We start from the raw sequence: 72,089 nt of genomic DNA, 5'->3' as shown, positions 1-72,089 counted from the left end.
TTTGCTTCTTTTTGTTCTAGAGGTTTTAGGTATGCTGTCAATCTGCTGATGTATGCTCTCTCCTGTTTCTTTCTGCAGGCACTCAGAGCTATGGGTTTTCCTCTTAGCACAGCTTTCATTGTGTTCCAAGAGTTTGGGTATAATGTACCTTCATTTACATTGAATTATAAGAAGTCTTTAATTTCTTCCTTTAATTTTTCCTTGACCAAGTTATCATTCAGTAAAGCATTATTCAACTTCCATGTATATGTTGGTGTACTTTCACGATTGTTATTGAATAACAACCTTAGCCCATGGTAGTCTGGTAGAGTGCATGAAATTATTTCCATATTTCTGTATCCTTTGAGGCCTGCTTTTTGACTGATTATATGATCAATGTTGGAGAAAGTGCCATGAAGTGGTGAGAAGAATTTATATCCTTTTGTTTGGATAGAATATTCTCTAAATATCTCTTAAGTCCATTTGGTTTATACCTTCTGTTATTCTGTCTATGTCTCTGTTTATTTCTCTTTCTGTGATCTGTCCAATGGTGAAAATGAGGTGTTGAAATCTCTTACTTTTATTATTTGCGGTGCCATATGTTCTTTTAATTTTAGTAAGGTTTCTTTCCTGTAGGTAGGTTCCATTGTTTTTGGAGCATAGATATTTATGATTTCGAGTTTATCATGGTTGATTTTTCCTTTGATGAATATAAAGTGTCCTTCCTTATGCTTTTTGATGACTTTTGGTTGAAAGTCAATTTTATATAATATTATAATGGCTACTCCAGCTTGCTTCTTCAGATCATTTGCTTGAAAAGTTTTTTTTCCAGCATTTTACTCTGAGGTAGTGTCTGTCTTTGTCTCTGAAGTGTGTTTCCTCTAGTGCAAAACGCTGGGTCCTCATTACATAACCAGTGTGTCAATCTGTGTATATTTAGTGGGGAATTGAGTCCACTGTTGTTGAGAGATATTAAGGAATAGCGATGGTCACTTTATATTATTTTCACAATTGGAAGTTAGTTAATGTTTGTGTGCTTCCCTTCTCTTTATTTTGTTGTGAAAAGATTAATTTCTTGCTTTATCTATGATTTTACTTTCCTCCTTGTTTTGGGGTTTGCCAGTTAGTGTCCTTTGTAGGACTGGATTTGTAAAAAGATATTGTGTAAATTTTGTTTTGTCATAGAATATCTTGGTGTCTCCATCTATGTTAATTGATATTTTTGCTGGATACAGTGGTCTGGGATGGCATTTTTGTTCTCTTAGTGTCTGTATGACATCTATCCAGGATCTTCTGGCTTTCATAGTATCTGGTGAGAATTTTGGTTTAATTCTGATAGGTTTGCATTTATATGTTACTAGACCTTTTCCCGTACTGCTCTTAATATTTTTATTTGTTTTTCAATTTTGGTGTTTTGACTATTATGTGATTGGATGATTTCCTTTTCTGGTCCAATCTATTTGGAGTTCTGTAAGCTTTGTGTTTGTTTATGGGCATCTCTTTATTTAGATTAGGGAAGTTTTATTCTATAATTTTGATGAAAATATTACTGTCCCTTGATGTTGACAGTCTTCACTCTCTTCTATACCTGTTAAGCTTAGGTTTGATCTTCTCATTGTGTCCTGGATATCCTTTATGTTTTGGGCTCTCTGCTTTTCCATTTTCCATTATCTCTGACAGTTGTCTCAATGATTACTATGGAATATTCTGCTCCTTAGATGATGTCTTCTATCTCTTTTATCCTGTTGGTGATTCTCACATATATGACTCCCAGTACCTCTCCTAGGTTTTCCATTTCCTGGGTTGTCTTCCTTGTGCTTTCTTTTTTGTTTATATTTCCATTTTTAACTCCTGGATGGCTTTGTTTATTTTCTTCTCCTGTTTTGCTGTTTTTCCAGTAGTTCTTTCAGGTAGTTTTGAGTTCCCTCTTTCAGGGATTCTACTTGTTTACTTCTGTATTTTCTGTTGTCCTGTATTTTATTAAGGGAGTTATTTATGACCTTCTTAACACCCTCCATTGTCATGATAAAATGTGAATTTAAATCTAGAGCTTGCTTTTCTGGTGTGTTTAGATATCCAGTATTTGATTTGATGGGAGAATTGGGTTCTGTTGAGTCCAAGTAGTCTTGATTTCTGTTGTTTGTTTCCTGTGCTTTCCTCTGGCCATCAGGTTGTCTCTGGAGTTAGCTTGCTTGCTCTTTCTGACAGTGGCTTGACTGTCCTTTAGGCTCCTGTGTCAGGGCTGCTGTAGACCTGTTTTCCTGTTTTCTTTTCCCAGTTAAGGGAACAGAGTTTTCTGCTCTCAGGCATGTAGTTGCTCCTGTCCACTGACTTTCATCTGTCCCTGTGGGCAGGAACCAGACGGTACTTCCCATACTTCTCCTAGGTACCTCTGTGGGGGGAGGGTGCACAGATGGTACAAGGTGTTTTCCTCTTGAGTCAGGAATTTGGGCAGAGAGTAGTCTCCTCTGGTTTCCCAGGAGTGTCTGCTTCTCTGAAGGTCTAGTTTCCCCATGCTCAGGATTTGGGTACAGGGAGCTTTTTGACCAGTTCTGTTCAGATCCAGGCACAGTCTGGAACATGGTGCTCCTGTAGCTTTATTCCTCCTGTATTCCTATGTCCAGAGGAACTATGCAGTTTTGTCTAAGACCAGAGATGTGGGCAATGGGGGGTAGAAGTGGCAGTCTCTGTGCCTTGTACACTCAGTATTGCCCACACTCCTGGGTGATCAGCTCTCTCTCCCTCAGTGTCTAGGTGCAGGGAGCTCTAGGTCGGGAATAGCGAGGTTCAGGAACCAGCTAGAAACTGATAGTGCCTGGTCCCAGAGGAGTTCTGCCTTTGCATGTCCTGAGTCCTCCAGTCAGGTCACATCCAGCAGAAAAGTTGGATTCACCTCTTTTCTCAGGCCTTAAGGCGATCGTTGTGCTCACTTTCACCTTTCCATGAAAGCTGCAACCAGAAATATCCTGTCCCTTCTGCTCCTAGGTCCCTATGCACAGGAGGACCAGATGGAGGTAGGTGTTTTTTTTTTTTCCTGAGTCAGGAACGTGACCAGAGTTCTCATGGGTGTCAACCACTCTGACGTCTAAAACTTCCCCATCCCACATGAGATTTGGGTGTAGTTTGGACCAGTTTAGATCCAGGTGCAGTTTGGACTGCAGGGCTCCTGCAGCTTGACTGCTCCTATATTCATATGCCCAGAGGCCCTACGCAGTTTCCTCTTGTGGTAGGGATGTGGGCACAGGTGGGAAGATGTGGCAGTCTCTCCCTCACTGAGGTCCCAGTATTGCCCACTCTTCTGGGTGTGCAGTTCTCTGTCCCACAGAGTTTTCAAAGGAGTTTAAAATGTTCGTTCCCTATACTACAGGTCTCTAATATTGACAATTCTCCTCCAAATCGTTGGTGAAGACCCCTCTGGTCAAGGGGAGGTACAAAATGCCCCATCAGACAAAGAGGGCTGCAAAAGTTCTTATCATAAAGGTAATATCAGTGATTTCTCATATTCCACAAATGTATTAAGTCCTGCCCCATCTCCACACAAGACTTTAAAACCTTTGCCAGCTTCCAAAGCAGGGCAGAGAGCTATGTCCACTCACAAAGACAGTCAAAGATCTGCCCCATTTCCACCAACGTGTCTTATGATATCTGCTTCATTTAAATTCGTTTGAAACCTGATTCTGCTGACAAAGAGGATGTCAGAACTTCCCTATAAAACCACGAGGACCTTCAAAGTCCTCCACTATTAAAATATGAGCTTAAATCATCACTTACAGTCCAAGGGAGACAAAATACAGTCACCTCTCCAAGTGAACCTCATAACACACATAATTGCCAAAGCAGAGACAAAATTTTCTGCATGTACACCATTAGATTAAGGACCATTAAGAGTTTCAGAAGGGACTCTTGAGAGTTCCCCACCCACTCAAGATGTGTTAGAAAATTCTGAGTCCACCCAAGGGACTCTTGTGCCTTCTGCAGATATAAAATGTGATCTACCACCCTCAACATCTCCCCCAGTACTTCCAATGTTTCTATACAACAGAGAATTATTCAAATACCTTCTTCCACTGAAAAGGACCCTCCTGAGTTGTCATCAGGCCCAAATGAGCCAAGATTTTCATAACACAATGTCAATGATCCATGTAGACTCCATAATTATACAATGTTCAGAGAAGATAAAACATCCCCAACCTCCTCAGGCGACTCTAGGTCATTCTGCCCTGAAAGGAGATGCTACAAAATTTTCCATATATACATCAGAGATGCTAGAATTTTCCAAAACTGAGCAGGATTCTCTGAGTAGTACTCTATCTCATAAAGAGACTGTGGGACAAGAAACTTCTCCAAAAGAAGTTCTACCCATAGCCTCAGCTTTAGAAATAACTTGTGGATGTGACACATGTACAAAAGATGTTCTAGGACATATTCCGTCTGTAGAGAAGGTTATGGATCCAACCATATGTGAACGTGGAGTAGGGGAACATGATATGCAAACACCAGTGTCTGTACCATCCTCGACATCTAAGGAAAGGGATGCCTTGGATTCTGTTTTTGCAAAAGAATGCTTATGACCTCCACAAACTTCATAGGATGCTGCAGGAACTTCCTTATCTCCTCAAGATCAGCCACCTTCCCCAACTACAGAAGAAGCTACACACTCTTTCTAATATGCACAAAGAGGTTCCAGGCCTTCTTTATACCCACAAGTGGACCCAGAACACCTACCAAATACCTCAAAGACTCTGCATTTTACCTCATCTTCTGAAGGGGCCTTGGAACCTGTTTTGCCTATCAAGCATTCAAGGGAACCTGACACTTTTATATGAAAGTCTGTTTCCAATTCTCCAGCAGAAGAAATTTTTCCTGGAACTTCCACAATTACACAACAATATCTCGAAACATCCTTATCTGCTCGTGAGGCTCTCAGACCTCTCAATATGTCCATGATCATCTAGGAGAGGTCACATCTTCAGAGGTAGTTTCATACCTACCCCCATTCCGACGTCACAGTCAGGATTTCCACACATATAAATGGTACATTAAGACCTTCCTCATCTGAGAAGGATGTCTTAGGATCTACTGCATCTGAACAGCATTCTTTACAACTATCCCCATCTACCCAAGTACATTTATTTCACATGTCTACTCTGGGGAGAAACAGTCACTTTCTCCCTCTACCAAAGTGTACCACAGGCATCCAGTTTCTAAAAACAAAGGGTTAAGATTTGATCTTTCTGATGGAGTCTTTTGAAACTTCTCCTGTAAGGAAGACAGTTTCAATCTTCCCCCTCCTGCCAAAAGGAATCTTGTGCCATCTTCTGCTGCCTAAGAGACACCAAAAGCTACCAATACTCCCCAGGTGAGTCCCTCACCTTCTCCATCTGTTCAAAGGGCCTTTGACTTTTCCAAACTGACGAAGGAATTGCGGAAAGTTGCCAATCCCTACAAGGCAATGCCGGAAATTCCATCTTGTCAAAAGATGCTCAAGTAACTCCTCTTTCTGCCAAAAAGGTGTGTTCACCGTGTGCCCTAGGGTTTCAGGATATTTCTTCACCCCTCTGTACGGCTCCAGAAAGTGTTCTCCAGGCTCAAAGTGATTTGTCATTGTGCAAATTAGACTTCAAATATACAAAAGCTTTTTTTTTTATTTCCAAAGGTCTGAGGGAAAGTCCACAACGAAAAATATCATTTAGACGTTGTGCCATTAGCCCAAGTATATTAGAAAAATTCCATGTCTTCTATACATCTAAAAATCAATCTGACTCTAGCACTCTTCCTGGGAAACATTTACCATCAGCCATACAATCCCCAGGACCATCAAAATCTAAAAAGGGATATCTCGAAACTTTACCATATGCGAAAATATCTTAAGGATGTTCAGCATCTTCTCCAAGAGCTAGGTTCACCCTGAGAACAAAAAAACTAAAGCCATCTTCCCATGGTGTTTTCCGAAGAACCACATATTTCTTCTTTTCTTTTATACCAAGACAGAAGGCCAGGTTCCTTCTCCCCATCTCTGATCTCTTCATCCTATTTGTTCTCCCTCCCAAATGGCTCTTTACTCTGAATTAGAGGCCAATTAGTAAACCATAGATATATGGAAGGAATATCTGAGAGGCAGTTGCTGTCAAACAACACTTGTAATGTCACAGTAGAAGCTAGGGCTCTCCAGGATACAAGAGATATTTCATGGAGGGACTAATGATGATGTCACTGAGAATTGCCATAGCCTACCTGTAAAAAGCTTTCCTTACATTGACCAGACTTGGAGGTGCCCTTTCCAGGAGTGTCTCCTGTAATACCGTAGAAACCTCTACAGGCTACATCTCTCTAAAACTAGAGTCTTTTCCCTGTTTCATTAGTGATTACATGATCTGAATGAAGAAAGATAGTCAGGGGCTTTCCAAGGGTAGAAAAGATCTAAGAATATGGAAGGAAGGAAATTCTTCTGGAGATTAATTTCATTCCCAGGTCTAATTCTCTGACATAAAGTTCAATTCCCTAGGTTTTCTCTTTTTCCCAGGTGCCAGTATTTTCCCTACAGAATTTTAATTGACTGAATATTGTGCTACATTTTCTAATTGTAAATTCATTAACAGGGGACATTATATAGGTTTCTGCATGTGTACTCAAAAATTTCATTTTTCCAATTCATTTTTTGCAATTAATTTGGCAACAAATGGGGACCAGCTATACAGTGAGTATAAGAGTGGAAATATTGTGTACCTACTTCAAATGATCAACTCCCAAGTCCTTATTTTATCTATAAATTACTAGATATCAGTAAAGCAAAGGACAACATGGACTATAGAATATGGTTCTGAAGTTCTATTAGATAACAGTTCTCTAATATCTAACGTCCTGAGTTCCCAGGGAAAGGCTTTGAGGGTTTTGGATGTTTTAACATGATTCTTTCTCAGGCCAAACATCAGTTTCTGGGTGATGGGCAGCGAGAGGAATGGCTTGAGTTCCAGTGAAACCTCAACTTCAATAGGTTATAAGAATAGGATGGAGTCTATTTGGCATTGTCATGTAAGGATCCTATATTCTAGACCTAGTTACGCAGAATCCATGCAAATATTCCATCAAAATTCATAGTTTTAGGAGCCAACAAAAGTAAATATTAATGTATGCATATATATATACATATACATATATATACATATGTATGCATATATACATATACATATATATACATATATATATATACATATATATGATATAGATATAGATAGATATAGATATAGATATATCAGGCACCAAACCTAGATAAGATTGTTGAAGCTAAGAAGAGAGTGCTGCCAGGAACTGGATACAGATCTTTCATGAGAGACACAGCTAAAGCATGTCAAATACAGAAGTGAATGATAGTGGCAAACCAGTGACCTGAAAACAGATCTCTGGTTGGTAGATTTTGAGAAATGATTACAAGAGCTGAAGGGGCTTTTAGGCTGATAAGAAAAACAAAGCCAACGAACCACAGTTTTCTGGTACTATAGGAATACTCACAGATTGTACATGGATAGACCTATGGCTCCAACTGCGTATGTAGCAGAAAATGGCATTGTTGGGCACCAATAGATGGAGATGCTCTTGGTTCTCCCTAGTTTTTTCTGCTAGTTGAAGGGAATGTCCAGACACAGTAAGGGGGGTTTTATAATAAGGATAAGGGGATCGGTTAGGAATCTTATGGACAAGAAACTGGGAAAGAAAATAACATTTGAAATATAAATATAGGAATATCCAATTAAAAAAGCTATAAAATTTGTGAAAAATAAAACAAAGGAAATAAAGAAAAGAAAATTGGCACCTCACCAGACCTATTGAATAAGAAATCTAAAGAATCCCTTTCAGGGAATTTTAGTCAGAATAATACTGGTGGAAAGACTGAGATGATGAAATCCAAATTTGAAGCACTTCTCTTTCCAAGATATCAGTCTCAGATACAAACTGCAGTACAGGAAATCAAATCATGAAGGAATTCAAACTGAGCTGAGGACAGAGTACTTATCTTTCCCTTCTTCCTTAGCACCTTTCTATTCTGGGAAAAAGAGTCAAAGCCATGAGCTCTCAGGAAAACAACTGGGCACTTTCCAAAACCTGGCTTTTAGAAAAACAAAATTAATGATATAAACTCTCTGACTTCCGGGAACTATAACAAGCAGGGATGTCCAGATGTTTCTGGGAGTCCCTCAACTCTTTATTCCCATATGTTGACGGCTCAGATAACGGCTATCTCTTCAGCAAACTCACTCAAGCCCTAACCAGGACTCAGTAAGCTTTCCAATGGACCAAGTATTTCTTCATTTTTATAAAAATACAGAAGACCAGCTTCCTTCTCTCCATCTCTGATCCCTGTATCATCTTTCTTCTCCCTCCCAAATGGCTGTTTGCTCTGAATTAAAGGCCAAATATTAAACCCTAGATGTACTGCGGGAATATCTGAGAGGCAGTTGCTGTCAGTACAACAGTAGGAACAACCCAGAAGAAGCTAGGGCTTTCCAGAATTTTTCAGGCAGGGCATAATGATAATGTCACTGAGAACTGCCATGTACTACCTGCTAAATAGCTTTCCTTACATTGACCAGTTTCGAGGGTGTCCTTCACAGGAGTGTCTCCTGTAACACATTGGAAAACTTTACGTTCTACATCTCTCTAAAGTTATGTTCTTCTCTTTCTTATATTAGTGGTTACCTGTTATGAATGGAGAAATTTAGTCAAGATCCAGGCATGGGTAAAAAAGGTCTAGGAACATGGAGTGGAGCAGATTCTTCTTGATAATAATTTTATTCCCAGGTCCATTCCTGTACATACACTTCAATTTCCTAGGTTTTCTCTGTTTCTCAAAGGCAAGTAATTTCCTTACAGAGCTTCAATTGAATGAATGTTGTATTAATTTTTTTCTACATTACTTGAGAGGGGACATTTTATATATATTCCTGAATGTGTACTCAAAAATGCTGTTTTCCAATTCAATTTTTTGCAATGATATAGGCAAAAAAGGGGCCACAGCTATAGAGTAAATATAAAAGTGTAAATATTGTGTACCTTCTTCAAAACTCCCATATTCTCATTTTATCCAAAAATTACAGGACATCATTAAAGTAAAGGACAGCATGAACTATAGAATGTGGTTCTCTAGTCCCATTAGATATCAGTTCTCTAATACCTACCTTCCAGTGTTCCAAGGAAGAGATTTGAGGGGTTTGGACCTTTTAACATGATTCTTTCTTCAGGCGAAAATAAGATTCAGGACGATGTGCAGGATTAGGAATGCCTTGAGGTCCAGTGAAACCTCAGCTTCATTAGGTTTATAAGAACAGGAGAGAGTCTATTTGGCACTGTCATTTGTGGATTCCACATTCTTGACCTTGTTTCCCAAAATACATGTTAAAATTCTATCTATCCTCATAGCTGTGGGTAACACACACACACACACACACACACACACACACACACTATATATATATATATATATATATATATATATATATATATATATATAGAGAGAGAGAGAGAGAGAGAGAGAGAGAGAGAGAAACATATCAGACCCCAAAACTAGATAAGATTAATGAAGTTTATAATTGCACGATTAGAAGAAACAGACACAAGTCTTTCCTGAGAGACACAGCTAGAGTATGTCAAATACAGAAGTGAATGGTAGTGGCAAACCAGTGAACTGAAAACAGATCTCTTATTGGTAGATTTTGAGAAAGAATGACAAGAGCTGAAGGAGCTTTCAATCCGATAAGAAAAACAATGCCAATGAACCAGTTCCCTGGTACTATACGAATATTCAAAGATTGTACATGGATAGACCTATGGCTACAGCTGCATATGTAGCAGAGAATGGACTTGTTGGGCACCAAAGGAAGGACATGCCCTTGGTCTAAACTAGGTTTTATTACCAATATAAGGGAATGTCAAAGGGCAGTAAGGGGGATTATACAAGAAAGGTAAACGGACAGGTTAGCGATCTTATGGGCAGGAAACTGGGAAAGGCAAAAATATTTGAAATGTAAATATTGAAATATCAAATTAAAAAAGCAAAACCATTGCTAAAAAATAAAATAAAAATTAAATAAGTTAAAAATAAGCAAACCCCCAGCTAATCACACATATTGACTGAGAAATCTAAAGGGTCACTATCAGGCAAAGTGAGTCAGAGTAATTCTAGGGAAAAGAATGTTATGATGGACTAGAAACAGATCTCCTCCCAAATACCAGTATCAGGCACAAACTGCAATATAACTTTCCAAATAACAGAGGATTTTACTCTGAGGTGAGGACACCATACTTGTCTTTCACTTCTTCCTTAGGACCTTTTTCTTCTGGGCCAAAAATAAAAGCCATGAGCTCTAAGGAAAAGAACAGTGTTCTTCCAAACACCTGGCCTTTGACATAAAGTTATTAATGATATAAACTGTATGACTTACAAGAACAACTAGAAGCAGGGAAGTCCAGATGCTGCTGACAGGCTCTGAGCTCCTGATCCCATGTACCTAATCAAATCCTACCAAGGACTGTGAAATTTATAGGGTCGACATATTTCTTCCTTTTTAATATACAAAGACAGAAGGCCATCTTCGAACTCCCCATCTCTGAAATTTTCATTCTCTTTGTTCTCACTCCCTAATTGATATTTCCTCTGAACTAGAGGTCGATTAGTAAACCCTATAGGTACTGAAGTCATTCCTGAGAGGCATTTGCAGACACGAAAACACTTGTGACATCACAGGAGAAGCTAGGGATCTCCAGGATACAAGAGATATTTCATGGAGGGACTAACGATGATGTCTCTGAGAACTGTCATGGCCTACCTGCAAACAGCTTTCCTTACATTGACCAGTTTCGAGAGTGCCTTTTGCAGGTATGACTCCTATGACACAGGGGAAACCTTTAGGTACTCCATCTATGTAAAGCTAGAGACTTCTCTTTGCTTCAAGAGAGGCTACATGCTCTAAAAGAGAAAGTAAGTAAGGCACTTGGCATGAGTAGAAAAGATCTAGGAACATACACTTCAATTTACTAGGTTATCTCTGTTTCTGAAAGGTCAGTATTTTCCCTACAGACCTTTAATTGATTGAATATTGCATTTCATTTTCGTATTGTACTTTCCTTTATAGAAGACTTTATATATATATATTCCTGAATGTGTATTCAAAAATTCTGTTTTGCAATTCCAGTTTTTGCAATGAATTAGCAACAAAGCGTGCCCTGCTATAGAATGAATATAAAAGTGTAAATATTGTGTACCTAATTCAAGTGATAAACTCCCAAATCCTTAATTTATCCAAAATTTATGAGACATCAATAAAGCAAAGAACATCATGGAGTATAGAATGCGGATCTCTAGTCGTATTAGATATCAGTTCTATAATATTTACCTTCCGGTGTTCCCAAGGCCATATTTAAGGGTTTTGTAGGTTTTACCATGATTCTTTCTTCTGGCCAAACACAAGAATCAGGAGGATGGGCAGGAAGAGGACTGGGTTGATGTACAGAGAGACTTAAACTTCAATAGATTCACAATAACGGGAGCGAGTCTGATTGGCATTTGCCTTTGGTGATTTTACATTTTTGGCCTAGTTGCACAGAATCCATCCTAAAATTCCACCTAACCACATAGCTGTAAATAGCCACTAAATATATACATATACATATATAGATATGCATATACATATACATATGCATATATAGATATACATATACATATAGATATAGACATAGGTAGATAGACATAGAGATAGATAGATAGATAGATAGATAGATAGATAGATAGATAGATAGATAGATAGATAGATAGATCTGCCACAAAACTACATAAGATTGATGATGCTAAGAAGTGCATGCTGCCAGGAAACGGATATAGATCTTTCCTGAGCGAACCAGGTAGAGCATGCCGATTACAGAAGTGAGATGTTTTTGGCAAACCAGTGGAATGCAAACGAACCTCAGGTTAGTAAATTTGGAGAAAGGATTACCAGGATTGAATGGGCTTTCAAGCCCATAAGAACCACAATGCAAATGACCTATAGCTTTCTGGTACTAAACCAATATTCAAAGACTGTACATGGACACAACTATGGCTCCAACAGCATATGTAGCAGAGAATGGCCTTGTTGGACCTCAATGGGAGGAGATGCTCTTAGGCCTAGCAAAGGTGGAACCCCCAGTGTAGGGGAATGTCAAGGGGTTCTGGGAAAGGGAGTGGTTAGTGAGGGGGAATACCTATATAGAAGAACTGTTGGGGGAAGGGATAGGTGTCTTATGACTGGAAAGCTGGGAAAGGGAGTGGTTAGTGAGGGGGGATACCTATATAGAAGAACTGTTGGGGAAAAGGATAGGTGTCTTATGACTGGAAAGCTGGGAAAGTGAATAATATTTGAAATGTAAACAAAAATATCCAATTTTTATAAAAGGAAAATTAAAAGTTTAATAAGGTGATGTGCCAAAGTGAAGAACCTCAATTCCACTTTAGATGGAGAAGAAATGAACGACAGAAGTGAAAAGTGAGGGACCTGGGTAAGAAAGGAGACAGGAAGTGAAAGAGGGGAACATGGTCAGGTATTGGTGGGGAGTAGGACTGTAGCCCTGAGGGCCAGTAGAATGAATGGAAACAGGCAACCTCAGGAGCTAAAATGTTGGAGGTAGGGACTGGCTCTAGAATATTCCAGAGAACTGAGAGGTAAGAGACTATCAGGACTTAGTGAAATGTCCAGGAGTGGGTAGACGGAACTTGTAGAGACTATCTCCATGAGGAAGAGAGAGCACCAAGTGAGGGATAAGGTTGCCATCCACAAATCAAAACTCTGAGCCATATTTGCTGCTGTCTATAAGAACTTCAGGGACAAGACAGGGGAAGAACCTGAGTAAAAGAAATTCCAGTGAGCCGCCATATCTGGGAACCAGATTAAGTAGAGGCCCCCAAGGTCTGACACTATTATTCATGCTTTGTCATGTTCACAAAATGGACCTGACATGACTGCCTTCTGAAAGACCCAACACCCAGCTTAAAGAGTCAGATGCAGACAATTACACTCAGGCAATGAACAGAAGCTTCTAAGCCCTGTGGTCGAAATAGGGGAAAGTGGAGGAAGTTGAGGAGGGGAGAAACCCTGCAGGAGGACCAGCAGTGTTAACTGAACCAGACGCCAGTGTTTTTTTAAGACACTAAGATATCAATGCGGCATCATGCACAAGCTAGTATGAGGCCTCTAAGCCTGGAGTGTTGGTTCTAGACACAACAAGAGAAAATGCACTTAACCATCAAGAGACTTGAGTCCCCAGAGAGTGGAGAGGTCTGGTAGACTAGGGGTGCAGTGGGAGACAGCTTCATTCAGATGGGCATGAGGGGAGTAGCTAAGGGATGCAGAACAGTAAGAGTATGGGCTTGGAGAGGGATGATCTCTGGATTGTAAAATTCTATTAAATAAAATTTAAAAAAAGAAAATGTAAACTAAAATAAACACTTTCTTCCCCAACTTTCCTGTTTTCCCTTTTGGTCATGGTATTTCACAACAGTAATAGAAACTCTGGCTATGACATGGTATTATGAACAAATGTGTGCAAATGATAATTAGAGAAGGAAAACATCTCTGTGGACTCAAGTTGCTTGATCTGATTCAAAATTCCTTATTCATAAGTAGCAACAAATAGGGAATTTCTAAGACTAAATTTATTATCATGAAATAGTGAACACTTTTTAATCCAACCCTTATGGGATCTGTGATATCCGGAAACAAATCAAGAGACTGGGAATATTAAAAGGGAAGAATCTTGTTTAAACATTCATGGAAGAAATGAAATTCATATCTATATATCCATATTCTCTTTTATTCCTTCCAAAGTAATAATAGATTAATTAATAAGACTCTTTATCTAGAGAGAAAGTTTGAATTTAATGTGAACTTATCTCCAAAGATATTACTATTTGTATAGGAGTATTTTGTTTACTACATTTATTATAAAAAGAATTTGTGTAAGAGTGTCAATTGGAATTGCTTGGAAAAGGTTCTATAGCTTGCAGATGTGGTTTATATCATTGTTTCTTCTACATCTACTGATCGAAATGACAATACTTAGATTAATTTTGAAACACATGGTTAAAATTCCAATAACCAAAGGAAACGATTATTGAAGAACCGCAACAATTATCTTTCTCACTACCTATGGATTTTGTACATTGGTATTGGCATTTGGAAAAAGAAAGCAAAATTCATTTTTGAATGTCACAAATTAACATAAGTACTTTAGGAAAAAGTCATTCTACTCTTTTTTTTCTCTCATTTTTTATCCCCCTCCCCCTCCCCTAAATAAGGGTGTTCCGGTCCCAATCCTCCCCCCATTGCTGCCCTCCCACCAACAATCATGTTCACTGGGGGTTCAGTCTGAGCAGGACCCGGGGCTTCCCCTTCCACTGGTGCTCTTACTAGGATATTCATTGCTACCTATGAGGTCAGAGTCCAGGGTCTTTAGGTAGTGGCTTAGTCCCTGGAAGCTCTGGTTGCTTGGCATTGTTGTACATATGGGGTCTCGAGCCCCTTCAAGCTCTTCCAGTTCTTTCTCTAGTTCCTTCAACGGGGGTCCTATTCTCAGTTCAGTGATTTGCTGTTGGCATTCGCATCTGTTATTGATGTATTCTGGCTGTATCTCTCAGGAGAGATCTACATCCGGCTCCTGTCAGCCTGCACTTCTTTGCTTCATCCATCTTGTCTAATTGGATGGCTGAATATGTATGGCCACATGTGGGGCAGATTCTAAATGGGTGTTCCTTCTGTGTCTGTTTTAATCTTTGCCTCTCTATTCCCTGAAAAGTGTATTCTTGTTCCACTTTTAAAGAAGAAGTGAAGCATTCACATTTTGATCATCCGTCTTCTGTTTCATTTGTATAGGCATCTAGGGTAATTCAAGTATTTGGGCTAATAGCCACTTATCAATGAGTGCATACCATGTGTGTTTTTTTGTGATTAGGTTACCTCACTCAGGATGATATTTTCTAATTCCAACCATTTGATTCGAATTTCATAAAGAAATTGTTTTTCATAGCGGAGTAATATTCCATTGTGTAGATGTACAATATTTTCTGTATCCTTTCCTCTGTTGAAGTGTATCAGGGTTCTTTCCAGCTTCTGGCTATTATAAATAAGGCTGCGATGAACATAGTGGAGCACGTGTCTTTTTTATATGTTGGGGCATCTTTTAGGCATATGCCCAAGAGAGGTATAGGTGGATCCTCAGGCAGTCCAATTTCCTGAGGAACCCCCAGACGGATTTTCAGAATGGTTGTACCAGTCTGCAATCCCACCAACAATGGAGGAGTGTTCCTCTTTCTCCACATCCTCGCCAGCATCTGCTGTCGCCTGTGTTTTTGATCTTAGCCATTCTCACTGGTATGAGGTGAAATATCAGGGTTGTTTTGATTTGCATTTCCCTTATGACTTAAGATGTTGAACATTTCTTTAGGTGTTTCTCACCCATTCAGCATTCCAAACCTGTGAATTCTTTGTTTAGCTCTGAACCCATTTTTTAATAGGGTTATTTGTCTCCCTGAAGTCTAACTTCTTGAATTCTTTGTATATTTTGGATATAAGACCTCTTTCTGTTGTAGGATTGGTAAAGATCTTTTCCCAATCAGTTGGTTGCCATTTTGTCGTAACCACAGTGTCCTTTCCCTTACAGAAGCTTTGCAGTTTTATGAGATCCCATTTGTCGATTCTTGATCTTAGAGCATAAGCCACTGGTGTTTTGTTCAGGAATTTTTTTTCCAGTGCCCATGTGTTCCAGATGCTTCCCTATTTTTTTCTTTTAGTTTGAGTGTATCTGGTTTGAAGTGGAGGTCCTTGATCCACTTGGACTTATCCTTTGTACAGGGTGATAAACATGGATAGATATGCATTCTTCTACATGTTGACCTCCAGGTGAACCAGCACCATTTGCTGAAAATGCTATCTTTTTTGCATTTGATGGTTTTGTCTCATTTTTCAAAAATCAAGTGCCCAGAGGTGTGTAGGTTCATTTCTGGGTCATCAATTCTGTTCCATTGGTCTATTTTTCTGTCTCTGTACCAATACCATGCAGTTTTTATCACTATTACTCTGTAATACTGCTTGAGTTCAGGGATCGTGATTCCCCCTGAAGTCCTTTTATTGTTGAGAATAGTTTTAGCTATCCTGGGTTTTTTGTTATTCCAGATGAATTTGCAAATTGTTCTGTCTAACTCTTTGAAGAATTGGATTGGAATTTTGATGGGGATTGCATTGAATCTGTAGATCGCTTTTGGTAGAATGGCCATTTTTACTATATTAATCCTGCCAATCCATGAGCATGGAAGATCTTTCCATCTTCTGAGGTCTTCTTCAATTTCTTTCTTCAGAGTCTTGAAGTTCTTATTGTACAAATCTTTTACTTGCTTGGTTAAAGTCACACCGAGGTACCTTATATTATTTGGGTCTATTATGAAGGGTGTCGTTTCCCTAATTTCTTTCTCAGCTTTTTTCTCTTTTGTGTAGAGGATGGCTACTGATTTATTTGAGTAAATTTCATACCCAGCCACTTTGCTGAAGTTGTCTATCAGCTTTAGTAGTTCTCTGGTGGAAATTTTGGGATCACTTAAATATACTATCATATCTTCTGCAAATAGTTATATTTTGACTTCTTTTTTCCAAACTGTATCCCCTTGACCTCCTCTTGTTGTCTGATTGCTCTGGCTAGAACTTTGAGAACTATATTGAATAAGTAGGGAGAGAGTGGGCAGTCTTGTCTAGTCCCTGATTTTAGTGGGATTGCTTCAAGTTTCTCTCCATTTAGTTTAATTTTAGCAACTGGTTTGCTGTATATGACTTTTACCATGTTTAGGTATGGGCCTTGAATTCCTATTCTTTCCAGGACTTTTATCATGAAGGGGTGTTGAATTGTGTCAAATGCGTTCTCAGCACCTAATGAAATGATCATGTGGTTTTGTTCTTTCAGTTTCTTTATATAATGATCACGTCGATGGTTTTCCGTATATTAAACCATCCCTGCATGCCTGGGATGAAGCTTACTTGATCATGGTGGATGATTGTTTTTATGTGCTCTTGGATTCCGTTTGCCAGAATTTTATTGAGTATTTTTGCGTCGATATTCATAAGGGAATTTGGTCTGAAGTTCTCTTTCTTTGTTGGGTCCTTGTGTGGTTTAGGTATGAGAGTAATTGTGGCTTCATAGAAAGAATTCGGTAGTGCTCCATCTTTTTCAATTTTGTGGAATAGTTTGGATAATAGTGATATGAGTCTTCTATGAAGGTCTAATAGAATTCTGCACTAAACCCGTCTGGACCTGGGTTCTTTTTGGTTGGAAGACCTTTAATGACTGCTTCTATTTCCATAGTAGTTATGGGGTTGTTTAACTAGTTTATCTGTTCCTGATTTACCTTCGTTACCTGATATCTGTCTAGTAAATTGTCCATTTCCTGCAGATTTTCAAGTTTTGTTGAATATAGACTTTTATAGAAAGATCTTATGATTTTTTGAATTTCCTCTGAATCTGTAGTTATGTCTCCCTTTTCATTTCTGATTTTGTTAATTTGGACACACACTCTGTGTCCTCTCATTCGTCTGGCTAAGGGTTTATCTATGTTGTTGATTTTCTCAAAGAATCAACTTTTGGTTCTTTTGATTCTTTCTATGGTCCTTTTTGTTTCTATTTGGTTGATTTCAGCTCTGACTTTTATTATTTCCTGATTTCTACTCCTCCTGGTTGTATTTGGTTCTTTTTGTTCTAGAGTTTTAGGTGTGTTGTCAAGCAGGTGACATATGCTCTTTCCTCTTTCGTTCTGCAGGCACTTAGCACTATGAGTCATTCTACTCTTACTGAAGGATGTATTTATTAAATGCAAAATTAGTTTTAAAAGAACTTAAAAGGAAAGTTTTGTTTTATTTTTTTAACTGTCCTATAAGAAATAAACTGTAGTTTGGTCATTTTGCTTATTAATGTACCAAGGAGTAATAATGTAAGGATATAATTCTGTGACATAGAAATTTTGCATACACAATAGCCATCCCATCAAATTATTCTTGTTATATTTGATTTTGCATTCCATTGCAATTCAAAATAAGTATCTTATATTTTCTGGCACTTTAGCAATAGGATATTCTCATTTCTCAAATAACATGTTTTTACATTTTTATCTCAAAATATTTAGAAACAAATTAGGAAAAATAAATGTACTACAGAGTTTCCTTTATGCCTGTACTTAATATCAAAATATATCCTGTAAATTTTAGCTATTTTCGCAATTCCATTCACCATGATACATCAGATTTATTCTGGCTCTACATGTTTGACAGATTCAGCCGCACAAAAATGGTTGTCGTTATCACAGAACAGACAAAAATGTTGGCAACTAAGAAGGTTGCAATAAAAACCAGTCAATTAGAATTAAAGGGGTAAATAATGAAGAAGATCAATGCATGCTAGCTGGTAAACAGTACGGACCAACAAAACTGCACACGTATGAGCTTTAAATTTTAAGTAAAATATATTGTATGGAAATATGAACCCATTCTAAAATGATAATCCTTATATCCTATTAGAATATCTAAAATATTTATATTATTCTTTTGAATGTATAAGGTTATTTTAAGTTTTATAGTGAGTCTTTTCTTAGAGGCACTTGTCTCTTTACATTCTTGTTTGCTTTACGATTAGAGAGTGGAGAGCCTGGATTCCATTCCTCCACTATACCACAGCACGTTTAACAATTTTTAAATGAATTCATTTCCTAATTTTATACTAAGTGTGAAAGTCATACACACAGATAGTACTGCTTCATATAAAGAATTATATTCATACTATTGCATTCAATCAATTAATAACTTTATATTTTCACAGTTTAAAAGGATGTTTGTATGTGTCTGAAAATACATGGAAGATACCTGTATCCCAACACTGACCCAATACTCTCTATTGCTGTCTTATCCCATAAAAACCTTTTTGAGAGTATATCAAGCTATGTTGAAAAATATGCCAATGATTCTTCAACCAATAAATGTAATAAAAACAGCTGTCTATTTTTCTTTCCAATGATTCTGTGTGTTCATATAAGAAAATGGAACTATTATTTCAATTGCATTTCTTTAAAAACATGAAATACTACAGTCTGCTGACCCTTGCCTTTCATATATAACAAAGATTCTTGAATCTTTTAAGTTAAACCAGCATCTAGAAGCTCTCTCATTTCTTTGAGGTAAGCCTCCTGCTCCTTTCTCACTCATTTCCTTCTTTTCTTATTGGAAATTGTGTGTATTTACATTTCAAATGTTATACCCTTTCCTGTTTCCCCTCTCTCCCATCGACCCTTTCCATGTTTCTGGAGTTTTCTACGATTACTGCCTGCCCACTCACACCTCAACACTCTGGCATTCCCTACACTAGAGAAACCAGACTTCATAGGACCAAGTCCTTTCATCCTATTCATTCCAGAAAATGCCATGCTCTTCTATATATGAGGCTGAAGCCATGGATACCTCCATGTGTACTCTTTGATTGGTATTTAATCCCTCACTTCCTTCTTCATTCACTGGACAAAAGCTTATTATGATTCACTGCTGTCAGTGCTGTCCTTGCAGTAGGGAAAACAATGGTCAGTGATCCTGGACCTCAGTAAGCTGAATGTTCAGACAAATGCATGAACACATGTAACCAGAGCTTGGTTCCCACTAAAAAAAAGCATGCAAATATTTTCCAAATGTTGTGTAATGAACACTTGCCGTGGGGTTCAATGCTGTTTCAAAATACTATTGCCAGTATTACTTGGTGGTCATCTCCATGAGTGAGTGGGTCATCATTTATTTGAGATTATTTATTTAGTGTTGAATATTGAGAGCCTCAGACAAATTTCTTCCAGCAGATCTTTACACACACACACATGGTTCTTTATATGTTTTTTGTTTTCTTTGGTTTGGTTTTGTATCAATATATATAGAGCACAAAACTTAGCACTCTATCATTTTTGTACAGTACTCAGCATCTCTGGTGTGTGCCTGTCACACCCTCTCTGACCCAGATCTTTTTGAATTTATGGAGCTGAGATGCCATGCATTTTACACATAGTAACCATCTTCCTTCTCTCTCCTCCCAGACCCCAAATCTCCTGCTTCTTACCACTGTTGATAAATACTTTATATACACTGATATATGCAGGACCAGAAAATACCTGTCTTTTTTGCTATTAACTTGGCATCCTCAGGCTCCTTCCATGCAGCATATGTCAAATGCCTGAGTGATATTACACCCCAAGGAGAGCCTAAAGCTGATAACTCTACAAACTAAAACTTGATTTTTTCCAAATATCACTATTTGTTGATGACTCTTAAAATCTTTAACCTCCCTGTAGCCCTCCAGGCACCAGCGGTAAAAGAAAGGATGGGGGCATTGTGGAGTGGGGGTGGTGTCCCTCTTTAGAAAGGTTCATTGGAGCAACTCCCATCTGTGTTCTCTGGAAACCAGAATTTCAGTTCTCAAGTTGGAATAGGCAGCTTGTTCCATTAGCAAACATTTCATGAATACACTAGTAGTTCTGGTCTGTAGACTTGTCATAACAAACAGGAAAGAGCAGCAGTGGCACAATCTAGTATAACAGCCAGGCTTCTGTCAGTAACCTGGACAGAGAGACATTCTATGTTGTGGTTCTCTCAGGGAATTGAAGATCAACAGAGACTCAAGATGCAAAAACATTGTTCCTGCTGCTTTATTTGTTTGTCATAGTCTGTATTGCCAGATTTCCCTTGGAAATATATAAGGTGTTTGAAACGTTTGCTGCTACAAATATATTACTGTTGCTGAGTAATCCTGTACATCATTTTCTCCTCAGAGGGATAGAGACTATTCCAATCCTTTAGAGCTATTGCCGCTAATGGTGAAATGGGTAATCCAATATGTGATCAGAGGAGATGCTTTGACCATGTTTCCAAAATAAGAAGTTTAAAAACCTGTGAGCTTTAATGGTACTGCAAACTCTTAAAACCACCTCAATAGCAGTTACTTATTCTTACTCTTGTATGTAATAAAATAAAGTTAGTTAAAAAAGGTGAAAACAAGGTGTTTTTGAATGTGTAAGCCTGATGGTGCCTTTGATCAAAATGATAATTATCAAAACTCTGATTTCAAGCAAGTTTATAAACTAATGTTTGCAAGAAGTGAAGCTCCTATTTTATTATTCCTATTATGTTTGGCTAAAGGCACATGGCATCTAGTTGTAGGGATAAGGAATCACTTATTTTTGGAGAAAGTGTATGAGTGAGTTAGAGAAGTAAAGGACATCATTTCAATCCCCAAGTACATAGAAGTCGGATTGGTAGAACCATCATCATGTTAAACAAGCAGAAATGAGTACTAAGACAGAGCCATTTAGCAATAACATCATTTTTCTCTTATTTGGCTAAACCATATACATCGTGCCTAGGGAAATTCTTTTAAAGCAAGGATTTTGCTTTTTAAAAGCATGTATGTATGTATGTATGCATGCATGCATGCATGTATGTATGTATGTATGTATGTGTATGTCTATATGTGTATGAGTACATAAGGACATATGTTTATATATTGTACATATATTTATATTTGTATATGTATATATGTATATATTTGTATATATGTGTATGTGGCCACATGTATATATGTGTTTGTGTGTGTGTGTATATATATATGTTTATATATGTGTGTACATATATATATATGTGTGTCTGTACGTGTATATATGTAACATACAAATGCACTCTATTTTCTAATTTTATGAAACAATTCTGATGTATACATTAGTACTCAATAATTTTAAAAGCTGCTTTATAAATTTTGATTCAGGTTAAATTTCAGTTCAGAAAACAGATTCAATAAAGATAATTAATTTTTATGCTATCAAATTTCTCAACTATTTCATAAAAACACAAATATTTACTTTAGTTATGTGACTGTATACGTTTTAGCATGAAACATAACTAATTAGCTTTTCCAGCATGTGATATAATTAGAGGATAATACTAGACCTATGTGAGGGAGAAAATATATCAAAGTACTGCAATATGTGATAGATCAGAGTGATAGATAGATAGATACATACATACATACATACATTCATACATACATACATACATACATGCATATTTACACTGATTAAAGATCACAGATGATATTGTCTACTTTCCTGTCCATCTCCGCTAACCTCTACCCCTCACCTTTTATAGTGATTGTCCCCTCCACATTGATATCCCCTTACTTAATGTCCCAGACAAATAAATATCCAAACTTTTAAAATTGGTTAGAGTGCTAAACCAAGAATTCTCAACTGAGGTACCTCAATAGCTGAGAAAAACATCAAGAAATGTTCAACATCCATACTTATCTGAAAAAGGCAAATCAAAATGAACCAGAGATTCTACATTACACCAATCTCAATGACTAAGATAAAAAACTGATGCAGTAGCAGAGTAAGCTAGGATGTAGACAAATGGAACACTCCCTCACTGCTGGTGTTATTAGTACCTGTAGAGCCACTTTGGATAGCAATATGGACGTTCAGAGAAAATTGCAAATAGCTTTACCTGAAGACCCAGCTTTACCACTCACTTCAACACATATATTCAACCTTGATCCACATACAAAAAGGACATGAGGTTGAACAGGTTCACAACAGCCTTACTTACAATAGTCGAATGCTGGGCGCAAGCGTGATTTACCTCAACTCCACTGAGGAATAAATAGAGAAAGTGTGCTATATTTAAACAAAGGAAAACTACTAAGGTATTAAAAATGAGGACACCAAGAACTTTTTAGGCAAAGGGATGGTGCTGGAAATTAGTGAAGTAACAGAGATAAAAAAGGACATAACATGGGATGAACTTAGTGACAAATGGATGTTAGCCATAAAGCTCAGAACTCCCATTATTGAGAGCATTTATCACATGAAAGGTAACATGTTAGGAGGCCAGATTGCGAATTCTTGCAAACAACTTAGAAGGGAGAACAAAATAATCATGGAAGGCAGAGGGACGGAGGGACTTATTTAGAGGTAGAGAATGATGGACAAAGTGGGGGGAGTTGCAACAATGAAAAGAGACAGGAGAGAATTCCAGAGGAAAAGTGTAATAAATGACAATAAACATCAGTGGTTGGTGGTGAACTTGGGTTTCCCCAGGAAAGTCCCAGGTGCCAGGGATGCAAGAGGTTCTGATAAACCTAATGGGATGATGGTAGTTGAAATACCAAGCAGCAAAGAGATAGAACCATTAGAGACTGCCTCCTGTAGCTAGACGTGCCCACCAGTGAAGGAATGGTGCTTCCCACACTGTTCAAAATCTTTATCCTATATACATCCAAGGTCTAAAAAAAGACAAATACAAAAACAGAGCAAAAACTGAAGGAAAGGCCCTTCAGAAACACACCACCATAAGAAACATTTCTTCCACAGACTCTAAATCCTGGCCCTATTCCTGATATCAAATGTGCTTACAGATAAGACCCTAATATGTTTGCCCTCTGAGGGGCTCTGCCATCACCTGACTGTGACAGATGCAGAAACACCTAAGCATTTGAGAGCATCTGACAGCCACAAAAGAAGAGTTAGGGGAATGCCTTAAGTATCTGGAGGGGATTGCAACCCAGTTTGAAGAATAACAGTATCAACTAAATATAACCTTCAGAGCCTCAGGAAATTTTCCACATCCTAGAGTATGCTTTGCCCAGTCGAAGAATTCTGCTACACAAATAGCAGAGTATATGGTGAAGACAACTGCCTCATCTGCCATATGTGTGAAGGGAGGCAATTGGTCCTGTGGAGACTTCATATCCCAGAGAAGGGGGATGTTAGAGGACTAAAGCGGAAGTGCGCATGTAGATGGGGGAGCACCATATTAGAAAAATGAGGAACAGAATAGCTTAGGGGATTCAAGAAAGAAAGACCAGTTTGGGAAATGACATTTGAAATGTAAGCAAATAAATAGATTATTTTACATATATAATGTATATAATTAATATTTTTTAACAGCAGAGATATTCCCATCTGTCTCCTTAAGGACTGTATATTTCATTATCTGTACTATAGCTTTATTGAAAGTTGAAATCCATAAGTACTGTGAGTTTCTTATTATTGAAATTTCACATAGAAACACCCAATCAATGTTTTATCTTCTGTCCTTATAGCTTTAAATCTTTAGTTTGACAAAAAACATAATTAAATAAAAAATAGTTTTTATTTCTGTTGCATATGGTTTTCATTCAATGCCTCAAACGTCTCCCAATTTAACTGTACATCTCTGCATTCCCTCCATTGTCATACTTTTCCCACTCTCTTCACATTTGACATTCCTGTACCTGACAGTGTTCCTCTGCAATCCATAAGTACATTTGTACATCACAAAGTGAGGATAGTCTGGACAACATCCCTTGACTTTTACACCAAACTAATCAAACTGATACAGTGTGGAGAATTAATATTCAGATTAAAGTGAAATTATATCCCATTTTTCTCTTAGGTCCGGATTATCTCATCTATGATGACTTTCACATGATCCATTCATTATCCTGAAAATTACATGCTTTCCTTTTCCAATCTGTAAAAGCACCACATTTTCTTTATGCATTCATTTGTTAAAAAACAACGTGAATATTTCTAAATATTCAAGAGTCTCTATACTAGCATGAATCAACATTTGGATATATTTTCCTCTCGTTATATCTTTAGGAGCATACATTTCCATGTTCCTGAAGAAACATCATACTGATTTCCAAAGTTGCTGTTGAAGTTTGCATTCCCACCAGAAGAATATCATTGTTCCCCTCTCCCCATAACACAGCAAACATAAGTTGACTCATGTGTTATAAAACTAAAATTTCTGAAAGGGAGGAAAAAATATCAGAATAATTTTGATTTGCATTTCTGTATTGTATAAGGATGATAAATATTTCACTTTCGATTCTTAGTCACTTGAGTTTCTTCACTTTTGAATATTTTGCTTAGACATGTAGCCAAATTTAATTATGTTTTCTTGATATATAGTGTTTTAGTTTTTTCTATTATTATTATTTATAGAAGCCCGTTTTTGAACATGTACATGGAAATAATGCTTAGTATTTTTGAAAAAAGCCACTTTAAACTTATTAAGATCAAATTACATAATGCACATATTCAACTCACAGAATTGGCAGATCTGTTTTAACCAAGCGAAATCATAAGGTCGCTTCATGAAGTATCCCTATATAATAAAATATTTTCTATGTACATAACATTGAGGAATAGAGTTCATATATTTTATTCTTTGAGAATTTCCGCCAATGAATTTTGATGATAATCTTTCCATTTATTTACCCACTCACTCTATTTCTTTGAATCCTAAATTTGTATATCTTCTACATTAAAGTACTGTTTAATAACTCTATTATAAACCCTTACAAATAATTTTTTATGTACAGCAGTTTTTAGTCCTTTTCACTGCATTCTTGACTGTTGACTGGCTTGAAGCTTTGCAGGAAACCACAGCTGCTATGTGACATGAGGGCAGCACCTCTTGTATCAAGAAGACGCTTTATGTCTGATCCCATCCACAATTTTGGGGACCTATAGTCTCTTTGCATCTTGTTTCAGGATGGCTTTTTAGCCTTGGGGAAGGGGTATAGCATGTATATCCAACTCATCATGGCTGAAATCAATAAAATGTAGACAAATGTAGACAATATAATGAATGAAAGGAAGGGGTCACTCTTGGAAAGTATTAACAGGATCGTCATAACCTCTGGCCATGTTAGGTAATGAAAGGTTTGAATTAATAAAATGAAAGAGAAAATCGGAAACATGGAGAAAACACAGATTATTTATATTTACAGTTCAAAATCTAGAATTTTTTTAAAGCATTCGGATTTACTGTGGGGAGCGGGTATAGCGGCAATCCCAAAATGGAGCCCGGGACTGCTGCCGCGTCTCATTAATAGCACCTGAAATTAAGCCATTCCCCATCGTGAGAGCTGCGCAGGCGCACCATGACGATATATCAGACCATGTGACGTGGACCTAGGAATGGAGGTCACGCAGACTGGACGGTTGAGGTGGTTGAGGGAGGATACAAGGGAGTGGGCTCGGGGGCTGGATGGAGGCATTGTTCCTGCTTGCAGACAAAAGGGTTCCTGAAAAAACTGCTTTGAGAAGAATGTGTGGTGTCTCTCCTTTCCTGCTGGTCGGGGTTGGAAGTGACAGTAAATACTAGATGTATTTATATACCAATATTAAATCAGCTCATTTTGCATAATTTAAAAAGCTCTATACTAAACAATTACAAAGAATCAGGTTTTTAATTTCTCCCACCTGAAATATCATAGGACCACATGTATTCAGTTGAAAAGAAATGAATATACATTTAAATAGCATTTAAAGTGTCTAAGACTATTCAATAAAGTAGACAAAAGGATTGAATACATTAAAATTGTATTTTGAATCTGGTATTATCTAACAATGACAGACAAAATAAGGAGAGAGAATGAGACATGGGGACAATGAGGCAAAAGGGAAGGTAATGAGAGAGGGAGAAAGAGTTACAAACGACTGACACAAAGAGAGGAAGAGAGAGAATTACACACTAATTTACACATATACACACATATTCTCAATAAAATACTTGTGAACAGATTCAAGTCAACATTAAAAATAATCTTCTACCAGATAAGCTTTCTTCAAATCCCAACATAAAAGTTTGATTCGTCCTGGGGAAGCTGTAGATATGGAGGATATAGTTCAACATAATAAAGGCAAGGTACAAGAAGCCCAGCACAAGCATCGTGCTAAAGAGAGAAAAATTCAAAGCAGTTCCACTACAAGCAGGAAGAAGACAAGAATAAACACTGGTTTCACAACTATGTATTACAGTATGTGTAATTTTAGCTAGAGCAATATGACAACCGAAGAAGATCCAGGGAATACAAATGAAAAATGAAGAAATGAAAGTGTTCTCATTTGCAGATGTCATGATACCATTTTAAAAACTCTAAAAATATGTCACTCTCTTAAGACTGAAAAATACAGTCATAATAGCAGAATATCATACGAACACACAACATTCCTTAGCCTCCATTATGCCAATCCAAACCATACTGTGAGGAAATATGGGTGAAATTCCCCTCACAATACTCTGAAAATACAAAACATTGTGGACGAAAGTATTTAAAATGCAAAGACCACTATGAATTAGCTAGACGTGATCCTGAATAGAGACAATTTTTCTTTAAAAGATTAAGTTTCTTAAAGCTGAAAATGCATTCATGAAATAGTAGAATTCAAAGTGAACACTCAAAACACGTTATCTTTTTGTTTTCCAATTTCAAACTATGGGCGAGTCATCAGGGAAATATTCCACTTAAACACTCTTAAAATATATATCAAATACCCTGAATTTGCATTGTTAGAAAGAACACTGTGAGTTAGAAGACATATGAAGTAACCATGATACATCCAGATTATACATAAGAACGTTCCACCTGATGTTCTGAAGGACCTTAAAGCCTTGAATGAATCAAATCTTTTATAGTTTTAAGGATAACTAGATAGTATAATAATGTCAATTTTTGATTAATTAATAAAGTTAATGCAATAAATATTGATTAGAATATTTTACTACAACAAATCACCCACTTTTATGAAAATCAAAAATTTGACTATACTATTTCTATGGGACATAAGATAACTTAAAACGACAAAGTGCTAACATGTTTAGGGAGATAATTTTAAAGAGAAAAAATGTGGGAGGAAAAATATGAGATTAAAAAAGTAAGTTACATACACAGTGTGATTTTGTTGGCAGAGTGAATATGTCAAAAGTTTGGAGTGACTGGATTTATTTATTAATTTAAAAGGGTAGGTTACATGCCAGCAGGAGGATGGACTATCGGATCAGATCTCAAGAAAATGCCAAATGTTCCAGTTAGTATGACTATGTTATAGTAAACATAAAAATGCCAGTGTGGGAAATTGAAGGTTTAATTCACCTCACAAGTTCCAGTTCATAATCAATGGAATCCAAGAAAAGAACACAAGGCAGCAGCATGAAAATAAAGAGGAACTCTGCTTACTAATCTGCTCAGCTACCTTTTCTCTGTAACCTCCTCAGCTTACTAGTGCTGTTACCATCCACAGTGGGCTAAGTCACCTTACATAAACTAACCATCAAGAAAATGCAAAATACTGATGCCCGCAAGCCATTCTTTTTTTTTTCTTTTTTTTTTTTTTATTAACTTGAGTATTTCTTATATACATTTCGAGTGTTATTCCCTTTCCCGGTTTCCGGGCAAACATCCCCCTCCCCCCTCCCCTTCCTTATGGGTGTTCCCCTCCCAACCCTCCCCCCATTGCCGCCCTCCCCCCATAGACTAGTTCACTGGGGGTTCAGTCTTAGCAGGACCCAGGGCTTCCCCTTCCACTGGTGCTCTTACTAGGATATTCATTGCTACCTATGGGGTCAGAGTCCAGGGTCAGTCCATGTATAGTCTTTAGGTAGTGGCTTAGTCCCTGAAAGCTCTGATTGCTTGGCATTGTTGTACTTTTCGGGTCTCGAGCCCCTTCAAGCTCTTCCAGTTCTTTCTCTGATTCCTTCAATAGGGGACCTATTCTCAGTTCAGTGGTTTGCTGCTGGCATTCGCCTCTGTATTTGCTGTATTCTGGCTGTGTCTCTCAGGAGAGATCTACATCCGGCTCCTGTCGGTCTGCACTTCTTTGCTTCATCCATCTTGTCTAATTGGGTGGCTGTATATGTATGGGCCACATGTGGGGCAGGCTCTGAATGGGTGTTCCTTCAGTCTCTGTTTTAATCTTTGCCTCTCCCTTCCCTGCCAAGGGTATTCTTTTTCCTCATTTAAAGAAGGAGTGAAGCATTCACATTTTGATCATCCGTCTTGAGTTTCGTTTGTTCTAGGGATCTAGGGTAATTCAAGCATTTGGGCTAATAGCCACTTATCAATGAGTGCATACCATGTATGTGTTTCTGTGATTGGGTTATCTCACTCAGGATGATATTTTCCAGTTCCAACCATTTGCCTACAAATTTCATAAACTCGTTGTTTTTGATAGCTGAATAATATTCCATTGTGTAGATGTACCACATTTTCTGTATCCATTCCTCTGTTGAAGGGCATCTGGGTTCTTTCCAGTTTCTGGCTATTATAAATAAGGCTGCGATGAACATAGTGGAGCACGTGTCTCTTTTATATGTTGAGGCATCTTTTGCCGCAAGCCATTCTTATGGAGTCAGTTGCTCAATAATGCATCATTTAGACAGTCACAATAAGCAATCACAGCAAGCCATAAAAGCAAAATAGAAAACTTAGCCAACGAAAGATAAGAGTACCCCTTCATGAATGGAATTTGAGGTCAAAGTGAAGTTCTATGTGAGGAAGAAATTAGAAGGAATTATGCCAGAAATCACACTTTATTTAAAATAAAAAGTGAAAAAAAGACAAAGCCACAATTAAAATATTGTTATGTTTGACACTTTGAAACCTCTTCTGGATTGCAGGGTAGAGTCAGGACTTGGTTTTTGGCTGGCAGCACAATTGATAGTCCAGTATTTTGGTGGAGGATTTTCCATCAGAAGCCTTAGCTTTACTACAGAGGCTAGATCCAAGTTAAAAATCATAGTCAGTCAACAGTTTGCCAGATCTTGTGCTCCAAAGAAAGGAGCAGTTCATTTAGTGATGATTTGGTGATGACTCTAATTCATTTCAGAGTCATAGATATTGCCAGCATATAGAAAACCACAAGACCCATTGTCAAACACCAATATTCTCTGCATTGCCCACAGTCACCATAGTAATATCAGTGTTGAGCTCTACAGTATGATTTTTTTCTCTTTCCTGTTGTTGCAGCTTATAAACCTTGTTTCTTTGACCCACTGAGAAGTTTCAAATAAAATAATGACAAACTTTTGCATTGAAAGCTATTGGTGACTTGTAGTTGTAGTTAAAAATGAGGACCTCAAGCAATCTTCACTTGGTCCTCTTCTTTTAGGATTGGGTTGATTAGCTATTTCTTTTGCTTTTGGTTTCATTTTGGTGATTTTTTGTTTTATTTTGTTTTCTTTTTCTTTTTGTTCTTTTCTACATGCAGAGATCAAGAGTGGTTAGAAGAATTTCAAGTACAAATTCAGATGGCTGGAAAGAGACCAGTCTTTCTAACAGGTCCACATTGTTTGCTGTACTAGGGATTTTTCTCTTGCCTTTAATGTTGCCCATTTCCACTTTTTGGATCCTTTTATCCTGGCATAATTAATACTACATATATATTATAATTATTTAAATTTCAACTCTGAATCTAAGTGCTCTATCTCCCTCCCAAAACCAGAGACATGGATTGAGTCTTGTTTGCTATCGTTTTGATTCTTAGATCGGGAATCATCCTGCGAACACTGAAGGTCCTGTTCCCAAATTGATTCTGTATAGTTCAATAAAGATGCTCTTGGCCAATCAGTTGTGTGGATTTCTACCAACTGGCTAGTAGACACAGGATGGAGAAAGGATTTAGGGTGGAGCAAGAGTTACCAGTCATGTGAGATCTAGTATGGAGTGGCCATTGGTGTAGCAGGCAGGATGTTAGAAACACAGTAAGATGAGTGCATATTTGGGGTGCTGAGCTATGACTAATGTCAATTGAGAAATTGAGTTAGGGCAGATTTAGAGGTCTTGAGAAGGGGGTAAAAAGGACAGCTTGCTATTTGGTAGAGGCTTAAAAAAACCTGACAATAGAGCTAAAGCACATCAAAAGTTCCTAAGCATATGTGGCTTTCAAGTCATTGTAAGGGAACTTGAACAGCTCTGGTAGCTTGGAATTCCTGGAGCTTAAAGTGAGGCAGTAGGAACAACCTTCTGCAGAGTATTATGAGAGCAATCCATGACCATAAGGAGCATGTGCAAAGTCATCTTGACCATGAGAGTTAGACTGTCCCACATGTATCTTTTGATTATAACCATTTCTTCTTTGTGATCTTTTAGTGTTCCATTTGCTTAAAACTATTACTGAAAAGGGTAAAATGATTCTAAAGGCTACTCTTCATTGTCAACTATTCATTGGAGATTAATTAAACCCCAACGATAGAGGGAATATGTGAAGAATTTCTGCATAATATAAGGTCAATGTCAAATGAACTTCTTATATGTATCTTTGTGGTAGGATGTTTCAACTTTAACCTAGATCTTTATCAAGAAATATTCTTTCTATTATTTTTTCAGGCATCTGCAGATACATCCTTTTGAGGAATGAATTCTTCTTACTGGAGACTATAGAGGGGACCTGCATTTCATTGATAATTAAACGTCACTTCAAGACATCAAAGCAAAATATCAAAGTGAGAATGGAATAAATTTATTAAGACAGTGTTTTGCAAACAACTTCTTTCACAAACATCTTTGGCAGGAGAATTCTGAAATTTTGCATTTCCTATTTGACTTTGCTGGTACTCTGACAGAATCAACTCTCAATTGTTTGGGACTTTACGGGGAATTAAACACTACAAACAGAGATGAATGCATCATATGCTCTGCCGTCTGTGTTAATATGGCTTCAGTGAAGAACAACTATGCTACAGCTATTCTTCTGTTTTTTCAAATATTATCCTCATACAAAGTGTGGAATCTAAGGGTTGCTGGATGGATAGGTCGAGAACACTGGCTGAGAGCTACAAATGCAGAAGTGGGATGGTACATGCTTGGGGCGTAAAAAGCCTGTGTGTAGATCATAAACAACTTCAAAATATTCATTGCTTTAATAATTACTTGGAAGTGGACTTCTGTAAAATGACTTCAGCAGACCAGCATGGTAGAGAAACAGTAACTGATTCCCTGGAGATTTAAATGCACTGGATTGTGAAACATGGACTTAGAGGTAGAGACAAGTCAGTGAATGAAGACTGGATTATCAATCCTCTGTTGTCTCTTAAGTTTCCCTGCCCCATGGTTTGAGGCCTACAGCAACAGATTTTTTGGAATGAGGAATAGAATGAAAGCCAATTTGTTGAAAATCCCAGTCATAAGAAAATACTGACATCATCTGTGACAAACATCAAGTCTCAGCATGGCTTCAGCATGTCTGAATGTCTGCTGTCAGCATGGGCTTTTACTGCCATCCCTTTAATAAATGCAGAGCTCCAATCTGCTTCAGCCACATCATCATCTCTTCATTCTGTTGCAGGTAGATTAGATCACTGTGTCTGCCTATGCAGTCTTTCTCTACATATAAGGACCCAAGGAACAATTCTCACTCCAGGGAGCTGTTGAAAGTGATCTTGAATTGCATTGGTGTTGTTAGTAGATGTAATGTCTTCAAATCCCAGAAGACCATGTTTGCAAAGGAGTTGATTGAGGAAGTCTTGGGTATTTCAGTATTAGGGGCAGGTTGGATCGATGAACAGGACCGCCTTCCCAGACTAGATCTTGCAGTTCACATACACGTGAGCCATGCTGACAGGGTGCAGCTTCCAAGAAAAGAATGTTTAGTTGAAGATATTGGTCTGTTTGAGAATGGCAAACCCAATGTATTCTAAACCATGCATTCTATTTAAATCCCCGTAGAAAACATGGAAGAAAGAAGCCTTTACTTTTTCATTTTTGCACTCACAGTGATACCAAATCCTCATAGACATTAGAACCTGCATACTGAATATTTATCCATATGTCAATGACCAGATAAGACATCTTGCCTTTTGGACTAATAAACTAATGGATTCTAGGACTTTAAAAATAGTCAGTCATTGTTAAATTATGTGTTCCATAGTCTGTGATCATTGTGACTAGTCCGATTTCTCTGTACAGAGAGTTTCATCCTTTACTGTCTGTTGGGGAACACCAACTACTGCACCAGATATCTAGAGAAGACCTTTTATGGCATTTTGTCTCTAGTAAGAGTTTCAGGTCAGTTACAAATTTCCAATGGCCACATTACCTTAGTCGGATTTTCATATGATGCTTTGATACATTCCTTCTTTTTTTCTATAGTTCTTGGCAACATAATTAAAATAGCAATTGTAACCTATTAAAGAAATGCACAGTAATCTATTTGCATGAATGCAGCAGAGAGGATTATAGGATAAACAAGAATTGGAAAGCAAGATATCCTTCCTTCCTAGGACCAAGACCAGGAAATCTTAACTACATAAAAATCTGAGACAAGTTGTCTGAAGTTTGTTCTTTTCTTCAATCATGGGGATCCTAGTGAAGGAGCTCAAGTCTGAAGAGTTGGCAAAAATTACCTTCATTTCTGATCCAGGTCAACTGCTGAATACCTCATTCATGGACCTGAAGAAACTCTGTATCCATCCTTCTATAATGTGTATATATCAATGTATCATTAATAGAATGGACACTTTACTGTTGGTTTGAAAGCAACAATTTGTCCCTGGAGAGACACAGATTTCTTCTTTCGCACATTATTTGACAGGCTGATGGTGGGTCTCATAAGTTCATTCCGGGATTTGCTTTACAATAATCATTCCGTTATCTGGAAGAAACACTTTTTAATGTAGTGAGATCTACTAGAACAATATCAACCATCATCTTCCATTCCCAGTTTAATGCTGAATCATTCTCCACTAATTGTCTGTGGTCTCTGATGACAGCAGCATCTCCACAGACTAGTCTGAATATTGCTCTTAGCACTGCATTTAGGATACATCAATGTGATTTCCTTACCACTTTCATTCCCAGGAGAGTTTTTCAATTCATTTCATCTGATGCGTCTAATCTACATTGTCAGCCAGGATGAGTTTTGAGAGTTTTTCTAAAAAAATAAAGAAAAAATGGAAGAAATGAAAGAAAGGAATCCGGCAAGTATATCTCACCAATTGACTCAGAAATCTAAAGTGTTAGTCAGTGGAAATACTAGTGGAAAGTCTGAGATCATGAAGTCTCAACTAGAAGCACTTCTCTCTCCAAGGTATTAGTGTAAGAGAGAAACTGCACTATTGGTATCCAAAGCATGGAGAAGTTTACTTTGAGCAGAGGACACAATACTTGCCTTTTATTTCTTACTTAGGACCTTTTTATAATTGACAAAAAGAATAAATGCAATGAGCTCTCAGTAAAACATCTGTTACCTTCAAAATTCTTGGCATTTGGAATAAAGAAATGAATGATATAAAAACTCTGACTTCCAGGAGCCATAAGAACTGCGAAGTCCAGATGTTTCTGAGAGGCTCGCAGCTCTAGATTCCCATATGCAGAAGGCTCAGAACAAGTCTATCTCTTCAGTGATCCTACTCAACTCCTACAAGGACTCACTGAGCTTTCCGAAGTACCATGTATTTCAACCTTTTTTTATAACAAGACAGAAGACCACCTTCCTTCTTCCCATCTCTGATCTCATCATCCTCTTCCTTCTCACTCAACAATGACTGTTTACTCTCGATTAGAGTTAAATTAGTAAACACTAGAGGTACTGAAGGGATATCTGAAGGGAGTTGCAGTCACGACAACACTTGTGACATCACAGAAGAAGCTAGTCCTCTCCAGGTTTCAATAGATGTTTCAGGGAGGGCCTACTGATTATGTCATTGTGATGTGCCATGGCTTACCTGTTAAACATCTTTCCTTACATTGACCAGATTCAAGGGTGCCCATTCCACGTATGTCTCATGTGACACAGTAGAAACCTTTATGTACTCCATCTCTCTAAAGCTAGAGACTTCTCTTTGCTTTATTAGCAGTTACAAACTTGGGATGGAGAAAGGTAGTCAGTGGCTTGGCATGGGTAGAAAAGATTTTGGAACATCTAGTGTAGAAGATTCTTCTAGATAATATTTTTATTCTCAGGTTCATTCCTGAGATATAGAGTTCAATTTTCTTTGTTATCTATGTATCACAAAGGCCAGTATTTTCCCTACAGACCTTTAATTAAATGAATATTGTATATCACTTTCTTATTGTACTTTCCTTGACAGGGGACTTCATAAATATTCCTGAATGTGTACTGAAAAATTCTTTTTTCCTATTCCATTATCTGCAACAAAGTGATTTTGGCAACAAAGTGTGCCCAGCTATAGAGTGAGCATAACAGTGTGAGTACTGTGTACTCACTTCAATTAATAAACTCCTAAAAGCTTCTTTTATGTAAAAATTACCAAGCATCAGAAAAGCAAAGGGCAACATGGACTACAGAATTCGGTTCTCTAGTCCCATTTGATATCAAACCTGCACTACCTATCTTCCTGTGTTCCCATGGCCAGAATTAAGGGTTTTGGATGTTTTATCATTATTCGTCCTTAAGTAGCAACCTTAGATACAGGAGGATAGGCAGGGAGAAGAATGACATGTTTATCAGTCAAACCTCAAACTCAATATGTTCATAATACAGGAGGGAGTCTATTTGACATTGTCATTTCTGAATTCTACATTCTTGACCTAGTTTGGCAGATTCTATGTTAATATTCCAACGAACCACCTAGCTGTAGGAGCCACCAAAAGTGTGTATATATATATATATATATATATATATATATATATATATATATATATATATACACACACACATCTGGCACCAAAATGATATAAAATTGATGAACCTAAGAACTGCAATCGGCCAGGAATCATATATAGACATTTCCTGAGAGACACTGCTAGAGTATGTGAAATACAGAGGTAAATGATAGTGGCAAACCCATGAACTGAAAATGGACTTCTTGTTGGTAAATGTTGAGAAAGGATTACAAGATCTGAATGGGGCTTTAATCCCCACAAGGACAATGCCAGTACATGAAACCTTTCTGGTACTAAATCAATATTCAAAGACTGCTCATGGGCAGACCAATGTCTCCAACTGCAAATGTAGCAGAAGATGGCCTTCGTGACACCAATGAAAAAAGAGGCCCTTGGTCCTCCCTAGATTTGATTCCCAGTTCAATGTACTGTCAAGAGGCAGTAAGGGGGGTTATTGAAAAAGGGGAGGGGGGCAGGTTAGGGCTCTTATGGACAGGAAACTGAGAAAGAAAATTACATTTGAAATGTAAATATAGAAGTATCCAATTAGAAACGCAATAAAAATTCCTAAAGAAATGATAGAGTTAAAAGAAAAGAAAACTGTCAATGAATCACACATATTGATACAGAAATCTAAAGGGTAACTGTCAGGGAATGGTAATCAGAGAAATACTAGTGGAAAGACTGAGATGATGATGTCTGAACTAGATGCACATCTCTGTCCCAGATATCTGTGTCAGAAACAAAGTGCACTATAGGAATCCAAATCAAGGAGGAGTTTACCTTGAGATGACATGACGATACAATACTTGTTGTCCCTCCTTCCTCAGGACTATTTTTCCTGGGGAAAAAGAATGAAAGTCATTAGCTCTCAGAAAAACAACTGTAAACTTCCGAATACCTGACTTTTGGAATAAAGAAATTAATGATAAACAACCTCTGACTTCCAGGAACCATAACAAGCAATGAAATCCAGATGCTACCGAGAGGCTCCCACCTCCTGAATCCCATATGGGGAAGGCTCAGATCAAGGCTATGTGTTCAGTGAACCCTCACAACCCCTACACAGCACTCCTTGTGCTTTCCCATGTACCACATATTTCTTCGTTTTTTAAACTAAAACTTCCTAGGCCAACTTCCTTCTCCCCATCTCTGATATCTACATCTTCTTTGATCTTCCTCACAAATAGCTGTTTACACTGAAATAAAGGCCAATTAATAAACCCTAGAGGTACTGAATGAATGTCTGAGAGGCAGTTGCAGTCTGGAAAACACTGTGACATCACAGGAGAAGCTAGGGATCTCCAGTATACAAGAGATTTTTCAGGGCCAGCCTAATGATGATGTCACTGAGAACTGCCATGGCCTACCTGCTAAAGAGCTTTCTTTATATTGACCAGATTCTAAGGTGACCTTTCCAGGTGTGTCTCCTTTGACACAGTGGACACATTTATGTAGAACATCACTCTAAAGCTAGACAGTTCTCTTTGCTTTATTAGTGGTTTCATGCTCTGAATGGAGAAAGTTATTACGGGTTTCGCATGTGTAGAAAAGATCTAGGAACATGGGATGTAGGACAATCTTCTGGATTATAATTTTATTCCCAGTTCCATTCCTGTGACAAACAGTTCAATTTCCTAAGTTCTATCTGTTTCCCAAAGGCCATTGTTTCCCTACAGATATTTAATTGAGTGGATTTTGTATTTCATTTACTAATTGTTCATTCCTTGATAGGGCACATTATAGATATTCCTGAATATGTACTCAAAAATTCTGTTTTGCAATTCTAGTTTTTTGCAATGATTTTCGCAACTAAGCTGCTCAAGCTAAAGAGTGAATGTAATAGTGTAAATATTGTGTTCCTACTTCAAGTGATAAACTCCCAAATTTTTATTTTATGCAAAAATTACCTGACATCAGTAAATCAAAGGACAGCATGGACTATAGCATGCGGTTCTGTAGTCCCATTAGGTATCATTTCTGGAATATCTACCTTCCTCTGTTCCAAGGGTGAGACTTCAGGCTTTTAGATACTTTACCATGATTCTTTATTCAGGCCATACAAAAGATACAGGATGATGGGAAGGGAGAGGAATGCCTTGAGGCCCAGTAAAAGCTCAACTTCGATAGGCGCATAAGAACAGGAGGGAGTATATTTGGTATTGGCATTTGTGGATTCTCCATTCTTGACCTAGGACCTCAGAATCCATGTTAAAATTTCAACTAATTTCATAGATGTATAAGCCATCAAATATATGTACATATATGTAAAAATAGATATAGATAAATAGATATAGATATATAGAGATAGAGAAGAGATAGAGCTAGAGACAGAGTCAGAGATAGATAGATAAATATATGCATAGATAGATAGATAGATAGATAGATAGATAGATAGATAGATAGATGGATAGATAGATAAATAGATCAGACACCAAAACTAGATACGATTCAGATTAATAAAGCTAAGAAGTGCATGCTGCCAGTAACAGGTTATAGATCTTCCCTGAGAGACACAACTAGAGCATGTCAGTTACTGAAGTGAATGCTAGTGGCAAACCAGAGAATTGTAAACGGACCTCTAGTTGATAAATTTTCAGAAAGGATTACAAGAGCTGAAGAGGCTATCAACCCCATCAGAACAATGAACAAGAACTTTCTGGTACTATACAGATAATCAAAGACTGTACATGGACAGACCTATTGCTCCAACTGCATATGTAGCAGAGGATGGCATTGGTGGACACCAAAGGAAGGAGAGGACCTTGGTCCTCCCTAGGTTTGACTCCCAGTTCAAGGATATGTCAAGGGAGAGTAATGGTGGTTTAAATGTCAAGGAATGGAAACATTTAGGTCTCTTATGGAGAGGAAACTGGGAAAGGAAATAACATTTAAATGTAGATATAGAAATATCCAAAAAATATTAAAATTAGCTTAAATTAAAAAAAAATTATGAAAGAGATAAAAGTAAATAAAACTGCAAGGTAATCAGACATATTGATTCAGAAATCTAGAGGGACACTGTTAGGGAATGGTAGTCAGCATAACACTAGTGGAAAGACTGATATGATTAAGTCTGAACTAGAAGCATTTCTCCCTCCCAGATATCAGTGTCAGACACAAACTACAGTGTAGAAATCATGTACACGAAGGAGTTTACTCTGAGCTGAGGATACAATACTTTTCTTTCCCTTCCTCCTCAGGACGTTTTCCTTCTGGAAGAAAAAATAGAAGCCATGTGCTCTCAAAAAAAAAAAAAAAAAAAGCTGTACCCATCCCAACACCTGACTTTTGGAATAATGAAATTAATGATAAAAAAAAAAAAAAAACCTCTGACTTTCAGGAACCATAACAAGCAAGGAAATCCAGTTGCTACTAAGAGGCTCCCACTTCCTGAATCCCATATGTGGAAGGCTCATGTGTTCAGTGAACCCTCACAAACCCTACACGGCACTCAAAGCACTTTCCCATGTACCACATATTTTTTTTCATTTTTTTCAAACTAAAACAGAAAGCCAACTTTCTTCTACTCATTTTTGTTATATACATCCTCTTTGTTCTCTTTCCCAAATGGCTGTTTGCACTGAAATAGAGGCCACTTAGTAATCCCTAGAGGTACTGCAGGAATATATGTGATGCAGTTTTTTGTGACATCACAAAATTAGGGCTCTCCAGGGTACAAGAAATTTTTCAGGGAGGGTCAAATGATGATGTCAGTGAGAACTGCCATGGCCTACCTCCTAAATAGCTTTCCTTACATTGACCAGATTCGAGTTTGCCTTTTCCAGGAATGTCTACTGTGACACATTGGTAACATTTATGTACTACATCTCTCTACAGCTGGAAACTTCTCTTTGCTTCATCAGTGGTTACAGGCTCTACATGGAGAAACTCAGTTAGGGGCTTGTATTGAGTAGAAAAGATCTAGGAACATGGGATGTAGGAGATTCTTTTGGATAATAATTCTATTCCCAGTTCCATTCCTCTGACAAACAGATCAATTTCCTATTTTTTCCCTGTTTCCCACAGGCCATTTTTTTCTTTACAGATGTTTAATTGAGTGAATATTGTATTTCATTTTCTAATTGTTCATTCCTTGAAAGGGGTCTTTATAGATATTCCTGAATGTGTACTCAAGTATTCTGTTTTCAAATTCCAGTTTTTTGGCAATGATTTTGGCAACAAACGTGGCTAAGCTATGAAGTGAATTTAACAGTGTAAATATTGTGTACCTACTTAAAATGATAAACTCCCAAATTTTTATTTTGTGCAAAGAAATAACTGCCTGAGTAAATCAAAGGACAGCGTGGACTATGTAGTCCCATTAGATATGATCTCTGTAATATCAATCTTGTCATGTTCCAAGGGTGAGATTTCAGGGTTTTGGATGTTTTAAAATGATTCTTTCTTCACGCCAAAGATAAGATACAGGAGGATTGGCAGGGAGGGAAGAACTAGAGGTCCAATGAAACCTCAACTTCATTAGGGTCATAAGAATAGGAGCGAGTCTATTTGGCATTGCCGTTTGTGGATTCTACCTTCTTGACATACCTGCTCAGAATCCATGTTAAAATTGCACGTAATCTCATAGTTGTAGGAACCACCGATAACTAGATAAGATTGATGAACCTAAGAAGCACATTCTGTCAGGAACCAGATATAGATCTTCCCTAAGTGACACAAAAAGAGCATGTCAAATACAGAAGTGAATGTGTTGTTGCAAAAATATAAAAATAAAAAAGTTGTCTTATATCCCGCTATCTCTGGCACTGTAGTTTCCCAAGTCTCTGCTAGATATCTTGGTTGAATACATCACCACTCCTCAGCTGCCCAGTGTCTCTTATTGCCACACATGTTTTTACACTCAAAACCTCACATGAAAGAACACACAACACAATAATCTTTGACCCAATTGATAAGATATATTAGCCCACATAAGCATACAAAGCCTGGTACGATTCATACCTTAGGGACAATAATAACAACCAGTAAATACACAGAGTAGTATCTTAAATTCACCTGCCATGGCTTCTCACCCTCTCCTCTTCCTGTCTCTCCTTTTTCCTCTAGTCTCTTCTACTTCCTTCAAACTTCATTCCTGCCCATACTTCCTTCTCTTCCAATGATAGGCCTGCTTCTATCCTGTACCTGCCCCTCACCTGTACTTCACAAATTTAATGTGAAAGCTGTTCTGTAGAATTCACCTGTGTTCTGAGTACAGGACAAGGCAGCTGTCCTTGGAGCAGTGGATTAGCATCAAAATACAGATAACTTTAGTGTAAACAACGTTTCCCGCTTTTTGTCCAGTTAAACAGACTTTTCATTTATATATATCAATTGAGTAAGATTATTACTATTCTACAATTTATAAAGCATTTGATATACTCAAAACCCAGTCTGTCACTATATCAGTTAGAAAGAGCATTTAGTTCTTCATTCCAGCTTCAGAAAGGCTTAAAATCTATATTATGTCTTGGCTAGCTTGTATACTATCTGATAACTATCCAGTAAAATATGTATATTCAGAGTTATACAGCCTGATAAGCAATGAGGCTATAATCAGTCTCCTACCCCGTCAGAAATCTGAGAGTGACAAAATATCTATACACATAGGATGTCTTAGAGGGCTTCTAGAACTGAGAGGTTGTAGAGACAAATCTCCAATAGCACAATCCCCTGTTAGCAACATGTGAGCTTAAGTCTTCAGCCTTCTGACACAAGATCAACTGACAGCCTATTGAAAGGCAGACTTGGAAGGGCTGATTACCCTGTATTGGCAGGGTTTATCCCTCAAATCCTCTGCATAATTTGTCCTTTTCTGGATAGTATTAATCTGCATATGAAACAGGCATTTTTTTCCAGTGACTGCCTAGCCACAAAGTATTGCCTCATTTGGAGGTAGAGATGTTCAAATTCTTCATTAAATTTGCCAAAGGGGAACAGTTAGGAGAAGATATGACTCAACAAAAGATACGTAATAACTTTAAATCTCAAATTTTGTGGATTTCTTACATTTTTGAAAAGCATCTATCTATCTAAGACAATCTGGACTGTTGTCTTTATATCTTAATTTTTTCTTGATAGTACTCTTACAAAGTCAGATGCATGACTTTAATATTTCAATCTTAACTCACAGGTTTAATCAACTCAGAAGTGTGTAATGACAAAAATAATAGAACTGGCTCTTGTAATTTTAAATTTTTTTCCAATTATTTCTATACCCAAACAAAGATAAGATTAAGCTTAGTTACCAAATACGATTATGACTGTATAACTAAATCTAGCTTATTCCTCCCTGCTAAATTTCAACCAATTTTCAATTCTTTATAAAAACATCTTTAGAATAACCACTTCCAGCCCCACCCCACAAATTCCAGGTAATTGAGACAACGGATCCACCATAACTTCTTCAAGTTGTACATGGGCGTTGAGATATCCTTAGGTGTAGGGGGTAGGAAAAATGAAACAAATGCGATAGCCGATATGTCCTGACTGGACCCAGCTGGAATTTACTGAAACCAGGATTCCAAGTAGGTACACTCTACAAAATACAACTCTCAGGAAAAAGGTTAAGAATCGATATATCTTTTGTTTGATTCTCCCGAACATATATTTGATAGCCGTCTACTGATATCAAACCTGATCAGTATGACTCTGTGAGGTTTCCAGAATCCTAATCACAATTTTTAAAAAGACAAGGACAAAATCTTTCTTCCAAAATACTCTGTTTCTTAATCTGAAACCAGAGAAGCTTGTATCTTGCGCTCTCTCCCAGAGTAATAATATAAGCATAAAACTCAAAGTCACACCCATCCTGAAGATTAAACAATTTTTAAAAAAGGAATTTATGTATAAAATGAGCCTGATATAACTCAGTACTTAGTGATATCAGGAAATAAACCCAAAGTTCCCATGGAGCCCATGTTAAGAGAATTTGAACTTGCTATTGTCGTAAATATCAAAAGTAACCACAAATCATCGCTAAGCGTCATCAACGAGCCATATAGTGGGATAATTCATAAAACTAATCGAATACCTTCTATCAATTCTAATATCAATAAGAAAACTTCAAACCAGGACTTTTGCCCAAAATATCTCAGTCTGTTAAGCTCTCTACCTGAAGCCACAGATTTTTCTTTATCGTTAATAACTTCTACAATATATGTCTGCATTCACTTTCCCTGTTGTTACAGACATTTCATCAAAACTCTCTACTTGGTAGTGCCTAATTTTTCCCTAAGTTCTGAGCAGTAGATGAAAATCCCCACCTGATTCAGGTAATCTCTCTACTCTCTTCTTTCTTAAATAAAACTTAATCACTTGTTAATAATACCTTAATAGAAGAAGTATCTTGTGTAACTAGGATTTCCACACAAAATTCCCCTGTGGAGCCTATGTTAAAAATAAAATGTGTATCCTGAAAGACTTACTAAACAACTCTCATTAAAAAGCAGCTTTAATCTCTTAACTCTCTGAACTGCCATTACTTATCACACAGCAGGGGACCAACAGCCTGTCAGCCCTTGCTTCTTCCCCATTTTTGTTTTATATTCTGCTCTTAAGTTATCAAGAATTAATATGGCACAGGTGTCCTCTTACTTAGAAAATAAAAAGATTCTCTCAACTTTTTGATTACTAGTGGATTCTTGCCCATCACCTTGTTTTGCCATCTGTTGTTGTAAAAAAAAAAGAAAACTTGTCTTTTACCATGCTATCACTAGCACCGTAGTGTCCTAATATAATAGGTAGATATCTTGGTGAAAACACATCCCTACTCCCTGTCAGCCCAGTGTCCCTTGCCGCCACACACTTTCCTATACTCAATCCCTCACATAGAAGACACACATCACAAAAATTTTGACCCAATTGCTAAGATATAATTGCGCACTTAAATATACAAAGCCCTTTACCATCCATCCCTTAGGAACATTAATAATAACCTGTAAATACACAGACCATAATTGTTACCTCACCTGCCATGACTTCTCACCCTCTCCTCTTCCTATCTCCCCTTTTTCCTCCAGTCTCCTCCTCTTTCTTCAAACATCTCTCTCACCCATTCTTCCTTCTCCTCCAATGACCTCCTTCTTTACATGGTAAAGAAAAGTTCTTCACATAGTACAAGTAAAGAAAACAAATTACTCCCAAAGCATCCTTCTATCATGTACCTGCCCCACACCTGTACTTTACAAATTCAATGGGGAGGTGGTTTTGGTGAAGTCACCTGAGTTCTGAGTACATGAGTAGGCAGCTGTCCTTGGGGCAGTGGAATTAGCATCAAAATACAGATAACTTCAGGGCAAACCACAGCAAATAGCTTTGATATCCTAGTGAAATCTTTCAAGCCAAGTAAAACTGCAAATGTGATAATGTTCTAGTTTCTTCTCATGCTTGATGCTGAAAGAGTGATAGTGTATGAGAAGAAATATTACATAGTACACGTAAAATAAACAAATTACTCCCAAGGCCAACAAGGCTCATAAGTAAGCAATTTGTTATAGAGTAACAAAGAGTAAGCAAAGTAGTTTTCTCATTCGGTTTCCCTTCACTGTAGGCAGCATTTTGAATTTACAGAGAAATGGTTGATATTGTATCATTTATCTTTAAAAGTACTCTAATAAGAATCTTTTAAAAAGCACAAATCTAAATATGTGTATAAAAATGTCATATCTACTTTAAATGATCAGAATGCACACCTGTGATTGTCAATCCTTATTAAATCCTATCAGAGAGCTGAGGGTACAACTGGGACAGAAATCAGTCCTCAACAGTCCAGCATGTGTGACAGTCACACCATTAGCCTGTGCCACCATTGTGCTTGATCCCTGGCCTTAAAAATTCCCTGTCTTTTCGAACTTCAAATTGTTCCCTAATTTTTTTTTTATATCAGAGGCAGTAGTTAAAACATGTTAGCCAGCTTAACAAACAATTTTATTTTTCCAAATGCTTTTTAAGGGTGCTGGTCGTCACTAATTATTCTACATTTCCTTTGGTGATGGTGGAAGCATTGGTCTTCCACAGAGGAAATTCCTCAAAGACCTCGACCACTATTATTGCAAATGCCAATGATGTTGCTCCCTGAGTGGTGGTAAGCTCCAGGAGGATTTTTATGTACTTCTTAGAATTAGAGAGATATGAGGGGAACAACCGAGCGAAACGCTGCATGAAGTTCTCAGTACAGTTGGTCCTTGGGGCTATGACTCACCAAAGAGCAATGAGGCTGTTCTAAAGAGTGGGCCATACCCCAGGATTTTTAAAATGTTGTGCCATTCCTCCTTCACAGCACTTGGCAATACTCCATGTCAGAACCAAATTTGAACCATGCTTTTACCCTGGATAGAATTTCAAATACTATACTGAATAGGGAGAGTGGGCAGCCTTACCTTGTCCTTCACTTTAATGAATTGTTTTAAGTTTCTTTATATTTAGCTTGACGGTCATTACAGGTTTCCTCTCCCTTGCTTTTACTATGTTTCTCCATAGGACTTGTCTCCCTTATCACTCACACCCTTTTATCATGAAGTGGGGCTGGAATTGCTTTTTCTGCATCTAATGAGATTATCATGTAATTTTTCCTTCAGTTTCACTTATAGTGGATTATACTGATGGATTTTCAGAATTTGAACCATCCCAACCTCCGACTAGAAATTAAAAATTACACAGCATAACCTACGGAAGTACTTGCCTGCATGCTCTAACAACCCCCCCCCCCGAAAAAAACAAAAACAACATGCAAACAAAAAAAATCATTCACCCTACAGAACAGATTTTATACTAACATACACACTCAAACATCCCACCCAAAAAAAAAACAAAAAAAAACCCAAAAAACCAATATACATGCAAGCAAGAAAACCCTGCACCCACAACATCAAAATAGCATGAAGTTAATATCACTGGTCATTAATACCGTTAAGCATTAGTGGCCTCTATTCAACAACAAAAGGACAGAGGTTAAAATAATGGATGTAAAAACAGGATCTGTCATTCTGTTGCATTCAAGAAGCACACTCCAGCAATTGAGATAGACATAACCTTAGACTAAGGTGTTGGAACATATTTTCCAAGAAATAAAACAAGAAACAAGATGGTGTAGCCACTCTAACATCCAGCAATCAGACTTCCAAACAAAAGTAATCAAAAGAGAAGGGGAAGGACACTTCATATTTATTAGAGGAAAAACCCACCAAAATGGCATCTCAATTCTGGATGTCTATATCCCAAAGACAAAAGTAGCAACATTGGTGAGAGAAATATTGCTGAAGCTCAAATATCACATCGAACCTCACACATTAATAGTGGGGGACATCAATGTCCCATCTCACCAAGGGCAGGTCATTGAGACAGAAACTAAAAATAAAACAATAAAAATAGAATATATAACTGCCAGGGGTTTCAATTAATCTGACCTCACTCATATCTACAGAATATTTCACATGATCACAAAAGTACACACTATCTTTTCTGTACCTCATGGAACCTTATCCTGAACTGATCATGTTCACCCTCAATAAACAAGTCACAACAGACACAGAAAGACTGTGCTAACCATTGGATCTTCTCAGATCACCATGGATTTAAACTGGACTTCAACAATAACAAAAAGTCTATAAACTCATGGATATTCAATAGCTTGCAACTGAAGAACCACAAGTTCATAGAAGACTTGAAAAAAAAAAGTTCCTAGAATTCAATGATAATGATGGCATATTGTCTCCAAACTTAAGGTACATAAGGAAAGCAGTGTAAGAGGAACGTGCACATGCAGCACAGAGCAATTTTATAAAGAAACTGGAGAGACCCCATACTAGCAGCTTCCCAGCACACATGAAATCTCTAGAATAAAAAGAAGCAAACACATATTAAAGGAGGGGATAGAAAGAAATGATCAGACTCAGGGTGAGAGTGATCCACCAGAAACAAAAAGAATACTAATATTAACAAAAACAAGAGCTAGTTCCTTGGGAAAATCAACCAGACAGACATACCCTTAAATAGATAATGTAATACGAGGTAAGACAGCATCCAAATAACAAAATCAGAAATGAACAGGGAGACACATCGATAGACAAAGATGAAAGTCACAGAATCCTTAGGTCTCACTTCAAAAACCTGCTTTCTACAAAATTAGAATCTCTGAATTAAATGGATGTTTGTGTAGATGGATAACACTGACCACAGGTAAACTAAGGTAAGATAAACTATGTAAATAGCTGTACAACCCCTAAAAAGACACAAACAGTAATTGAAAGTTTAACCGCTGAAAAATTCTCAGGGCCAGTTTCATTGAGCGCAGACTTCTACCAGATTTTCAAAGAATTCTCAACCTACTCCAAAACACAGAAACAGAAGGAAAATCACCAAACAGATTCCACGACACCACTGTCGCCTTGACACCGAAATCACAAAATGACTCAACAAAGAAAGAATTTCAGACGAATTTTCTTTACAGACAATGGTGGAAAAAATACTAGGTAAAATGCTCAAACACAAAATGAAAAGCATTTCAAACTGCCATTCAGTGCAATCATGTAAGCTTTCTCCTGAGGATGCAGGAGTGGATCAATCTATGAAAACCCATTGAAGTGATCCACCATATTAACAAACTTAACTGAAAAAAAAATTGTGCCCTCTGCACTTCAAATTAACGTGGGAGCTCCCCTTGGATTTAACTTTTTGGTAGTTGCATATCATAATATATATTTTTTAATAAAATACATATATATTTTAATAAAGTAACATTAAATTGTTATATCCTAACATCATAATATATAACTAATATTAATATACTATGTTAATATTAACATGTATTTATACATTAAATTATTATATTAATAAGGTAAATATAATTAATATTAATATATTTTTACTATATTAAATTAATATATATTGATATAATAATGTAACTGATATATTACATTAATATATCAAAAATAATATATTAATTATTAACATATTTAATATGATTTATTAATATTCACTATTACTCAATGGTGTGAAGGAGCAGAATTAAAGAAAGAAGGAAAAAATGCAAGACTATCTCTTAAATGCTGAAAATGCTTTTGACAAAATCCATCGTCGTTCCATATTTAAGGTCTCAGGGAGACCAGGGATGTCAGGCACATACCTAATGTAATAAAATACTAAAATAAATACAAAAAATATTACATAAAATGCAATATAGCAAGCCAACAGTTAATATCTAAATAAGGGGTAGGGAAGCAAAAGGCAATTCTACTAAATTGGAGAATGAGAACAGACTGCACACCTCGCAGCATCCTTTCAGTAAAGTCCTTAAATTCCCAGCTAGAGCAATAAGACAACCAAAGGAGGTCAAGGGGATGATATCGCAAAAGGAGAACTCAGTGTATCACCATTCACACATCATATAATAGTGAACATATGTGATCCAAAAGTTTTACCAGAAATGACCTACATATGAAAAACACCTTCAGCCAAGTGGATGAATGAAAAATTAAATGAAAATAATATGCCATGCAAATGACAGAGAGGCTGAGAAGAAATTATGGAAGACATGCCAATCACAATGGATATATATATATATATATATATATATATATATATATATATATATATATTATGAAATATAAATTAACTCTAACCTAGCACATCAGAAGCATATCTGGTGTGAACTCCAAGTCTCTGAAAAGAGACACTGAGGAAGGTAGCAGAAGACAGAAAGACCTCCCATGCTCACAGACGGGTAGGATTAAGAGAGTTAAAGAGGCCATCTTAATTTTGGGTGTAGATTCAAAGTTCCTATCTTGCAGTCAGGATGACATGGTTGCCAAGGTGCATGCAGGAGAAGAGGCAATCTTGCAGTCACATGTGGAGTCAAAGATGACATCATCTTGCTGTTTGGGTGTCACATGGTTGCTCAATGTGCACATGTGACATCATTGGCTGTGGAAGCAGGGTCAACCTGAAACATCTCTGGCTTTCTACCATGCAGATGGTGTTACAATTTCTAAATCACATCAGTCACCAAAAATAACCAGGGTAAAAACCTGTGACAGAGGGATGGCAGCCATTACTGGAGAAGGAAATGGCTTTGATGTCCCTAAGAAAAAACTGCTCATGCCATGGCCATTCAGGCAAAGCAAGCATAATGGGATGAGGAGATCTAGATTTAGAGACTGAATGTTTAATGTTTTCTTGGGAAATTTTAGCCTACTCACGACGGTTCACTGTTATCAGAAAATTTTTAAAGTGGAATAATATGCAGGTATGAGCAATAAGGACATTGTGAAGCTGCAGTTAACTAAGTGGAACAAGTTGAGAAACCTGAAACTCCTCTGGGTGAGATCATTGAAAACCTTGAGAAAAAGGAACACTGGGCATGGATCACTGAAGAAACAGATATCCACAGAAAATACAAGAGACATGACTGAGGAAGAAACAGCTGTATCTACTGGACTATGGAGCAATGGTTAGAGCCCCTACAAGGGGTGATCTCTATTAACAGAAAATTTGATTCAGAAATACTGTTGAGGAAAGCTTGTTGGAATTTCCAAACCCAATGACCCATAAAGAAAACACAATTTGGTTATTATAATTATAATCTATAAACGTGTATTGGGTAGATCCAACGTTATCATAACTTATACTCCAACCATAAAACCCCTGCTACATGTGCATTCTTCAGGCCACATGGATTGTTTCCATCATTACTTCCTCCTCTTTTTCTTCAGTCCTCTCCCTTCCCCTCTTACCCTCTTCTGCCTCTCTACCTAACCCCACTGTCATACCTCCGGTACCAACTTTCCCCTCCGGCTATCTGTAATAGGCTCTAGCATTTACTGACCGGTTAAAATGGGAAGAAGTTTCATATGTGATCACCAGTGTCCATGATAGAGGGCTAGTTTGTGGGGGGAGACCTCCTTTGAGGAAGCAAATAAATATCAGGATACAAATTGCATTTGCTTGGGAAGAGCAAATCTGTATAATGCTATCAATATCTGTCCAGTGGATTGTGAGAAAATGGGGAATATTCTTCCTAAAGACGCAGCTATACTACACCTGGTCTTATATCTGAAAAGACCTCTGCCATGCAGAGAGTACATGTGCTCCATCATGTTCCTAGTGGATTTCTTCATAATGAACAGAAAATAGAAATAAGCCAGATGCCCCTCAACCAAACAGTGGCTACAGATAATTTAGTTCATTTACACTATGAAATACTATACACATATGAAAAATAAGGACCCCAGCTCTGAAAAAAAGAAAAAAAAAGAAAGAAAAATAAGGACATTGAGAAGCTGCGGTCAAGAAGATGGAGTGAGAAAGTATTGTCCTGAATGAAGTAATTGAGACCCAAAATAACATGTATATATTCATTAAAAGAGGGTATTAGCCATTAAGTACAGAATTCACACACTAAGTTCTATGGAACCAAAGAGGATAAACAATAAGAAAGGGCCAAGAAAAATGTTTGAATTTCACTCAGAAGGAGGAACAAAGTAATGAGAAGAGGCAGTTGGAAGGAAAGGATTGGGTGACTGAGGGGATGGGAAGGTAAATAGGGTTTGAGAATCATTTCTTGGGAGAGATGAGCAAGATGGACAGAGCGCCAAGAGAATAAACTGAAATCAGTGACTGTCCAGGGTTGGTACTATCTCTATGATTTGCCAGCAATCTGGGATGGGTGAGGATACCCTGGCGTCCATGAGGGTGACTTTAGCTGAGACTCGTAACAGTGGGGATACGGACACCGAAATGGTCAATTTCTGTAGCCACAGAGGACCCAAGGTGGAAGGATAAGGAACCAAACACATCCCCAAAATTTTGACCCAGAAATTGCCCCCTCTATAAGAGACACACGGAGAGAGATGGAAGAGGAAATGAGGAAATGGCCAAAGGAAAAGTGGCCGGATGTGAGACTTATCCTATGGGCAGACGGCAAACACTGACATTATTAATGGTCCTTTCTTATGTTTGCAGACGGCAGTGTAGCATTATTGTCCTCTGCAAGGCTCCAACGAGCAGCCGACTGATACAGATGCACAGGCACAGGGCTTGATATCAGACAGTGCTCAGTGAGTCTCACTAAAGAGCTGAGGGAAGGACTGAGAGAGGTAGAGGAGCACAATGGTTCTCACATGAGTTCAGTAAACCCGTCGCCTGTCTGTGGATCCTGTTCTCCTACCCGGGCTGCGTTTTCAGGACCTAGTGGGAGACGATGAGTCTAGTCCTGCAGAGACTTTATGTGCCAGGAGACGGGGTGTACCCAGAGGGGTCCTCTACTCAATAAGAGTAGAAGGGGAGAGGATAGGAGGAAGAACTGTAAATGGTGGGTGCCTGGAGGAGTCTGGTGACAGGGCAGAATTCAGAATGTTACCTGGTGAATATATACAACCATTCTAACAAGGGGCCAAGGCATGACATCATGGGGGTGGGGCATGACATCATAGGGGTGGGGGAATGACATCATAGTGGTCGAGGCATGATATCCTGAAGCCAAAGAGAAAATAGATGAAACTAGAAAAAAAAATCAGCCCAAGAGGGAAATGAGACCTAGAGACAAAAACATGTTAGGCGTTTACCTATGCATGGTATCGGCTGTGAGATAAATCATATTCCATCTACAATCCACAAATGCAGAGAGGACAAAGGAAAGGAGAAGGCACCTTGAGAAGAAAAGCATCGACCTATCTGAAAGGAAAAACTGGAACAGATTCTGTGAGTGAGTGAGTGCGACTGAGGACAGGAGCAGAAGTTCAGAGGGGAAGATGGAGGGATAGCGGGGTGTAGAGAGAACCGGCCAGAAATAGAGGACATACGGGTTAATGCAGAAACTCCATGGAAGCACTGGTTAATTCATGATGTCTAGAGGGCCACGTTCCTGAGGATTTATTCTGACAGAGAATGCAGAACATGAACCTGCAATCCTTTGAAATCGAGCAAGTAGGACCTCAGGGTTGGGTATGGGGCACATTCAGTGGAGTCGATTTCTGAGTAGGTAAAATGGAGATCACTGAACAACAGACCGATGCTGGGTCAGAGATTATAAAGATATAGCAATAGAGGACTTCCTGGTACCTTAAGCCTGCAACTGATGTAAGTGCACACAAAAACCCCTTCCTGCTCTCCAAGGTTCGTTTAGCCCTTTTGACCCTGAGTAAATTATATGCACACAACCATAGCGTGTCCCTGAATACCTTCTAACAGAGCTGTGACACTGAAATCCTTGGAAGACACCAAAATTCACTTGCACGCAGACCAATATTCTGCTGACTAACTGTTTCCTGGGTCCACTTCATCCTTTCACACGTTTTATGCACCTGGACACTCTAGGTAGGAGACAAGAGATGAGTGTGTGTGTGTGTGTGTGTGTGTGTGTGTGTGTGTACATAAGTGTGTTTGTGTGTGTGTGTGTGTCTGTCTGTGTCTGTGTGTGTATCTGTATATTGGTTATCGTCTCTGTGTCTGTGCTTCTGTATATGTGTGTGTGTCTGTGTGTTTGTGTCTGTGTATGTGTGTCTGTGTCTGTGTGTTTGTCTGTTACTGTCAGTCTCTCTGTGTGAATGTCTGTTTGTCTAACTGTCTATGTCTCTTTCTGTGTGTCTCTGTGTATCTGTGTGTGTGTACATACATATGTGTCTGTGTGTGTGTTTGTGTGTTTGTGTATATGTTGTGTGTGTTAGCCATGCATAAGCTAACCATCCTCCCACAGAATATCTGGATTGCTTTTCTTTATAGAATGTTGGCGAATCTTTCTCTTGTTCTAAAAGACCACTCTGGTTCTCAACTCTCTCTGTGAAGCCATGACAGTTTGAGTGATTTTCATGTGAGAGGAGTCTGTCCTATTGAAAATTGCTTTCCTGGATACAATATCACTTAAAAAAACACATCTCAACATTTATTTTCCTTATAACGTGATCCCTCGAGGGGATTTTTCCATCATCATCATCATCATCATCATCATCATCATTATCATCATCATCATCACTATTATTATTATTACAGGACTATTCCATTATATTGTTATCTGTGTTGTTACCAGTGTGCTAAAGTTCATTGATGGCAGAAAGAAAGATATTGTTTCATGTGGGTCTTGGACAGCCACGATTTTGTTCTTGAAACTGAAAGATTTATTTGCATGCTCCCATGAGTAAATACATGCAAGTACAGAAAGTTCCTTGGTCTTCTACATGAGAGTGACATCCTCACATAGTCCTCAGATCTACATGAGAAACAGAGAATTTAGATGGGCAATGAAAAGTAGGGTGATCAAAAACCAAGTTGGGGAGAAATAAGACAGTTTTCCACAATGTTTCAGGCTTTGGGGATTGATAGACATTACATAACCGTCTTATTATTCATAGCAGAAATAGTCAAAATTAATAAAGGCAGAAATTTTAACAACATATTTATGCTGGCTAATTTAAATTCCCATATTTCATCTGTGGAACATTATATATTCTCTTTCAGGTTCTTCTTGAAATTATTTGAAGAAGTGAAAACTGGTATGTGTTTATCTATTCACATTCATAAAGCATCACCGTTGCTCTAGTGATGAACAGACTGCACAACTGTCAAGAGACAGACTGACTTTCTTGCCAAAGAAAAAAATCTTCACCTTCATGGAGGCAGTTTTATTCTTAGGTGCAGAAGTTTAAAATCCCCTGAGAATGCTTCCTACAGGTACCATTTCCTGTATATTGTAATATCCTAGAAAATGGGTTTCTTTTTGCATTTTATTTCAAGTCTTAAGATCTACAAACAAGTTTTGAGTGCGTGTACTATTTGTAGATGTAGTCTTTTTTCTTTCCTATAGATGGATTCTGGTTTGTGGACTCTCAGGCATTTTCTGATCCATCTCTCACAGCAGGGGCTGCAAATGAGATGAGTCTTAATCAGGAATAAAGGAAAGAAGAAAGGTAAGGTAATAGATGATGCCCTTATGTATTTAACCCCTCTGAGTCTGAGATGGCTGTTGTCATCAACCTGTATATCTAAACTTTAACTTTGAAACAAAGTACACTCACATGAGTTTAAGCCTTTGTACTTTTCATTGTGTAAATATATGCAATAAAGAGAGCTTTCAGAGTAATAAAGTTGTGTGATGTGTGTTACTCATTTAACAGATGCCCTTGTATAACTTAAAAGAATATATAAATGGTTTTCCTTCATGTTGAAGGTAATGAAGACAGTGTCTCTTCTAACAGTATATGTAGTAATTTTGACAACTATTAAATTAAATATGTTCATATCTTGACAAAACATCAACCACAATTGCTTATGGGATACTTCCTATACTTTCTCAGTGTTTTTTCCTAAATATTGACTTTAAAATGCAGTTAGCAGAATTGATATTGAGGAGGATGGCGGGAGAGAGGAAACTGAATGAGAGGGGAGGTTGGGAAGGGAGTGGCCTTTGCAGGAATTAGGTATAGGGAAAGCAGGGAAATGAGAATGGAAGATAACCTCATACTAATACTGTCCAAACTCTTCCACAAAATTGAAACAGATGGAGCACAACCACATTCCTTATATGAATCCACAATTACTCTTATACCTAGCCCACACAAAGACTCAGCACAGAAAGAGGACTTCAGACCAATTTCCCTTAGGGATATTGATGAAAAAATTCTCAATAAAATTCTTGCAATCCGAATATTACAACACATCAAAAAAATCATCCATCATGATCAAGTAGACTTGAACCAAGGGATGGAAGGATGGTTTAATATAGGAAAATTCATAAATGTAATCCATCATGTAAACAAACTCAAAGATAAGGAGCGCAAGGTCATTTCATTAGATGGTGAGAAAGCATTTGACAAAATTCAACAACCCATGTGAATAAAAGTCCTGGCAAAATCACGAACTGAAGGCTCATATCAAAATATAGTGTAAGAAATATACAGGAAACCTGTAGCTAACATCAAACTAAATGGAAAGAAACTTGAAGCAATCCCACTAAAATCAGGGACTAGACAAGTCTGCCCACTCTCTCCCTACTCATTCAAAACAGGACTCCATGTTATAGTCAGAGAAACCAGACCACAAGGGGGTCAAACTGACACAAATTGGAAGGGAAGATATCAAAATATCACCATTTGCAGATGATATGATAGTATATACTTAAGTGACCCAAAAGTACCACCAGAGAACTTCTTAACCTGATAAATAACTTCATCAAAGTGTCAGGGTATAAAATTAACTCAAACATACCAGTAGCCTTCCTCTCCTCAATGGATAAACAGGCTGAGAAAGAAAATATTGAAATCACACACTTCACAATAGTCCCAAATAATATAAAATATCTTGGTTTAAGTTTATTCAAGCAAGTGAATGATCTGTATGACAAAAGATCAAGTATCTGAAGAAAGAAATTGAATACTATCTCAGAAGATAGAAAGAGCTTACATGCTCATGGATAGACAGGATTAATATAGTAAAGATGACCATTTTGCCAATCAATTTAATTTTACACATTCAATGCAATCTCCATCAAAATTCCTACTCACTTCTTTAATAGAGATAAAAAGAGAAATTTCCAAATTTATTTAGAATAAGAAAAAACTAGAAGAGCTTAAACTATCCTCCACAAGAAAAGAACTTCTGGGGGAATCATCACCCTTGAACTCAAGCAGTATTACAGAGCAATAGTGATAAATAATGCATGGTATTGGTAAAGACACAGATGGATAGACCAGTGGAATAGAAGTGAAGACACAGAAATGAACCCACACACCTATCATTTTATATTTGGAAAAGTAGATAAAAACCATTCAAAGGCAGAAACATAGCATTTTCCAAAAATAATTCTGGTTCAACTGGAAATCAGCATGAAGAAGAATGCAAATTATCTCATTTTTATGACCATGTACAAAGCCTAAGTCAAAGTGAATCAAGGACCTACACATCAAACCAGAGGGAGAGGAGAAGGAGAAGGAGAAGGAGAAGGAGAAGGAGAAGAAGAAGAAGAAGAAGAAGAAGAAGAAGAAGAAGAAGAAGAAGAAGAAGAAGGAGGAGGAGGAGGAGGAGGAGGAGGAGGAGGAGGAGGAGGAGGAGGAGGAGGAGGAGGAGGAGGAGGAGGAGGAGGAGGAGTAGGAGGAGGAGGAGGAGAAGGAGAAGAAGGAGAAGAAGGAGAAGAGGAGGAGGAAGGAGAACAGGAAGAAGAAGAGATTGAGGAGGAGGAAGAAGAGCAGGAAGAAGCAGAAGAGGAAGAAGAAGGAGGAACAGGAGGAAGACAAGGAGGAGGAGACGGAGGAAAAGGAGACGAAGATGAAGAAGAAGGAGGAGAAGAAGAAAAAGAAGAAGAAGAAGAAGAAGAAGAAGAAGAAGAAGAAGAAGAAGAAGAAGAAGAAGAAGAAGAAGAGGAAGAAGGAATTTAAACAGAAAGAGAACTAAACTTCCATTCTTCCCCATTCCCTCTCTTCCTCAGCTGTTGTTTAGGCAGTTGTGTTAGTGAGACGTTAACAGTGTAATTTCTGGTGTTACTTTGAGACACCAACTCATAGTAAATTTTAGTCTCTTAAAATCTTCTTTCATGAAGTAAGACACCCATGGCTACATCATTCTCTCTTCTCCAGCACTTCACTTAGTTCTTTTGAATAGGCAGTGTCAATATTATATAGGGTCTGTTCAGATAGATGTAAGTATTTTGAGTTCTGGAGGGCCACAATTGTATCATGCTCAGTGGACAGCACCTCACAGATCTCCTTACCTATTAATAAGCCCTTGAAAGAACCCAAGGCCTGCATATCACCTTATCTCTAATTTGGAAGTTATCTCCATTGGATATACATGTGAAAATGAAAACTTAGTTTTCTCCAAGGGAATATCACTGGGTACACAAACTAATTTTAAGGGTACACTGCGTATAAAGCACTAAGGGAACTGAACATCATCTTTGGAGGATCCTTGTCTCATAATGGGTCAGGACTTTTTCTTCAGAATGTCTTTTTCATTTTGTTTTATGTTTATTTATCTATTAATTTTTGCTCTGTATGTTTTGTGTATATATTTTTTCTGGTTTTATGTTTCCATGGAATTCCAGAGTGTGTGAATGGAAGTCTGGGTCTCCGTGTCTGTATCTGATTCTTGACCCTTGTTTTGGCTCTTTTCTATATGCTTGTTTTGTTCTACTCCAATTCATTAACTTTCATTTTATTTTTATCCCTTAGATGATGGTTTGTTTTGTGAGTCAGAAGGATGTAGATACAGATGATAGGAGAGGAATAGAAGGGGGGAATAGAGGGTAGAGTAATCATAATTCAAATATATTGCATGAAAAAGTCTAATTTTAAGAAAAGAATTTTAAAAACATACTTTCTGGGGCCTGTCTGCCCCCTTTTCTCAAAATCCTTACTAGTTTCATATAAAAAGTTAATGAAAATATTTTAAATCTTTTCCAAGGCAAAGAAAATTGTTTGTTTACATCTGATCTGGAACTGCCACTATGGGAGTGAAGCTTCTGTAGAGTTGCAATAATGCAGTAGGAGAGTCTATAAATGCTTTCAGAGAAATCAATACACTGAGGTTCAGCGGGAGTTTCACATGATTGATGTTACAAATTTTCAATGGGAAGATATACATTTTCGATACTTCAGTTTTCATGAAATTCTTCAAGATCAAATTACAAGTAGTATGGAATACAATCATAAAATAGGTTTGTTCCTTTGAAAATTTCAAAATTACCCCAAATAATACTTAAATATCATTAATAAATCAGAACATTTTGTATCCTAAACCCATATAAACATGACAATTATGAAATAGAAGTAGATGCGTATTTGTGGATAAAAGCTGTTTCTGGAGAGGCACTATTTTATGTCTGGGATAATTTCACTTCATTGGTAGATGGGTTAAATCAAAGTCTGATAATGAAGACCTTGCTGTAAAAGACCATTCTCTCACTAAGGGACTCTAAAACCCTGTTGTATAGAGTGCTAGCATTTCAATGTATCTCTTAATGACACTCCATTGGTTAGATGTGCCATATTTCCTGTATTCATTCCTCTGTGGAAGATCATCTGGGTTCTTTCAGCTTCTGGCTATTATAAATAAGGCTACTATGAACATAGTGGTGCTCATGTCTTTGTTATATATTGGGGCATCTTTTGGGTATATGCCCAAGATAGGTGTAGCTGTGTCTTCAGATAACTCAATGTCCAATTTTCTGAGGAACCTCTACACTGATTTCCAGAATGGTTATATCAGTCTGCAATCCCACCAACAATGGAGGAGTGTTCCTCTTTCTCCACATCCTCTCCAGCATTTGCTCTCACCTGAGTTTTTGATCTTAGACATTCTCACTGGTGTGAGGTGGAATATCAGGGTTGTTTTGATTTGCATTTCCCTTATACTATAGTTGTTGAATATTTCTTTAGGTATTTCTCTGCCAATTGATATTCTTCAGCTGTGAATTCTCTGTTTTGCTTTGAACCCCATTTTTCAAATGGTTATTTGTCTCCCTGTAGTCTCACTTCATGTGTTCTTTGTATATTTTGGATATAAGCTGTCTATCAGTTGTAGGATTGGTAAAGATCTTTTTCCAATCTATTGATTTCCATTTTATCCTAACAACAGTGTCCTGTACCTTACAGAAGTTTTTCAGTTTTTTTAAGATCACATTTGTTGATTCTTCATCTTAGAACATGAGCCTTTGGTGTTTTGTTCAGAAAATTTTCTCCAGTGCCCATGTGTTTGACATGTTTCCACACTTTGTCTTCTATTTGTTGGAGTGTATCTGGTTTGAAGTGGAGGTCCTTGATCCAGTTGTACTTATGCTTTCTACAGGGCAGTAAGAATGGATTGATCTGCAATCTTTTACATACTGACCCACAGTTGAACCAGCACCACATGCTGAAAATGCTGTCTTTTTTTCCATTGGATGGTTTTGACTTCTTTCTCAAAAATTAAGTGACCATGGTTGTAGGGGTTCATTTCTGGGTCTTCAGTTCTATTCGACTGGTTTATTTGCCTGCCTGTGTCACAACGCCATACAGTTTTTTTTTTTTTTTTTTTTTTTTATCACTGTTGCCCTGTAATACTGCTTGAGTTTAGGGATAGTGATTCCCTAAATAAAAGGAAGTCCTTTTATTGTTGAGGACAGTTTTAGCTATTCTGTGTTTTTTTTTTATTACAGATGAATTAATGAATGTTCTGTCTAAATCTTTGACGAATTGGATTGGAATTTTGATGGGGATTGGAATGAATATGTAGGTTGCGTTTAATATAATGGCCATTTTTACTATATTAATCCTGCCAGTCCATGAACATGGGAGATCTTTCCATCTTCTGAAATCTCCTTCACTTTCTTCAGAGACTTGAGGTTCTGCTCATATGCTCATATTTTTTACTTACTTGGATAATGTCACCCCAAGACATTTTATATTATTTGGGGCTATTGTGAACGGTGTCATATCTCTACTTTCTTTCTCTGCTTGTTTAGCTTTGTGCAGAGTTATTTTTATACTCAGCCACTTTGCTGAAATGTTTATCAGGCTTAGTAATTCTCTTGTGGAATGTTTGAGGTCACTAAGTATACAATCATATCAACTACAAACAGTGCTATTTTAACTTCTTCTTTTCCAATCTATATCCCTTTGACCTCCTTCAGTGTCTGCTTGCTCTGACTAAGATGTCTAGAACTATATTGAATAAGTTGTGAGAGAGTGGGCACCCTTGTTCAGTCCCTGATTTCAGTGTGATTGCTTTAAGTTTCTCTCCACTTAGTTTAATGTTAGTTACGGATTTGCTGTATATGTTTAGGTGTGGGCCTTAAATTCCTGTGCTTTCCAGGACTTTTTTCATGAAGTGATGTTGAATTTTGTCAAAATCTTTCTCAGCATCTAATGAAAGGATCATGTGGTTTTTATCTCGGAGTTTATATAGTGAATTATGTTGTTTGTTTTCTGTATATTAAAGTATCCCTGCAAGCCTGGGATGAATCCTACTTAAACATAGTAGATGATTGTTTACTGTGTTGTATGAATAGGTTTGCAAGAATCTCATTGAGTATTTTTGTGTTGATATTGATAAGAGAAATTGGTCTGAGTTATCTTTCTTTGTTGAGTCTTTCTTTGTTTTAGTTATAAGAGTAATTGTGACTTCATGAAAGCAATTTGGTAGTACTCCATCTGTTTCAATTTTATGGAATAGTTTGGACAGTATTGTTATGAATTTTTCAATGAATTTTGGATGGATTTCTGCACTAAACCCATCTAATCCTGGACTCTTTTTGGGTGGGAGAGTTTTGATGATTGCTTGTATTCCTTTGGGAGTTATGGGTTGTTTAAATGGTTTATCTTTTCCTGATTTAGGTTTGGTATCTTGTATTTGTCTGGAAAATTGTCTTTTTTTTTCCAGATTTTCAAGTTTTTTGAACCTAGGCTTTTGTAGTACAGCAATTTTTTTTTTTTAATTTCCTCTGATTCTGCTGTTCTGTCTCCCTTTTTAATATTTGATTTTGTTAATTTGGACACACTCTCTGTATCCTCTGCTTAGTCTAGCTTTGGGTTAATATATCCTGTTGATTTTTTCAGAGAATCAGGTATTGGTTCTGTTGATTCTTTGTATGGTCCCTTTTTTTCTACTTGGTTGATTACAGCCCTGAATTTGATTATTTTCTGCCTTCTACTACTCCTGCATGTATTTGCTTCTTTTTGTTCTAGAGCTTTTAGGTGTGCTGTCAAGCTGCTGATGTATGCTCTCTCCTGTTTCTTTCTGCAGGCACTCAGAGCTATGAGTTTTCCTCTTAGCACAGCTTTCATTGTGTTCCAAGAGTTTGGGTGTGTTGTACCTTCATTTTCAGTGAATTCTAAGAAGTCTTTAATTTCTTCCTTTATTTCTTCCTTGACCAAGTTATCATTGAGTAAAAAAATTGTTCAACTTCCATGTATATGTGGGCGTTCTTTCCTAATTTTTATTGAAGAACAGCCTTAGCCCATGGTGGTCTGATAGGATGCGTTGGATTATTTCTATCTTTCTGTATGCTTTGAGGCCTGCTTTTTGACTGATTATATGATTAATGTTGGAGAAAGTGCCAGGAGGCTGTGAGAAGAAGGTTTATCTTTCTGTTTTAGGATAGAATGTTCTGTAAATATCTGTTAAGTCCATTTGGTTTATACCTTCTGCTAGTCTGTCTATATCTCTGTTTAATTTCTGATTCTGTGATCTGTCCAGTGATGAGAATGGGGTGTTGTAATCTTATACTATTATTTTTTTGCGGTGCAATATGTGCTTTGATCTTTAGTAAGGTTTCTTATGTATATGTAGGAGCCCTTGTAATTGGAGCATAGACATTTATGATTTTGAGTTCATCTTGGTGGATTTTTCCCTTGACGAATATGAAGTGTCCTTCCTTATGCTTTTTGATGACTTTTGGTTGAAAGTCGATTTTATATATTCTTCAGACCATTTGCTTGGAAAATTGTTTTCCAGCCTTTTACTCTGAGGTAGTGTCTGTCTTTGTCTCTGAAGTGTGTTTCCTGTAGTGCAAAATGCTGGGTCCTCATTACATATTGTGTGTCAATCTGTGTATTTTTAGTGAGGAATGAGTCTATTGATGTTGGAGATATTAAGGAATAGTGATGGTCACATTCTGTTATTTTCATAATTGGAGGTTAGTTTATGTTTGTGTGCTTCTCTTCTCTATGTGTTGTTGTGAAAAGATTAATTTCTTGCTTTATCTATGGTTTTACTTGAATCCTTGTGTTCGGTCTTGCCAGTTAGTGTCCTTTGTAAGACTAGATATGTAGAAAGGTATTGTGTAAATTTCGTTTTGTCATGGGATATCTTGGATTCTCCGTCTTTGTTAATTGAGAGTTTTGATGGATACAGTACCCTGGGATGGTGTTTTTATTCTCTTAGTGTCTGTATGACATCTGTCTATGATCTTCTGACTTTCATAGTATCTGGAAAGAATTCTGATTTAATTATGATAGCTTTGTCTTTATATATTACTTGACCTTTTTCCTTACAGTTTTTAACATTTTTATTTGTTTTGTGCATTTGGTGTTTTGACTATTATGTGATGGGAGGATATCCTTTTCTGGTCCAATCTATTTGGAGTTCTGTAGGCTTTGTGTATGTTTATGGGCATCTCTTTCTTTAGATTAGGGAAGTTTTACTCTATAATTTTGTTGAAGATATTACTGTCCCTTGATGTTGACAGTCTTCACTTTCTTCTATACCTGTTAAGACTAGGTTTGATCTTCTCATTGTGTCCTGGATATCCTTTATGTTTTGAGCTAGGTCTTTTCTGTTTTACATTATGTTTGACAGTTGTGTGATTCTTCTGCTCCTTAGATTATGTCTTCTATGTCTTTTATCCTGTTGGTGATTCTCACTTCTATGACTCCTGGTCTCTGTCCTAGGTTTTCCATTTCCAGGGTTATCTTCCTTGTGCTTACTTTATTGTTTCTATTTCCATTTTTAACTCCTGGGTGGTTTTGTTTATTTCCTTCTCCTGTTATGCTGTTTTTCAAGTAGTTCTTTAAGGTAGTTTTGTGTTCCCTCTTTCTTGCATTATATTTGTTTACTTCAGTTTTTTCTATTGTCCTGCATTTTCTTAAGGGAGTTATTATTCTTAACATCCTCCATCGTCATGATAAATGTGAAATTAAATTTAGATCTTCCTTTTCTGGTGTGTTTAGATATCCAGTGTTTGTTTTGATGGGAGAATTGGGTTCTGTTGAGCCCAAGTAGTCTTGGTTTCTGTTGTTTGTGTTCCTGTGCTTTCTTGTGGCCATCAGGTGGTCTCTGGAATTAGCTTGTCTTGCTCTTTCTGACAGTGGCTTGACCGTCCTGTAGGCTCGTGTGTCAGGGCTGCTGTAGACCTGTTTACCTGTTTTCTTTTACCCAGTTAAGGGAACAGAGTATTCTGCTCTCAGGCACGTAGTTGCTCCTGTCCACTTACTTTCAGCTGTCCCTGTGGGCGGGAACCAGAAGGAACTTCCCATACTTCTCCTAAGTCCCTCTGTGGGGGGAGGGGGCACAGATGGTACAAGGTGTTTTCCTCTTGAGTCAGGAATCTGGGCAGAGAGTAGTCTCCTCTGATTTCCCAGGAGTGTCTGCTTCTCTGAGGCTCTAGTTACCCCACCATCATGATTTGGGTACAGGGAGCTGTTTGACAAGATCAGTTCCGATCCAGGCACAGTCTGGAACATGGTGCTCCAGTACATTTACTCCTCCTCTATTCCAGAGTCACTATGCAATTTTGTCTTGGGCCAGAGATGTGGGCAATTGTGGGCAGAAGTGGTAGTCTGTGTGCATTGTATGCTCAGTATTGCCCACACTCCTGGGTGATCAGCTCTCTCTCCCACAGTTTCTAGGAGAAGGGAGCTTTGTGCTGGAATCAGCAAGGTTCAGGAGCCAGCTAGAAACTGGAAATGCCTGATCCCAGAGGAGTTCTGCCTTTGCATGTCCTGAGTCAACCAGTGAGCTCGCTTCAAGCAGAAAAGTTGGAATCACCTCTTCTCTCAAGCCTGAACTCACTTGTTGGGCTCACTTTCAGCTTTCCATAAGGGCTGCAACCAGAAGTGTCTTGACCCTACTGCTCCTAGGTTCCTATGCACAGGAGGTCCAGATGGAGCTAGGTGTTTTTTTCTTGAGTCAGGAATTTGAGCAGAGTTCTCATGGGTTTCTGCCCCTCTGACAGTGTAATACTTCCCCACCCCTCATGACATTTGGATGTAGAATACTGTTTGGACAAGTTCAGATTCAGCTGCAGTTTGGACTGCAGGGCTCCTGCAGATTGACTGCTCCTATATTCATGTGTCCAGTGGCACTATGCAGTTTCCTCTTGGGCTAGGGATCTGAGCACATGTGGGAAGAAGTAGCAGGGTCTCCTCGCTGAGGTCTCAGTATTGCACACTCTTCTGGGTGTTCAGCTCTTGTCCCACAGACTTTCCAAAGGATTTCAAATGTTCACTCCCTATCTTACAAGTCCTCAGTCTTTCCAGTTCTCCTCCAAATTTTGTTGGAGAAGACACCTCTGGTTAAGGGGAGGTACAACAGGCCCAATCAGAAAAAAAAAAAGGGCTGGAAATCTTCTTCTCTTAAAGGTAATCTCAGTGATTTCTCATATTCCACAAGTGGAATAAGTCCTGCCCCTTCTCCAGAAGAGACTTTAATACCTTTGCCAGCTGCCAAAGCAGGGCAGAGAGCTCTGTCCATTCACAAAGACAGTCAAAGATGTGCCCTATCTCCACCAACGTGCTTATGAAATCTGCTTCGGGTAAAATGAGTTTGAAACCTGATTCTGCTGACAAAGCGGATTGCAGAACTACCCTGTTAAGCCAAGAGGACATTCAAAGTCCTCCACTATTAAAAATGCGCTTAAATCATCACTTATGATCCAAGGCGTACAAAATACAGTTACAAATACCCAAGTGAACCTCATAACACACATACCAGCCCAAGAAGAGACAAAATTTTCTGCATGTACACCATTAGATCAAGGACCATTGACAGTTTCAGAAGGGGCTCTTGAGAGTTCCACACCCACGCAAGATGTGGTAGAAATTTCTGAATCCACCGATGGAACTCCTGTGCCTTCTGCACATAAAAAATATGTTCTAGCAGCCTCACCATATCCCCCAGTACTTCAAATGTCCCTATATAATAGAGAATTATTCAAATATCCTCTACCACTGAAGGGACCCTCCTGACATCCCATTAGGCCCAAAAAAGCCAAGTTTATCAAAACACACTGTCAATGAGCCATGCAGACTCCATATTTATACAATGTGCAGAGAAGATAAAATATCCCCTACCTCCTCAGGGGACTCTAAGTCGTTCTGTACTGAAAGCAGAGGCTCCCAAATTTTCCACATATACATCAGAGATGCTAGAACTTCCCAAAACTGAGCAGTATTCTCTGAGTATTACTCTATCTCATAAAGAGACTGTGGGACAAGAAACTTCTACAAAAGGAGGTCTACCCATAGCCACATCTTTAGAAATGTCTTGTGGATGTGACACATATACAAAAGATATTCTAGGACAGATTCCATCTGTAGAGAAGGTTATGGACCCAACCATATGTGAACCATGAAATGCGAACACCAGAGTCTGTAGCATCCTCGACAACTGAGGAAAGGGATTCCTTGTATTCCATTAGTGTAAAAGAATGAATACGACCTCCACAAATTCCACAGTAGGCTATAGGAACTTCCTTATCTCCTCAAAATCAGCCATCTTCCCCAACTACAGAAGATGCTACATACTCTTCCAAATATTCAGAAAAGATTGCCATTCCTTCTTTATACCCACAGGCAGACCCAGAACATCTGCCAAATACCTCAAAAGCTCTGGATTTTACCTCATCTTCTGAAGGGGCTTTAGAGCCTGTTTTGCCTCTCAAGCAGGCTAGAGAACCTGACACTTCTATAGGAAAGTCGGTTTCCACTTCTCCAGCAGAAGAAATTTCTCTTGGAACTTCCACAGTTACAAAACAATATCTAGAATATGTCTATGATGCTCAGGGAGAGGTCACATTTTCAGAGGTAGCTCTAATACATACCCTCCATTCTGATATCACAGTAAGGATTCTACACGTATACACGGTACATTAAGACCTTCCTCATCTGAGAAGGATGTCTTAGGATCTACTGCATCTGAACAGCATGTTTTAGAACTATCCCCATATACCTAAGTAGATTTATTTAACATGTCCACTCTGGGGATAAAGAGGCGACATTCTCCCTCTACCAAAGTGGACCACAGGCATCCAGTTTCCATAAAAAAAAAGGTTAAGATTTGATCCTTCTGATGTAGTCTTGAGAAATTTCCTCTAAAGAAGATAGTTTCAAACATCCCCCTTCTGCCAAAAGGGATCTTGTGCCATCTTCTGCAGCCAAAGAGACAGCAAAAGCTACATCTTCTCCTCAGGTGAGTCCTAACCTTCTCCATCTGTCCAAAGGGCCATGGAATTTCCAAAAAATATGAAGGAAGTTTGCAAAGATGCCATTCCTTGAAAGGACTTGCTGGACATTCCATATTGTCCCAACATGCTCAAGTAACTCCTCCTTCTACAAAAAAGGCATGTTCACCGTCTACCCTAGGGTTTAAGAGAATTTCTTCACCCCTCTCTAGGGCTCCAGAAAGTGTTCTCCATGCTCAAAGTGGTTTGTCATTGTGCAAATTAGACTTCAAACATATAAAACCTTTTTTTTTATATTACCAAAGGTCTGAGGGAAAGTCCACATCGAAAAAAAATCATTTAGACCTTTTGCCATTAGTCCAAGTATATCAGAAAAATTCCATGTCTTTTAAAGCACCTAAAAATCTATCTTGCTCTAGCACTTGTCCTAGAAAACAATTACCTTTAGTCATACAATCCCTAGGATCATTGAAATACAAAAAGGGGTGTCTAGAAACTTTACCATCTGCCAAAAGGTCTTTAGGATGTTCACCAACTTCTCCAAGAGCTCGGTTAACCCATAGAAGAACAAAAGAACTAAAGCCATCTGCGCAGGGTGTTTTCCAAAAACCACTTATTTCTTCTTTACTTTTATACCAAGACAAGAGGCCAGCTTCCTCATCCCCATCTCTGATCCCTTCTTCCTATTTGTTCTCTCTCCCAAATCGCTCTTTACTCTGAATTAGATGCCAATTACTAAACCATAGACATATGGAAGGAGGTAGTTGCTGTCAAAACAAAACTTGTGATATCACAGAAGAAGCTACGGCTCTCCAGGACACAATTGAATTTTCAAGGAGGGCCTAATGATGATGGAACTGCCATAGCCTACCTGCTCAAGAGCTTCCTTGCATTGACCAGATTTGGTTGTGCACTTTCCAGTAGTGTCTCCTGAGACACAGTAGAAACATTTACATGCCACATCTCTGTACAGCTAGAGCCTTCTCTCTGCTTTATTAGTGATTACATGCTCTGAATGAAGAAAGTTAGTCAGGGGCTTGTCATGGGTAGAAAAGATCTAGGAACACAGAAGGAAAGATATTCTTCTCGAGATTAATTTTATTCTCCGGTCAAATCCTGTGACATAAAGTTCAATTCCCTAGGTTTTCCCTGTTTCGCTGGGGCCAGTATTTTCCCTACAGAACTTTAATTGAGTGAATATTGTTTTATATTTTCTGATTGTAAATTCATTTACAGGGGACATTATATATGTTCCTGCATGTGTACTCAAAATTTCATTTTTCCAATTCCATTTTTTGCAATGAATTTGATATCAAACGTGGCTCAGCTATAGAGTGAATATAAGAGTGGAAATATTGTGTACCTACTTCTAATGATCAACTCCCAAATCCATATTTTATCCATTAATTACAAGACATCAGTAAAGCAAAGGACAACATGGAGTATAGAATGTGGTTCTGAAGTTCTATTAGATATCAGTCCTCTAATATCTACCTTCTTGTGTTCCCAGGGATAGGCTTGAGGGTTTTGGATGTTTTACCATGATTCTTTCTTCAGGCCACACATCAGTTTCTGAGTGATGGGCAGTGATAGGAATGGCTTGTGGTCCAATGAAACCTCAAATTCAATAGGTTATAAAAAACAGGAGGGAGTCTATTTGCAATTGTCACTTGTGGATCCTATAGTCTTCACCTTGTTATGCAGAATCCATCCAAATATTAAACCAAAATTCCTAGTTGTAGGATCCACCAAAATTGTATATATATATATATATATATATATATATATATATATATAAAAATGTATATATATGTATATATGTATATATGTATATATATGTATATATGTGTGTGTATGTATTCACTTATATATATATATGTATGTATTCATATATGTATGTATGTATGTATGTATATATATGTGTGTGTATATATATATACATATACATACATACATATATATATATATATATATATATATATATATATATATATATATATATATATATATGGCACAAAAACTAGATAAGATTGATGAAGATAAAATTGCATTCTGCCAATAAATGGTTTTAGATCTTTCATGAGAGACACAGCTAGAGCATGTCAAATACAGAAGTGATTGCTAGTGGCAAACCAGAGAACTGAATACAGACCCCTTGTTTGTAGATGTTGAGAAAGGATTACAAGAGCTGAATAGGCTTTCAACCCACATAAGAACAACAAGTTCAATTAACCAGGGCTTTCTGGTATTAAACCAATATTCCATGACTGTTTATGTACAGACCTGTGGCTCCAACTACATATGTGGCATAGTATGGCGATGTTGATCATCAATGGAAGGAGAAGCCCTTGGTTCTCCCTAGTTAAAGGGAATGTCAAAGCACAGTAAAGGTTATAGATAAGGATAAGGGGACCAGCTAGGAATATTAAGGACAGGAAACTGGGAAAGGAAATAACATTTGAAATGTAAATATAGAAATATCCAATTAAAAAAGGTATATACGGGGCTGGGGATTTAGCTCAGTGGTAGTGCGCTTACCTAGGAAGCGCAAGGCCCTGGGTTCGGTCCCCAGCTCCGAAAAAAAGAACCAAAAAAAAAAAAAAGGTATAAAATTTGCTAAAAAAAGGAAAAAAAAACAAAAGATAATTAGCAGCTAATCAGACCTATTGAGTCAGTAATCCAAAGGGTTCCTGTCAGGGATTTATAGTCAGAATAATACTAGTGGAAAGATTGAGATGATGAAGATCAAATTTGGAGCACTTCTCTCTCCCAAATACCAGTATCAGACACTTACTGCTCTATAAGTATCCAAATAATTGAGGAGTTTACTCTGAGCTGAGGAAAGTATACTTATTTTTCACTTCTTCCTTAGAACCATTTTCTTCTGGGCAATAAGAACAAAAATCCATGAGCTCTAAGGAAAAGAACAGTGTCCTTCCAAACACCTGGCTTTTGGGAGAAAGAAATTAATGATATAAACTCTCTGACTTCCAGGAACCATTAGAAGCAGGGAAGTCCAGATTCTTCTGAGAGGCTCCCAGCTCCTGATCCCATGTGTGGAAGGATCAGATCAATTCTATCTCTTCAACTTACATATTCCACTCCTACCAAGGCTTCAGTGAGATTTCTCAGGGATGATGTATTTCTTCCTTCTTTTATACCAAGACAGAAGACCAGCTTCGTTCTCCCCATCTCTGATTTCTTCATCGTCTTTGTTCTCCCTCCCTAATGACTGTTTCCCCTGAATTTGAGGCCAATTAGTAAAACCTATAGGTACTGAAGTAATATCTGAGAGGCATTTGCAGTCAGGACAACACTTATTACATCACAGAAGAAGCTAGTGCTCTCAAGGATACAAGAGATTTTTCAGGGAGAGCCTAATGATATTGTCACTGAGAACTGCCATGGCCTGACTCTAAACAGCTTTCCTTACATTAACCAGTTTTGAAGGTGCCAATTTAGGTATGTCTCCTGTGACACAGTGGAAACTTTCGTTCTCCATCTCTCTAAAGCTAGTGACTTCTGAATGGAGAAAATGAGTCAGGGGCATGGCATGGATAGAAATTATTTAGGAACTTGGAGTGGAGGAGATTCTTCTGGATAATATTTTTATTCCCAGGTCAATTCCTGTGACATACAGTTCAATTTTCTAGGTTTTCTTAATTTTATAAAGGCCAGTACTTTACCTACACACCTTTCGTTGAATGAATATTATATTTCACTTTCCTATTGTACATTCCTTCATAGGGGACATTATAAATATTCCTGAATATGTACTCAAAAATTCTGTTTTCAAATTCCATTCTCTGCTATGATTTTGGAAACAAAGTGGGCCCATCTATAGACTGAGAATAACAGTGTAAATATGGTGTACCTACTTCAATTATAAATTCCCAAATCCTTATGTTATTCAAAAATTACCAACATCAATAAAGCAAAGGACCACAGGGAGTATACAATTCTTTTCTCTATTCACATTTGATATCTGTACTACACTATCTACTTCCTGTGTTCCCATGGCCAGACTTGAAGGTTTTAGATGTGTTGCCATGATTCTTCCTTAATGTCATATATAAGAAACAGGAGCATGGGCAGGGGGAAGAAAGACTTGAGGAACAGTGAAACCTCAACTCAATACCTTCATAAGTACAGGAGGGAGTCTCTTTGATATACTCATTTGCAAACTCTACATTCTTGACCTAGTTGTGCAGAATCCATGTAATCATTCCACCTAACCTAATAGGTGTAGGAAGCACCTAAAGTGTATATATATATATATATATATATATATATTCAACCACCAAAACTGGATAACATTGATGAAGCTAAGAAATGCATTCTGCCAGGAAACAGATATAGATATTTCCTGAGATACAAAGCTAGAGCATGTCAAATACAAATGTGAATGTCAATGGCAAACCAGTAAACTGGAAATGGAGTTCCAGTTGGTAGATTCTGAGAAAGGATAATAAGAGCTGAAAAGGCTTTCAACCCTTAAGAACAAAAATGCCAATGAACCAGATCTTTCTGGTACGAGACCAATATTCAAAGGTGGAAAATGGAAAGACCTAAGGCTCCAACTGCATTTGTAGTAGAGGATGGCCTTGTTGGGCACCAAAGGAAGGTTAAGCCCTTGGTCCTCCCTTGGTTTGACTTGCATTTAAAGGGAATGTGAAGGGACAGTAATGGGATGGTTTATAGAAGAAGTGGAGAGGGACCTGTTAGGGATCGTACGGGAGGAAATTCTAAAAGGAAACAGTATTTTAAATATAAATATATAAATATACATTTAAAAAAAAGAAATAAAATTTGTAAAAAATAAAATATATAAGAAATAAAAGAAAAGAAAACTACCAGCTAGTTACAGCTATTGACTCAGAAATCTAATGAGTCACTATCAGGTAATGACAGTCATAGAAATAATAGTTGAAGGACTGAGATGATGATGTTTAAAATAGAAGCTCTTCTCTATCCCAGATATCAGGGTCAGGCACAAACTGCACTATAGGAATCTAAAGCATGGAGGAGTTTACACAGAGCTAGGGTTATAAAACTTGTCCTTCCCGTGTTCTTTAAGTCCCTTTTCTTCTTGTCAAAAAGAATAAAGGCCATGCACTGTCAGGAAAACAACTGTGCCCTTTCCATCCCTTGGCTTTTGGAATAAAGAAATGAATGATATAAACTCTCTGACTTCCAGGAACCATAAGAACAGGTAAGTCCAGATGATTTTGAGAGGCTCCCATGTCCTCATTCCCATATGTGGAAAGCTGAGATGAAGGCTGTCTCTTCAGGGAACCCACTAAACACCTACCCCGGACTCACTGAGCTCTCAAATGGACCAGGTAACTCTTCCTTTTTGATACCAAAACAGAAGGGAAGCTTTCTTTGCACATCTCTGATTTCTTCATCCTCTTTGTTCTCCCTTCAAAAATGTCTGTTTATTCTGAATTAAAGGCCAATTTGTAAGCTCTAGGGGTACTGAAGAAATATCTGAGAGGCAGATGCTATCAGGATAACACTTGTGACCTCACAAAAGTAGCTAGGGCTCTCTAGGTTACAAGAGATTTTTCAGAGAGGGCCTAATGATAATGTCTCTTAGAACGCCCATGGCCTACATGCTGAACAGCTTTCCTTACATTGACCAGTTTCAAGAGTGCCTTTTCCAGGAGAGTCTCTTGTGTCACAGTGGAAACAATTACGTACTCCATCTCTCTATAAAGTTAGATACTTCTCTTTTCTTCATTAGTGGTTACATGCTCTGAATGGTGAAAGTTAGTCAGGGGCATGTCACGGGTAGAAAAGATTTAGGAAGATGGAGTGGAGGTGATTCTTCTAGATAATATTTATACTCCCAGGATTATTCCTGTGACATACAGTTCAATTTTCTAGGTTTTCTCTGTTTCGCAACGGGCAGTATTTTCCCTACAGACCTTTAATTTATTGAATATTGTATTACAAATGTGATCATATTCTAGTTTTCTTCTCTTGCTTAGTGATGAAAAAAGTGATACCCAGTACTGTATTAGAACAAACATTATATAGTACACCTAAAGAAAACAAATTGCTCCCAAGGTCAACGTAACTTCATAAGTAAGCAATTTGAATTCACAGAGAAATGGTAAAGTATTGTATTATTTATCCTTAAAAGGATACTTGTAAGAATCTTTTAGAAACAGAAATCTAAACATCTGTATAAAAATGTTATATCTGCTTTAAATGATCAGAATGCACATCTGTGATTGGCAAACCTTATTAAATCCTATCAGGAAGCTGAGGGTAAAACTGGTTCAGAAAGCAGTCATCAACAGTCCAGCATTTGTGACAGTCACACCATTAGCCTCTGCTGCCATAGTTCTTGATCCCTGACCTTAAAAGATCCCAGCCTTTCCAAACTACAAATTGTTCCATTCATTGTTTTTTATATCAGAGTCAGTAGGGAAAAGATCTTAGCCAGCTTCACAAACAATTTTATTTTTCCAAAAGCTTTTAATGGGTTGTGGTCCTCGCTAATCATTCTACATTTCCTCGGGCAATGATAGAAGCAATGATCTACCCCAGAGGCAATTGCTAAAAGACCTGTATCACTCTTATTGCAAATGCCAATGGCACTGCCCTCTGAGTGGTAGAAAGCTCTATGAGGATTTTCATGCACTTCTTAGATTAAGAGAGGATGAGTGCAATAACTGAGCACCACTCTGCCTGAAATCCTCGTGGGGTTCATGACTCACCAAGGTCCAACGAGACTGTGCTGAAGAGTGGGCCATACCCCAGGATTTCT

The 72,089-nt window shown here is 37.7% G+C and overlaps 1 long non-coding RNA gene across 2 annotated transcripts; it reads right to left on the bottom strand.

The window, feature by feature from the left end:
- Window positions 1-33,477: 33,477 nt before the first annotated feature.
- Window positions 33,478-68,743, bottom strand: LOC134484506 (uncharacterized). 2 transcript variants are annotated; one of them, XR_010061963.1, is made up of 3 exons: window positions 68,405-68,743; window positions 36,235-36,292; window positions 33,478-33,757 (listed from the first exon to the last, which is right to left on the bottom strand). It is a non-coding gene; the product is annotated as an uncharacterized LOC134484506 (long non-coding RNA). The 2 variants fall into 2 exon arrangements; XR_010061964.1 differs by lacking the exons at window positions 36,235-36,292; window positions 68,405-68,743 and adding an exon at window positions 34,074-34,251.
- Between the last annotated feature and the right edge of the window lie 3,346 nt (window positions 68,744-72,089).

The sequence above is a fragment of the Rattus norvegicus genome, chromosome Y (assembly GCF_036323735.1).
Source record: "Rattus norvegicus strain BN/NHsdMcwi chromosome Y, GRCr8, whole genome shotgun sequence".
Lineage (NCBI taxonomy): Eukaryota > Metazoa > Chordata > Mammalia > Rodentia > Muridae > Rattus > Rattus norvegicus.
The sequence above is the reverse complement of the archived record's forward strand: the minus strand, read 5'-3'. Positions and strand labels throughout refer to the sequence as shown.